We start from the raw sequence: 65000 nt of genomic DNA, 5'->3' as shown, positions 1-65000 counted from the left end.
ACTTTCGACTCTCGCGTGATAAGGTTGTTCACCGTGAAACCACGGCAAATGTGTGTGCCAGCCTGCGTACAAAAAGTGATTTTTGGCAGTCATATTCGGTTTGGGACGTATGAGAAAATAATTTTTAAATGTCAAAATTAAAATGACTGGCCCCACGGAAAACAATGAGGATTGCTTTCCCTTGCCCCGAAATGGAAAAAAAAAACAATCTTATAACCTGATGAGTGTAACGGTGCATTTGTCTTTATTTTGCTTTATTGGTTTGTTACTGTTATTCGCACAGTCAAGGGTTGCTTGGTGTACAGATAGACGCAACTAACGAACAAAGACTCTCCAGAAATCGCCGTTTGTGCCAACATTGGGAGCGGAGCTATCATCACATTCCATTTTTCTGAGGTCGTCAACGTTATGCAGTTGGACCCTAACGTGATACTGTTTTTTTCTCAAGACGGGATACCAGTATAGCCTTTCTTGACCTTCACCATGTCCCCACTTTCCAACCCGGACCTCTCCACTTACTAGTTGACCCCAATCTTTGCAAATGCCAGCTAACTCGGAATTGTCATCACTCCACACTCTCAAAAACGAACCACAGGCGTCCGGTTGCTCATCTGTCTGACCGCTGAAGTACTGGACCACAGCTTCACCTGAGCTGTTGGAAGCTGTGACCACGTGGAATGTGCGTCCCTGTTTCTTGCGGCAGTGGAATCTCAGCTGAGTGAAGTACAAGTGTGTTCTGAGCTCTTTCATGGCACTTTTCTGCAGAACCATATGTGACTTACCTATTCCACGGTATGATGTCTGAACTGACACCTTAGGAGAGGGACTTCCGAACTCAACATTTGACACCAGAAGCCAACCTCCTAAAATAAAACAAACCTAAATGATCTGGTGACATCCATGTAAATAGAATTTTGGACATATTAAATATTAACAGGACCGAGTGGAGTCCAATTGGGTCTGTAATCATACGAGTGATTTATAGAATCGTACGACCGCAAAGCGGGAGTCCAATTTGTTAATCACTCGTATCATTACAGACAGAGTTGGACGACAAGAAGGCCTGTTACCAATTAATCAAAACTATGACAAAAATTGAGAAAGAAACTAGACATCGGTTATACGTTTTCACAAAAACGAAAAACAACAGTTAACCCGGCGAAATGCGAGACAACAGCGCGCACATGACGCGTTCTGTCCACTCACACAGGCATGACGCGTTAACTATCCCTTAACGGTCCTATCACACTGTTCAATTACAAATATGACGTGTACACTGTCCTATTAGTGCTCAAATCGGCCGGCTGATGATAACTAATCAGTTTCAAGAATTCTGCAGTAGTTTTGATTCAAAACATAAGAAGGATATTTGTAGAGAAAGCAAGAATAGCCAAGACCAAATATACTCCTGTTGAAGTCCTCGTGTCTCAAAAAAAAAATTCATTTTCTTACCACCATATGTTGACATGTCACAATAGACCTTCAAAGGGTCTCCACTCTTCTCAGGGTCGATCCAATACTCCCCGTCTCCTTTGGAGTGTCCAGAGCCCAGAATGTCTTTACAGGAGAGGGCCGGATGAGCAGAATCCAAACCTCGTTTACCTTTGGAGTGTCCATAGTCCGGAATTTCTTTACAGGAGGCGGCCGGATGAGCAAAATCCCAACCTCGTTTACCTGCATAGGAAAAAGGAAGAATAATCATTTGAAACGAGGAGAGGATCAAATTAAGAAACAAAACACGCCACAGAGGTCTTATTCCATAAGTAGTTCTTTTCGCGTAATTGTTAGATAGCTCTAGATTTTATAAATCTTTGCAGGATCCATAGCATCTTTCAATTCAAACTAAGAATATGGAAAACCTTCCATTATAAGGAAAAGCAAGAGATTTTTAACTTCATATTCTCTCGGGAAAGATTATACATGGATGTACACGTGACATGAGAGAGCTCTGAAAAGCGCTAATCAAAAGTAAGAAATAGGTCACCATTTTTGACTTGGTCATGGAAAGAGGTGGTGGGAGGGGTGGCAGAGTCTTGGGGGGGGGGGGATATCATTTTTTCCAAGGGAATGGAAAGGGGATCAGTTGTTGCTAACAGAGTTTAAAGGTGGGACTAAAGAAAATTGGCGGCCAATGAGGAAGATCGATAGAATAATTCGTAACGTTATGGAAGGATCAGGAAAACTTTATCGTGTCAACCAAAATACTCCGACCCTTCATACCCTCCCACCTCCTCTAACTTTTCCATAATGTTAAGCACCTTACTCAACAGTACCTCTTCCATAATAAGTAGAACGTGGGTTACACCTCAGGTTTTCCGGACTTGAATTTTTGGTTTGATTACTCAGTTGACATTCCTTCTTTATATCACTAGCATCGGATTTGCTGTTGTAAGATTGGCATTTTTCATCTCGAAGGCAACTCAATCCACAGCTTATTTCGTCAGCATATAATGTCTTGGTGATGTGACCAATTAGCTCAAATCCTTGAAAAACAACACAATTGCGTTTCATGTTCTCATCACTCAGTTTATTTTGGATACTTTCATAATACAGTTTGTGTGTAGTTAATTACCCTGTCTTAAGAGGTCATCTTGACTCTTGATATTGTACAAAGGTGAATATAAAGAAGCCCTGAGAGTTATGAGAGTTGTGCGTATAAAGTTCCTGTTGTTTTTACCCAATTTTGGGGCGATCTTGTATTTTTTTCCAGGGCGAACTGCTGTGACTAACAGAATATAAAAGGGAGAGAATGAAAATTTACTAACAATGAGGAGAATTGTAGGAATGTCACAAAGTCTTATTTGGGGTTGGGGGGGAAGGATCAAAATCTGTGTCATCCGATCCCAGTTTTCGCCCATGGCACTTGAAACACTCACATCCCACCGGAGCAAAATATCACTGTGTTGGGAGGTATAACACATTCACGTGTTACCTTCAATTCGCTCGAAAACCTCGTCCCTGCTCAAGTCAGTGTGCAAAGACGAACTGAAAGCCACAAGAAACAAAGCAACACCACTCAACAGAACGGGACAGAAATGGAAACCAACTAGATGTCCTGTCATCCTGTAATTTGAGAAAGAAAGAAAAACAGATGACAAATGTTTCCCTTCTCCCTTCTTAGATGCAACAAATATTTTTGATTGTGAATTTAGGATTTTGCTAATAACACTTTGTCTGACTCAGCGAAGGAATACGAGCGCTTTTTAAAGTACCAAGTCATATAAAGGAATCTTCCCTGTTAAGGATTAATTCTTGTCCGATGGCTTGCACAAGTTACTCACCCGATAGTAAGTAAATACATCGAGTTTCTCACTCACACTCACCTTCCTTTTCTAACTTTTCCTTGACTTTTCTTCTCACGTTTAAGCGGTAGTAAAGGTCTTTTGTATATATACTTCTCACTCAAACGTATTTATCGAAGCGGCTGAGTATTCAAGATGTATGTTGTTTTCAAAGATAGAGAGCAATCTTCTTCTGAAGCTTAAATTAACCAATTTTCTCCATATTGAATTACTTGGTTACTCCTTGAAACCAGTATATTCTTACCTTCAGTTTCTTTCCACTTCTCTCGTATTTTTGCATTGAAAAACTATTTTATAAACTTTTCATACAATTTTAATGAACCTTGGGTAACAATGAAAATTATAAAAATGAATAGGAACAGCTTGAGAACTCATACATAAATTATGCATTGGTCAGCTTTGCACGAAGTACTGATCACGACTCGACTTTTCTTTCACGTTTATGCGGTAGTAAAGGTCTTTTGTATATATACTTCTCACTCAAACGTATTTATCCAAGTGGTTTAATATTCAAGATTTATGTTCTCATCAAAGTTAGAGAGCAATCTTCTTGAAACCAGTATGTTCTTACCTTCAGTTTCCTTCCACTCCTCTCGTATTTTTGTCTCGAAAAACTGTTTTATCAACTTTTCATACAATTTTAATGAACTTTGAGACAATGATTAAAAGAAATAAATAGAAACAGCTTAAGAACCCACACATAAATTATGCATTAGTCAACTTTGCACGAAGTACTGATCACGGCTTGGGGTTAGCGTTTCTTTACATTTGAGTAAAGCTTGAGGGCATTTAGCTAGAAACAAACCTAGATTACTCGGATTGTTTTTATCATGTCGTTATCAAAGTTGGAAAGCAATCTTCTTCTTAAGTTTAAATTAGCCAATTTTTTCCAAATTGAGTGACTTGGTTCCTCCTTGAAACCAGTATATTCTGACCTTCAGTTTCTTTCCACTCCTCTCGTATTTTTCTATTGAAAAAAACCTTTTATCAGCTTTTCATACTATTTTAATGAAACTTGAGACAATAATTAAAAAAAAAATAAAAAGAAACAGCTTGAGAACCCCTTTCGTAAATCAAGCAATAGTCAGCTTTGAACGAAGTGCTGATCACGATTAACATTTCTGATTAACATTTCTTTACATTCGAGTAAAGCGTGGGGTCGTTTAACATAAATAGAAACAACCTCGATCATTCGGATTGTTCTTTTTTTTGCGGACCTCTTTTCTCTTGCACAAGGATTTCTATGAGTATCAATTAGTCGCATTCGGGATCGATGACCACTTATTCCCACCAAACAAAGCAAAATTCGCCTAATAAAAAAGAGCTACAGGATGTAATTTCAACAGAGAGAGATGAAAAGTGACAGAATTCCCTCTCACCTTCTAACTCGTACATTTATGAGTCACAATTTGTAGATATATCTGCTGTACCATACATGTATTTCTGCGTTCCTATTTTTGACTCGTGCACGTTAAAATTGGCAACGGAAGCCAATATGCTAAGAAACATTTGTTTCTTCCGATGCACTAATTATTAGCTAGCTACCCTACTAATAGTGTTTACTTTCGCTTCCAGACAATTATAATGTAGACGCCTGGCAAAGTTGATAAAGTAAGTGACTGTTTCCTGTGGTGCTAGTTACTTTAATTTTTATTTTTTTAAAGTGTTTCTCCTACATCCCAACTCGAAAATGACTGCAAAAAATAATTTTTATAGGCATGCTGACACACACATTTGCTACGGTTACACGGTGAGAGTCGAAAGTCAAGCGTTTGTTTCCCTGGGGGCTAAGTGAATTTTGTTTATCCTAGAAAGTAAGTGTATTTTGATTCATGACTCGCGACATGTTCAGCCCTCCGATCAAAAGACGTATTTAAGTTGGGCATTGCATCACCTGAGAGTCTAAAGTCAAGTCGTCGTTTCCCCGGGGGCTCAGTGAAGTTTGTTTATTCGAGAAAGTAAGTGTATTTTGATTCACGACTCGCGACATGTTCAGCCCTTCAATCAAAAGACGTATTTAAGTTGGGCATTGCATAAATGTCGCGTTCAGAGCTCTCTACAAGTCAAGAATTATACTATGCTTTTAGCACTCGTAAGCTATTTTCCCTTCAAGTTTCAGTCGACTGAAATCCCAATATTAGCAACGTTATGTGCCCCTTGGAAGAAAACATTTCCGTTGTGGCGGACCGGAGTAAGCTATGTAAGGGATCTTTTCATCTATACGAGGGGGCTCTCCTATCATATCAAAGGTTTCTGTATCAGAAAGTCCACTGAACTCGCACCAGCGAAAATCTCGCTAGGAGGTTGAGACTGGCAATTGCTTGTTTGAAGACCAGTGGTATCTATGTTCTCTCAGTGATGCAACGAGTAGTTGTAAATAGGACCTGAAAAAAATTCAGGCCCTGCGAGCTGCGAGGATCTCCTAATTTCATCTCTCCACCGCAGTACAAATATGTGAAATTTTCATATATCTAAAATCTTCATTCACTTGGATGTTTATTTGTACCCAATTCATTGACCAGCTTCCAGTTGGCTTGTTAGCTCAATTGGTAGAGCGCTGCACCGGTATCGCAGAGGTCATGGGTTCAAATCCCGTACGTACTCGTTTCAGTAGTGTTCTTAGCTGCGAGGATCTCCTAATTTCATCTCTCCACCGCAGTACAAATATGTGAAATTTTCATATATCTAAAATCTTCATTCACTTGGATGTTGTTTTTTTTGTTTTTATGAAAACGTATGTCTAGTTTTATGCAAACTGATGTCTAGTTTCTTTCTCAAATTTTAACACAGTTTTGATTAATTGGTAACAGGACTTCTTGTCGTCCAATTCTGTCTCTAATGATACTCGTGATTAACAAATCGGACCCCCACTTTGGGATCGAACGATTTGGTTAATCACTCGTATGATTTCAGACCGAATTGGACTCCACTCGGTCCTGTTACCATTATTAATATGTCCAAAATTCTATTTACATGGATGTCACCAGGTCATTTAGGTTTGTTTTATTTTAGGAGGTTAGCTCCTGGTGTCAAACGTTCTATTTACATGGATGTCACAAGATCATTTAGGTTTGTTTTATTTTAGGAGGTTGGCTTCTGGTGTCAAATGTTGAGTTCGGAAGTCCCTCTCCTAAGGTGTCAGTTCAGACATCATACCGTGGAATAGGTAAGTCAAACATGGTTTTGCAGAAAAGTGCCATGAAAGAGCTCAGAAGACACTTGTCCTTCACTCAGCTGAGATTCCACTGCCGCAAGAAACAGGGACACACATTCCACGTGGTCACAGCTTTCCACAGCTCAGGTGAAGCTGTAGTCCAGTACTTCAGCGGTCAGACAGATGAGCAACCGGACGCCTGTGTTTCGTTTGTGAGATTGACGTTGGATGACAATTCCAAGTTAGCTAGCATTTGCAAAGATTGGGGACTAGCAAATGGAAAGTACTATGTTGGAAAGTGGGGACATGGTGGAGATCAAAAGAGGTTATACAGCTTCCCTGCCTTCTTACAATTTAAGTATCACCTTAGGGTCTACTTGAACAGCGACAACGACATGGAATGCGATGATGTCGCCTCTCAGAGTATAAACTCAATCGGCGATTTCTGGAGAGTCTTTGTTCGTTAGTTGCATTTAACTCAGAGCTGTCTATACACCAAGCAACCCTTGACTGTGAAAATAACTTCTTCAAACGAATAGACTGAAAACAGAGACGAACACAAGAAATGCACCGTTACCCTCAGCTGTGGATTGTAAAGCCATTTAGGCGCACAAATATCTAATTAGGTCACATGTCTGACGCTCGCTTCTTCCTTGTGGTAGGCTTAGTGCTCCACTGTTTTTATCATGTAGTTTTAGTTTTACATACCCCGGATCCTTAAGGAGTCAATGAGATAAATACGGTTTTCTATGTAGTAGTTTATGTTGCTTTATTTATTTCCAAGAACAATTAAGGTTCGAAGAGTTAGACTTTCCCTTTTGTTTGGTCACGGAATATGTAAATATACTGATATCCGCCTGAATATAAAAAAATATTAGGGCAAGGTGTTTTTTTAAATCTTACAATTTGTTATTTCATCCATTTCAAAGTCAAATCGTTCAAGTTTTTGAGAGCACGAGGAACTTTGTCCGAAGTATAAAGGGGGTAAGTTTTTAGAGAAACAGTGGTGCTGTGTCGGTGGGGGAGTATGACAAAATAATTTGGTTTTATCAACTGAATTGTTAACGTAAGTTGTAAATCAGAAAGACGTTATTAACAGATCAGTACAAGTGAGAATTTGACGATTTAAATGACGGATCAATTTTTCTATCAATCTTATTCCGTAAGGGGATGCATTCAGATTAGTTTTAGAATTCTTTTGTTTCCGAAGGCCTGTAAGGATTAAATCTAAATCTAGAAAAATTATCGAACAATCCTCTCTCGAGAATTAACTCATAGAACAAACATGAGCTCTAGTTACTATTTGTTTTACAGTATTTTGTCATGAACAATCGAGCAAATCTGCTCGCGATCGAGGCATCGGCATTGCGTCACTGAGAGAACATAGATACCACTGGTCTTCAAACAAGCAATGGCCAGTCTCAACCTCCTAGCGAGATTTTCGCTGGTGCGAGTTCAGTGGACTTTCTGATACAGAAACCTTTGTTATGATAGGAGAGCCCCCTCGTATAGAATGACGACTATTTTAGCCTCCTAATTGTAAACATGCATGCGGTATGAAAAGATCCCCTACATAGCCTACTCCGGTCCGCCACAACGGAAATGTTTTCTTCCAAGGGGCACATAACGTTGCTAATATTGGGATTTCAGTCGACTGAAACTTGAAGGGAAAATAGCTTACGAGTGCTAAAAGCATAGTATAATTCTTGACTTGTAGAGAGCTCTGAACGCGACATTTATGCAATGCCCAACTTAAATACGTCTTTTGATTGAAGGGCTGAACATGTCGCGAGTCGTGAATCAAAATACACTTACTTTCTCGAATAAACAAACTTCACTGAGCCCCCGGGGAAACGACGACTTGACTTTAGACTCTCAGGTGATGCAATGCCCAACTTAAATACGTCTTTTGATCGGAGGGCTGAACATGTCGCGAGTCATGAATCAAAATACACTTACTTTCTAGGATAAACAAAATTCACTTAGCCCCCAGGGAAACAAACGCTTGACTTTCGACTCTCACCGTGTAACCGTAGCAAATGTGTGTGTCAGCATGCCTATAAAATTATTTTTTGCAGTCATTTTCGAGTTGGGATGTAGGAGAAACACTTTAAAAAAATAAAAATTAAAGTAACTAGCACCACAGGAAACAGTCACTTACTTTATCAACTTTGCCAGGCGTCTACATTATAATTGTCTGGAAGCGAAAGTAAACACTATTAGTAGGGTAGCTAGCTAATAATTAGTGCATCGGAAGAAACAAATGTTTCTTAGCATATTGGCTTCCGTTGCCAATTTTAACGTGCACGAGTCAAAAATAGGAACGCAGAAATACATGTATGGTACAGCAGATATATCTACAAATTGTGACTCATAAATGTACGAGTTAGAAGGTGAGAGGGAATTCTGTCACTTTTCATCTCTCTCTGTTGAAATTACATCCTGTAGCTCTTTTTTATTAGGCGAATTTTTGCTTTGTTTGGTGGGAATAAGTGGTCATCGATCCCGAATGCGACTAATTGATACTCATAGAAATCCTTGTGCAAGAGAAAAGAGGTCCGCAAAAAAAAGAACAATCCGAATGATCGAGGTTGTTTCTATTTATGTTAAACGACCCCACGCTTTACTCGAATGTAAAGAAATGTTAATCAGAAATGTTAATCGTGATCAGCACTTCGTTCAAAGCTGACTATTGCTTGATTTACGAAAGGGGTTCTCAAGCTGTTTCTTTTTATTTTTTTTTTAATTATTGTCTCAAGTTTCATTAAAATAGTATTAAAAGCTGATAAAAGGTTTTTTTCAATAGAAAAATACGAGAGGAGTGGAAAGAAACTGAAAGTCAGAATATAATGGTTTCAAGGAGGAACCAAGTTATTCAATTTGGAAAAAATTGGCTAATTTAAACTTAAGAAGAAGATTGCTTTCCAACTTTGATAACAACATAATAAAAACAATCCGAGTAATCTAGGTTTGTTTCTAGCTAAATGCCCTCACGCTTTACTCAAATGTAAAGAAACGCTAACCCCAAGCCGTGATCAGTACTTCGTGCAAAGTTGACTGATGCATAATTTATGTGTGGGTTCTTAAGCTGTTTCTATTTATTTCTTTTAATCATTGTCTCAAAGTTCATTAAAATTGTATGAAAAGTTGATAAAAGAGTTTTTCGAGACAAAAATACGAGATAACTTTGATAAGAACATAAATCTTGAATATTAAGCCACTTGGATAAATACGTTTGACTGAGAAGTATATATACAAAAGATCGTGATCAGTACTTCGTGCAAAACTGACCAATGCATAATTTATGTATGGGTTCTCAAGCTGTTCCTATTCATTTTTATAATTTTCATTGTTACCCAAGGTTCATTAAAATTGTATGAAAAGTTTAATAAAGAAAGAAAAGAAAAGAAAAGGAGTAACCAAGTAATTCAATATGGAGAAAATTGGTTAATTTAAACTTCAGAAGAAGATTGCTCTCTAACTTTGACAACAACATACATCTTGAATAGTCAGCCGCTTCGATAAATACGTTTGAGTGAGAAATATATATACAAAAGACCTTTACTACCGCATAATCGTGAGAAGAAAAGTCGAGGAAAAGTAAGAAAAGGAAGGTGAGTGTGAGTGAGAAACTCGATGTATTTACTTACTATCGGGTGAGCAACTTGTGCAAGCCAGCGGACAAGAATTAATCCTTAGCTGGGAAGATTCCTTTATATGACTTGGTACTTTAAAAAGTGTAATTAGCAAAATCCTAAATTCACAATCAAAACTATTTGTTGCATCTAAGAAGGGAGAAGGGAAACATTTGTCATCTGTTTTTCTTTCTTTCTCAAATTACAGGATGAGAGGGCTTCTAGTTGGTTTCCATTTCTGTCCCATTCTGTTGAGTGGTGTTGCTTTGTTTCTTGTGGCTTTCAGTTCGTCTTTGCACACTGACTTGAGCAGAGACGAGGTTTTCGAGCGAATTGAAGGTAACACGTGAATGTGTTATACCTCCCAACACAGTGATATTTTGCTCCGGTGGGATGTGAGTGTTTCAAGTGCCATGGGCGAAAACTGGGATCGGATGACACAGATTTTGATCCTTCCCCCCCACCCCCCAAATAAGACTTTGTGACATTCCTACAATTCCCCTCATTGTTCGTAAATTTTCATTCTTCCCCTTTTATATTCTGTTAGCCACAGCAGTTCGCCCTAGAAAAAAAATATAAGATCGCCCCAAAATTGGGTAAAAACAACAGGAACTTTCTACGCGCAACTCTCATAACTCTCAGGGCTTCTTCATATTCACCTTTGTACGATATCAAGAGTCAAGATAACCTCTTAAGACAGGGTAATTAACTACACACAAACTGTATTATGAAAGTATCCAAAATAAACTGAGTGATGAGAACATGTAACACGATTGCGTTGTTTTTCAAGGATTTGAGCTAATTGATCACATCACCAAGACATTATATGCTGACGAAATAAGCTGTGGATTGAGTTGCCTTCGAGATGAAAAATGCCAATCTTACAACAGCAAATCCGATGCTAGTGATATAAAGAAGGAATGTCAACTGAGTAATCAAACCAAAAATTCAAGTCCGGAAAACCTGAGGTGTAACCCACGTTTTACTTATTATGGAAAAGGTACTGTTGAGTAAGGTGCTTAACATTATGGAAAAGTTAGAGGAGGTGGGAGGGTATGAAGGTTCGGAGTGTTTTGGTTGTCACGATAAAGTTTTCCTGATCCTTCCATAACGTTCCGAATTATTCTATCGATCTTCCTCGTTGGCCGCCAATTTTCTTTAGTCCCACCTTTAAACTCCGTTAGCGACAACTGATCCCCTCTCCATTCCCTTGGAAAAAATGATATCCCCCCCAAGACTCTGCCACCCCTCCCACCACCTCTTTCCATGACCAAGTCAAAAATGGTGACCTATTTCTTACTTTTGATTAGCGCTTTTCAGAGCTCTCTCATGTCACGTGTACATCCATGTATAATCTTTCCCGAGAGAATATGAAGTTAAAAATCTCTTGCTTTTCCTTATAATGAAAGGTTTTCCATATTCTTAGTTTGAATTGAAAGATGCTATGGATCCTGCAAAGATTTATAAAATCTAGAGCTATCTAACAATTACGCGAAAAGAACTACTTATGGAATAGGACCTCTGTGGCGTGTTTTGTTTCTTAATTTGATCCTCTCCTCGTTTCAAATGATTATTCTTCCTTTTTCCTATGCAGATAAACGAGGTTGGGATTTTGCTCATCCGGCCGCCTCCTGTAAAGAAATTCCGGACTCTGGACACTCCAAAGGTAAACGAGGTTTGGATTCTGCTCATCCGGCCCTCTCCTGTAAAGAAATTCTGGGCTCTGGACACTCCAAAGGAGACGGGGAATATTGGATCGACCCTGAGAAGAGTGGAAACCCTTTGAAGGTCTCTTGTGACATGTCAAGATATGGTGGTAAGAAAATGAATTTTTTTTTTGAGACACGAGGACTTCAACAGGAGTATATTTGGTCTTGGCTATTCTTGCTTTCTCTACAAATATCCTTCTTATGTTTTGAATCAAAACTACTGCAGAATTCTTGAAACTGATTGGTTATCATCAGCCGGCCGATTTGAGCACTAATAGGACAGTGTACGCGTCATATTTGTAATTGAACAGTGTAGTAAGACCGTTAAAGGGATAGTTAACACGTCATGCCTGTGTGAGTGGACAGAACGCGTCATGTGCGCGCTGTTGTCTCGCATTCCGCCGAGTTAACTGTTGTTTTTTTGTTTTTATGAAAACGTATAACCGATGTATAGTTTCTTTCTCAATTTTTGTCATAGTTTTGATTAATTGGTAACAGGCCTTCTTGTCGTCCAATTCTGTCTGTAGTGATACGAGTGATTAACAAATCGGACTCCCGCTTTGCGGTCGTACGATTCTGTAAATCACTGGTATGATTACAGACCCAATTGGACTCCACTCGGTCCTGTTACTATTTAATATGTCCAAAATTCTATTTACATGGATGTCACAAGATCATTTAGGTTTGTTTTATTTTAGGAGGTTGGCTTCTGGTGTCAAATGTTGAGTTCGGAAGTCCCTCTCCTAAGGTGTCAGTTGAGACATCATACCGTGGAATAGGTAAGTCACACATGGTTCTGCAGAAGAGTGCCATGAAAGAGCTCAAAAGATACCTGTCCTTCACTCAGCTGAGATTCCACTGCCACAAGAAACAGGGACGCACATTCCACGTGGTCACAGCTTCCAACAGCTCAGGCGAAGCTGTGGTCCGGTACTTCAGCGGTGAGATAGATGAGCAACCGGACGCCTGTGGTTCGTTTATGAGAGTGACGCGGGATGACAATTCCAAGTTAGCTGGCATTTGCAAAGAATGGGGTCGACTAGTAGGTGGAGAGTTCCAGGTTGGAAAGTGGGGACATGGTGAAGGTCAAGAGAGGCTATACTCGTTTCCCGTCTTAAGAAAGTCAAGGTATCACCTTAGGGTCCAACTCCATAATGTTGACCTCAAAAAAATGGAATGTGATGATCGCTCCGGTCACAATAATGGCACAAACGGCGATTTCTGGAGAGTCTTTGTTCGTTAGTTGCGTCTATCTGTACACCAAGCAACCCTTGACTGTGCGGATAACAGTAACAAAAGAATAAAGCAAAATAAAGACAAATGCACCGTTACACTCATCAGGTTATAAGATAGTTTTTGTTTCCATTTCGGGGCAAGGGAAAGCAATCGTCATTGTTTCCCGTGGGGCCAGTCATTTTAATTTTGATATTTGAAAACATTTTCTCATACGTCCCAAATCGAATATGACTGCCAAAAATCACTTTTTGTACGCAAGCTGGCACACACATTTGCCGCAGTTTCACGTTGAACAACCTTATCACGCGAGAGTCGAAAGTTAAAGTTGTTGTCTCCTCGGGGGCTTAGTGAATTTTGTTCACCCTAGAATGTCAGTGTATTTTGATTCACGGCGCGTGACATATTCAACCATCCAATCAAAAAACGTGTTTGAGTCGAGAGGTACATAACGATTAAATTTTCACAACTTCTTCCTTCTAAATAAAAGGTTGAACCAGTGACCACGTCAACCTCAATAGTTGAGGATCGGATCGCTAGTGTCGCGCGTGAATACTAAAAATTCCAGAGGAAGAGGAAAGAACACTTTGCAGTTCGAAAAAGATTCACTTCTGACACAAGAAAATTTCAATTTTCAATTTCAAGCCATTGAGAAAAACCATGCTTAGCACAAGAGGTCGAGGGTAGCTGGGAAATCTCCCGGACAATAAAAAAGTAATCATACAGATTTTGACCTTCAACCCCTCGGGGACTGGGGGAGGGTTTTTTTTTCCACTTTTTAGACATGACACGAGTTTTTATACTGTAACCAATCACAATCGAAGAAGTTTTAATTTTCAATGATTGAGAGGTTTATGTAAAACGCAATAATAACATAACAACCGGGCATTATATATATATATATATATATATATATATATATATATATATTTATTTACTTTTATCGTGTTCAGAGCTTCACACAAGTCAAGAACTATATGACGCTTTTAGCACCCATAAGCTCCTTTTCCTTTGGGTTTTCAGTCGACTCAAATCTCGATGTCAGCAACGTCTCAAATCGCTGAGAAAAATTAACGAACAATCCTCTCTCGAGAATTAACTCATAGAACAAACATGAGTTCTAGTTACTATTGGTTTACAGTATTTTGTTGTGAAAAATCGAGCAAATCTGCTTGCGATCGAGGCATCGGCATTGCATTACTGAGAGAACATAGATACCACTGGTCTTCAAACAAGTAATGGCTACTCTCAACCTGTTAGTGAGATTTTCGCTCGTGTGAGTTCAGTGGACTTTGTGATACAGAAACCTTCGATGTGATAGGAGAACCCCCTCGTATGGAATGACGACTATTTTAGCCTCCTAATTGTAAACATGCACGCGGTATGAAAAGAGCCCCTACATAGCCTACTCCGGTCCGCCACAACGGCAACGTTTACTTCTAAGAGACACATAACGTTGCTAATATTGGGATTTTAGTCGACTGAAACTTGAAGGAAAAGTAGCTTATGGGTGCTAAAAGCATAATATAATTCTTGACTTCTAGAGAGCTCTGAACGTGACTTTTATGCAATTCCCAACTTAAATACGTCTTTTGATTGGAGGGCTGAACATGTCGCGAGTCGTGAATCAAAATACACTTACTTTCTCGGATAAACAAAATTCACTTGGCCCCCGGGGAAACAACGACTTGGCTTTCGACTCTCACGTGATGCAATGCTCAACTTAAATACGTCTTTTGATTGGAGGGCTGAACATGTCGCGAGTCGTGAATCAAAGTACACTTACTTTCTAGGAGAAACAAAATTCACTTGGCCCCCGAGGAAACAACCACTTGACTTTCGACTCTCCCGTGATAAGGTCGTTCACCGTGAAACTGCAGCAAATGTGTGTGCCAGCCTGCCTATAAAAAAATTTTTTTGCAGTCATTTTCGAGTTGGGATGTATGAGAAACACTTTAAAAAATTAAAATTAAAGTGAGGATTGCTTTACCTTGCCCTATCAGGGCAACGAAACTCGCTGTATCCTTTGGAGTCGGTCATTAGTCACTTTTTTTACCAACTTTGCCAGGTGTCTGCATTATAATTGTCTGGAAGTGAAAGTAAACACTATTAGTAGGGTAGCTAGAGGGCAGAGGATGAGAAAATAATTAGTGCATCGGAAGAAACAAATGTTTCTTAGCATATTGGCTTCCGTTGCCAATTTTAACGTGCACGAGTCAAAAACAGGAACACAGAAATACATGTATGGTACAACAGATATATCTACGAATTGTGACTCATAAATGTACGAGTTAGAAGGTGAGAGGGAATTCTGTCACTTTTCATCTCTCTCTGTTGAAATTACATCCTGCAGCTCTTTTTTATTAAGCGAATTTGCTTTGTTTGGTGGGAAAAAGTTGTCATCGATCCCGAATGCGACTAATCGATACTCATAGAAATCCTTGTGCAGGAGAAAAGAGGTCCGCAAAAAAAAGAACAATCCGAATGATCGAGGTTGTTTCTATTAATGTTAAACGACCCCACGCTTTACTCGAATGTAACGAAATGTTAATCAGAAATGTTAGTCGTGATCAGTACTTCGTGCAAAGCTGACTATTGCTTGATTTACGAAAGGGGTTCTCAAGCTGTTTCTTTTTATTTTTTTTTTTAATTATTGTCTCAAGCTTCATTAAAATTGTATGAAACGTTAATAAAAGATTTTTTCAATAGAAAAATACGAGAGGAGTGGAAAGAAACTGAAGGTCAGAATAGACTGGTTTCAAGGCGTAACCAAGTCATTCAATTTGGACAAAATTGGTTAATTTAAACTTCAGAAGAAGATTGCTTTCTAAGTTCGATAACAACATAATAAAAACAGTCCGAGTTAAATGCTCCCACGCTTTATTCAACCCCAAGTCGTGATCAGTACTTCGTGCAAAGTTGACTGATGCATAATTTATGTATGGGTTCTTAAGCTGCTTCTATTTATTTCTTTTAATCATTGTCTCAAGTTTCATTAAAATTGTATGAAAAGTTCATAAGAGAGTTTTTAAGAGGCTGTCTCTCTTATTTCCACCCGGTCAATTTTGCGTCAAAAATAATTTTGCCTGAAACTCTGTTAACAGAAAGACTTTACCTAGGAAAGAACTAAATTAGATTTGGTTTGATTCGAAATAATTTTCTGACTGCATTACGGGCCATAATTATTTCCCAGTCCGTAGGGACCGTCGCAACGTCTCAAAAATTGAAAAATAGGCATATTTTGTAACGTTGTAAAATATTTGATTCGCATAGTTAAGCCACAGAATTTTTATCAGATTGCTTAAAAACCTTTCTAGTTTGCCAAGAAAGTTAGAATTTGCCCTCTCGACATATTTGAAAAGGCGAACTTTAGCATATTCTGACCACTAGAAATCGCCATCGGCCGATGGCCGTAAATAACCTTGATTTAGACGCTAAGTTTTTGGATTTGGGGCCTGGTTGACGATTCTATCCTACACAGCCGTTAAGTTTAGACCTTTATAGGCAAAAATATGCAAAAACCCCAGTACGTTTTCGATTTTTCAAAAGTTATGACCATTTGAATCAGCACATGTACGAGCATTCGCGATTTTTTCGCCTACACCAAAATCGAACCACTGGAGCAGATTTCGTCATAAATACAGCTTACCCGCTTTGCAGCCCGGCTTCATGGCTCACTTCAGAATTTTTCTAATAACCAGATTGGTGAAATCCATGATAACTTTAACAAATAGCTAGGTATTGCCTTCGAAAAGTAGGCGGCATCCATCGTGATTCGTGGTATCAAAACAAATGCCGGAATTGGCCACATTTCGCGGTGAATCACCCATTTAACATCGCTGCAGAGCTGAATTTTTTCCAAAATCAGAATATAAACTCTCCATGTCTGGAAGCTGAGGGAGAAATGAAGGTTTTAGGCTTCTGAAGTGAAGAAATAATCGCTCAAATTTAGATCCAGTTCGATGTTATACTGTTCTCACAAAGGTCCGCACAAAAGAGAAGACTGCTGATAGCATGTGCCGTACGTTGTGCCGTATGGTTTTGTTTTGTATCCCAATGTAATATTTGGGCAGAAAAATTTTGGATGAAAAGAATAAATGCTTTTACCTGGAGTTTGATATCATATAATTAATAAATCAATTTCAAATATCCTGAGCTTGCTTCTCTCGGTTCCGCGTCGATTGTGTCCACAGAACAGCAACCTGTCTATAGCCGGAGAAATCATGGGTTTATGTGAAATAATTTCAGATATTCCTCGCTTCCCAAACTGGTGAACTGGACTTTATGATAACTCCAGCAAATACCTCCAAAATTCAGCGGTCGGCATCTGTCGATACTCTTCTTTGACTCGTTGTTGCGAACTAAACTCGAAAACTAAAGCCATGTTTCGCGCTTAATGTCCCGTTGAAACTTTGGATTGCAGCTGCATTCTCTTCAAGAATCAGTCATAGAACTCCACTTGTAGGTCTATGTGTCGAAGTTTGGCGTTTTGGGATTTAAAGCTGTACGATTGCACTATCGCGCATAACAGAGGTCCGCATTAATCATTGCAGGTGAACCCGCTGACCCTTTATTTTTTTTGGAAGGCCTGCAAGTGTAGTATGGCATGCAAGTGCTTTTTCGAAACCAGAGAGGCTTCAGTCTGTAGCGAGTCCTCAGCGAGGTTGTTAAAGCTTTCATTGGACAGAGGATACGCATTGGCGAAACACCCAGTGAAGGGAACAACAGCTGCAGTAAGAATAGTAGACGAATCAAAGAACACTCTCTGTACAAATAAGATTGAGCATTTTAGTAGCTTCCACAACTTCGAATATGGAGATATCGGTCTGAGAGTTTGGAAATGTTATGGCATCGGTAAAGGGAAGTACATTCCATATGACGTAATTTATATCAAGCACCAAGGTCAAACGTCCCTTCAAACCATAGAATCTCAAGGGTTTTATGATCCTCCTGAAAAGCGTGTGGTCAAGCGTTGTTCAAAGGGCAGCAAGGAAACAGAGAGTACAACGCCATTGTTTGAATGCTCTGTGTTTGGATGTGTTGAAGTGTTCGAAACCTTTTCGCAGCTGGAGCTGCACCTGGACGTTGGAAAGCATACAGTCAGCAGGTTAAAGCCAGTATGATGCAATCAAAAGGGACTGGGCCCTTAAGTTCTCGTCGATAGATACCGCTGGTATCGAGTGTTCGAGTTGTTCGTTAGATTCTAGTACACCACTCACTTCTCCCGTGGATACTTCGCCCCACTCGTCTTTACGAACAGGATGGGCCGTAAGCAAACCAAGGGGCAGCGTTAGATTTTCAGAGAAGGTAAAAGAATACCTAACGGCACGGTTTACGCTTGGAAAAAGAACTGGGCGAAAGGCCGACCCCGCCCAAGTTGCAGTGGACATGCGAAATGCGAAAAATGAATCAAATGCACGTTTGTTCACTAGAGAACAGTGGCTGACAAAGAGCCAAGTTCAGAGCTTTTTCTCCCGGCTAGTAGCAATGCGGCGAAAAGATCAGGGTGTGATCGGGATATCACTGGATGAGGAGGAAGATATCCAAAGCGTCCAGGAAAATTCCGAGAGATAAGATCTGGTAGACAAAGTTAACAAAGAGATCAAAGTCTCACATCCAATCTGCTACGATACGTAAGACCTCTGTGAACGTTACCACAATAACACACTTCAGAAATTCAATGTGGTTTTGTTGAGAGCCATCTATAGTCATTTTGAGATCCCTGTAAAATTGAGAGACATAAAACAGATCCTCATAGACAAACTGTCGGACGTGATTAGTGATTGTCAGTGTGTATCTCAGTAGACTTATGTAAACAATGTCTTATACGGTGGCTGAAAGTGTAGAATATGCTCTACAGATACAAACTACCTTTACTTCCGATATCAAGTTCTGCCGGCGTTGTTATAGTGTAATATATTATAATATCTAGTAGTCAGTGAAATGTTTTGATGAAATCGATTGAAAATTTACCAAAAGCAACACTTATAACATCTGTTCATACGAAGCATGTGTCAAGTTTTTAACACGTTGGTAGCCGATTTCTCCGGCTATTGACAGGTTGCTGTTCTGTGGACACAATCGACGCGGAACCGAGAGAAGTAAGCTCAGGATATTTGAAATTGATTTATTAATTATATGATATCAAACTCCAGGTAAAAGCATTTATTCTTTTCATCCAAAATTTTTCTGCCCAAATATTACATTGGGATACAAAACAAAACCATATGGCACAATGTACGGCACAAGCTATCAGCGGTCTTCTCTTTTGTGCGGACCTTTGTGAGAACAGTATAACATCGAACTGGATCTAAATTTGAGCGATTATTTCTTCACTTCAGAAGCCTAAAACCTTCATTTCTCCCTCAGCTTCCAGACATGGAGAGTTTAAATTCTGATTTTGGAAAAATTCAGCTCTGCAGCGATGTTAAATGGGTGATTCACCGCGAAATGTGGCCAATTCCGGCATTTGTTTTGATACCACGAATCACGATGGATGCCGCCTACTTTTCGAAGGCAATACCTAGCTATTTGTTAAAGTTATCATGGATTTCACCAATCTGGTTATTAGAAAAATTCTGAAGTGAGCCATGAAGCCGGGCTGCAAAGCGGGTAAGCTGTATTTATGACGAAATCTGCTCCAGTGGTTCGATTTTGGTGTAGGCGAAAAAATCGCGAATGCTCGTACATGTGCTGATTCAAATGGTCATAACTTTTGAAAAATCGAAAACGTACTGGGGTTTTTGCATATTTTTGCCTATAAAGGTCTAAACTTAACGGCTGTGTAGGATAGAATCGTCAACCAGGTCCCAAATCCAAAAACTTAGCGTCTAAATCAAGGTTATTTACGGCCATCGGCCGATGGCGATTTCTAGTGGTCAGAATATGCTAAAGTTCGCCTTTTCAAATATGTCGAGAGGGCAAATTCTAACTTTCTTGGCAAACTAGAAAGGTTTTTAAGCAATCTGATAAAAATTCTGTGGCTTAACTATGCGAATCAAATATTTTACAACGTTACAAAATATGCCTATTTTTCAATTTTTGAGACGTTGCGACGGTCCCTACGGACTGGGAAATAATTATGGCCCGTAATGCAGCCAGAAAATTATTTCGAATCAAACCAAATCTAATTTAGTTCTTTCCTAGGTAAAGTCTTTCTGTTAACAGAGTTTCAGCCAAAATTATTTTTGACGCAAAATTGACCGGGTGGAAATAAGAGAGACAGCCTCTTAATACAATAATACGAGAGAAGTGGAAGGAAACTGAAGGCAAGAATATACTGGTTTCAAGAATATTGCTCTCTAACTTTGATAACAACATAAACCTTGAATAGTCAGCCGCTTCCATAAATACGTTTGAGTGAGAAGTATATCTACAAAAGACCTTTACTACCGCATAAACGTGAGAAGAAAAGTAGAGGAAAAGTAAGAAAAGGAAGGTGAACGTGAGTGAGTTTTTACTATCGGGTGAGTAACTGGTGCAAACCAGCGGACAAGAATTAATCCTTAGCAGGGAAGATTCCTTTATATGACTTGGTAGTTTAAAAAGCGCTCGTATTCTCTCGCTGAGTCAGACAAAGTGTAATTAACAAAACCCTAAATTCACGATCAAAACCTGTTTTTCTTTCTTTCTCAAATTACAGGATGAGAGGGCATCTAGTTGGTTTCCATTTCTGTCCCGTTCTGCTGAGTGGTGTTGCTTTGTTTCTTGTGGGTTTTAGTTCGTCTTTGCACACTGACTTGAACAGGGACGAGGTTTTCGAGAGAGTTGAAGGTAACACGTGAATGTGTTATACCTCCTAACACAGTGATATTTTTTTCCAACGGGATGTGAATGTTTCAAGTGCCATGGGCAAAAACTCGGATCGGATGACACAGATTTTGGCTGTGTCACGATAAACTTTACATGATCCCTTCCCCCCACCCCCCAAATAAGGCTCTGTGACATTCTTACAATCCCCCTCATTGGTAGTAAATTTCCATTCTTCCCCCTTTATACCCTGTTGGCCACAGCAGTTCGCCCTAGAAAAAAATAAGAGATCACCCCAAAACTACAACTAAAGGGCACCTAAAAACTATAGGATTGCGACGTAAGACCCCACATAGACTGTTCCATTTCAAGCTTGACTTGTTCATTTCACTTTTGTATTTTGGCGGTTACGGCGTAAACCAACTACTGTAACACTAAACCATTTTGGTTTGTACTAAGCCTTATGTCGTCACGCTAAAGCATTTCACTTTACGGTGAGCAGATTGATGCGATACTAAGCCATTGCGGCCTACTAGTAACCATTTGCCGATAGCTTTAGCCATTTCACACTACTCTCATTTGTGTCAAGTCACTGAACCAAAGTACAGCCAGCTGAACCACTTGTCATTTCGACACTGAGTTGAGTGACTTGTGCAAGTCAGCGGACAAGTTTTAATCCTTAGCAGGGAAGGTTCCTTTATAAGAGCTGCTAGTCTAAAAAGCGCTCGCTTAACAAAACCCTAAATTCACGATCAGAACTACTTGTTGCATCAAAAAAGGGAAAGCGCGACATTTGCCATCTGTTTTTCTTTCTCTCAAATTACAGAATGAGAGGACATCTAGTTGGTTTCCAGTTCTGTTCCGTTCTGTTGAGTAGTGTTGCTTTGTTTCTTGTGGCTTTTAGTTCGTCTTTGCACACTGACTTAAGCAGGGACGAAGTTTTCGAGAGAGTTGAAGGTAACACGTGAATGTGTTATACCTCTGTTATAACACCGTGATATATTTTAAACAACGGGAACTTTCTACGCACAACTCTCATGACTCTTAGTACTTCTTCATATTCACCTTTGTACGATATAGGGGGAGGGAAACGTCAGAGCATTTTGGTTGTCACAATAAATCGAGTCAGTTAATTTTCTTTGGTCCCACCTTTAGACTCTGTCAGCGACGACTGATCCTATCTCCGTTCCCTTTTAAAACCAGGAGACCCCCCCCCCCTTTCCCGCAAGACCCGCTCACCCCTCCCACCCGTCTTTCCAAGCGAAAAATGGTGACCTATTCCTCACTTCTGCTCGGCGCTTCTCAGAGAATGTAAATTTTATGTTCTCTTGCCTTTCCTTATAACTTTTCCATTTTCTTAATTTGAGATTGAAGGATGCTATGGATCCTACAAAGATTTCCAAAATCAAAAGCTATCTAACGATCACGCGAAAGGAACTACTTTTGGAATAAGACCTGTGTGGGGTGTTTTTTTTCTAAGTTTTATCCTCTCCTCGTTCCAAATGATTTTTCTTCCCTCTTCCGATGATGAAATGCCAGTGGTCTCATTTATTGGTGAAATCACCAGCTCAGTGCCCAGATTGTCCAATAATCAAGAGATTTTTTTGTTACTGTCATTGTGTTATTAAGGGTGGCAAACAAAGTTTGTCTTTTTTGTTGTTGCTTAATTGAAGTATGTTGTTCCATACTTTCTTCACAGCTTGGAGGAGGATGTGAGTTATCCATGATGTGTGATATCATTTATGCTGGAATCAAAGCTAAGTTTGGTCAACCAGAGATTTTGCTTGGAACTATTCCAGGCGTGGCACACCTGTAAATCACCCATAGAAACAACTTTATGAGTTTGCACAATAAGAAAATATATTCCACTGACCTTGATTAAACAATTAGAGAGTAGAAATAAGCTACAGGATAGCAGATGAAGAAAATGAAAATTATGTCTTCTCCTTTCCAAGATTTTTCTATACTTCTTAAGAGTATTATTCATTAGCCCCTTACACCCGAACATCAGTCTGCAAGTTCTCCATACGTTTCCTAATGTGCTGACAAGGAGAATTTGTTTAACAATCAAGAGCTTGTTTGATTGATGATCATTTCCTTTATTCTTATTACCTTAATGTGTGATTCAGGGGTGATATTGTAAGGAGAAACTAGATGCTAGTCACTCTTTGGGGTCAGAGTAAAAATTTGCTTTAATTTAAAAAAAAGTGATGTGATTTGGGGAAGTAAAGACTCGTAATCAGGAAAGATCATAGGAGTAAGATGGTTTTTTTATGAAATGGATATTTTTTTTATTCTAGACTCTCTTATATTGCCGCTTTTATGTTCTTTAACCCTTTAACTCCCGTGAGTGACCAAGATAGAATTTCTCTTTACACTATCAATACAAAATTAACCAGATAAGTGGTGAGAATAAAGAAAAATTTCAATTTGGGGATAATTAGTTGATCCAATATTAAATTCTTTAAACTAAAATTATAAGAATTGTATGGTTGACAATAAGTAGAATTACAAATTTGATCTGGGAATTAAAGGGTTAACTGTGTCAAGCTTAAGTTTGTGCTTGAAGCTGCAACTAACTCGAAGACTTCTTTCATTTTTTTAGGTGCCGGTGGTACACAGCGACTTCCAAGAGCTGTTGGGAAGTCTCTGGCTATGGAAATGGTACTAACAGGAGATCCTATTTCAGCAGAGGATGCACAGAAATCAGGTCCATGTTCCTTTCAACTTAGCTCCTATTTTTGACCAGTTGTTCATCATTACCTCTTTACCTTACAAAATCGATCAACATGCAACTTCTCCTTGTAATAAACATACATCATCCAGCAAACGGGTAATGAGAATATTTAAACTTCTCAGTTCAAAGTTGTTATTGATCTAACGTCAAATTCTCGTAACTAATTAAAAAAGGAAATGTGTAGCAGCTAGAGGGGAGAATTTACAATCAGATCTTGGGGGTTAAAGGGCCAAGGAGGGAGGTACTTAGCATCGTAAGTCTTCCCGGTGGCACAAGGAAATTCTCACACAAATTATGGAGAAATGTGTACAGTACTTCCACATCATCAAGGACTGCAACGGAGACACACTGTTTTATGCTTAGTCAGTGCTCTGCTAAACACTTGTATAAACCTGGAAAATTCGAGTCAAGGCGAATATTTTTTCCCTATGTTTGTTAGCATTTCCGCGAACGAACTAAACCGGTCACTTCCGAAGATGTCCGCACACCTCCGAAGACGTTTTTCATAGTTTACGTAAACTTGCATTTCTTCAGTACTCTCCTCTCTTACTAATAGCTCTCGGCAAAAGTTATTCGCGCCAACCTTTCTCTTCGTTTTGATTCAAGTACATTTGCTCTGTATACTTTTTCAAAAAGTCGCAGTTAAGGCCGCGTTGTCAGTTAGGTTTAAGGGTTAATAAAAGTATGAACTTGGGGCATGCACTCCTGTGATAAAACTGCATAAACTTCTGAGAATTATTGGCGTCGGCTTTGTCAGGTGGGACATTGCGCACTCATTCTCGAGATTTTTCTTCACTTAGATCTAAATTCAAATTACAGACTTAAAAATTTTCATTTTTCCTTAAGCCTGGTTAGTAAGTCTTCCCCGCAGAAGAGCTCGTAGATGAAGCTATCAAGACAGCTGTAAAAATATCACGGCAAAAAAGCTAGCGTTCACCGTACGGAAGACTTAGATTGAATTCACGGAAAACGCGGTATTTTTCAAACGTTTACTCATGTTTTGCCGTACGGAAAATGCAACGTTTTCTGTGCGTTTTCGCATCAGTGAATCCCAGTATGCGTTCCATTATATGATAGTTTTCCTTCGCGGTAAATGCAGGTAAACAAATCATTTTACGGCATTAATCGCTCGGTTAAAGCACTGCAAACAGCTTGTTTTCCTTTTATTCATTGGCATTTTCCAAGTGTACAACAATGCATTCACCGGAGTCAGGAACACTGTGAGTCATAAATGTACGAGTTAGAACGTGAGAAGGAATCCTGTCAGTTTCATCACTGAAGAAAACTTTTAACCTTGAAATTTCATCGTGTAGTTCTTTCAGTTTTCACTAAGCGAATTTAGCTTTGTTTGGCGGGGAAAAGTTACTATGTATCCTGAATGCTACTGATTGATACTCAATGATAAAAACTGGGTACAGGAGAAAAGAAATCCGGATAATAAAAACAATCGGAGTAATCTAGGTTTGTTTCTAGTTAAATTCCCTCACGCTTTACTCGAATGTAAAGAAACGCTAACCCCAAGTCGTGATCAGTACTTCGTGCAAAGTTGACTGATGCATAATTGATGTATGGGTTCTTAAGCTGTTTCTATTTATTTATTTTAATCATTGTCTCAAGGTTCATTAAAATTGTATGAAAAGTTGATCTTAGAGTTTTTCAATACAAAAATACGAGAGGAGTGGAAGGAAACTGAAGGTAAGAATATACTGGTTTCAAGAAGATTGCTCTCTAACTTTGATAACAACATAAATCTTGAATAGTCAGCCGCTTCAATAAATACGTTTGAGTGAGAAGTATATATACAAAAGACCTTTACTACCGCATAAACGTGAGAAGAAAAGTCGAGGAAAAGTAAGAAACAGAAGGTAAGTTTGATTGAGAAACTGAATGTATTTACTTACTATCGGGTGAGTAACTTGTGCAAGCCAGCGGGCAAGTTTTCATTCTTCGCAGGGATGATTCCTTTATATGACTTGGTTGTTTAAAAAGCCCTCGCATTCCTTCGCCGACTCAGACAAAGTGTAATAGACAGAACCCTTAACTCATTAAACTATTTGCTGCGTCTAAGAAGCTAAAGGCTGAAGGACGAAATCCGTCATCTGCTTTTCTTTCTTTCTCAAATTACAGGATGAGAGGGCTTCTAGTTGGTTTCCATTACTGTCCCGTTCTGTTGAGTGGTGTTGCTTTGTTTCTTGTGGCTTTCAGTTCGTCTTTGCACACTGACTTGAGCAGGGACGAGGTTTTCGAGCGACTAGAAGGTAACACGTGAATGTTTTATATCTCACATGGTGATTTTCTTTTTGCCGACGGGATGTAAATAATTCAAGTGCCATCGGCGAAAACTCGGATCGGATGACATAGATTTTGGCTGTGTCAAGATAAACTTTACATGATTCCCCCCTCCCCCCCATAAGGCTCTGTAACAATCTTACGATCCTCCTCATTGGCAGTCAATTTTCTATACCTCCCCCCTTATACTGTGTTGGCCACAGTATCCAAAGTAAACTACTTGATGATAAAATGAAACACGACTGTGTTGTTATTTTAGGATTTGAGGTAACTGGTCATATCACCGAGGCATTATGCGCTGACGAAATAAGCTGTGGATTGAGATGCCATCAGGATCAGAAATGAAAATCTTACAACAGCCAATCCGATGCTAATGATACAAAGAAGGAATGTCAACTGAGGAACCAAACCAAAAATCAAGTCCGGAAAACTTGAAGCGTAAACCCACGTTCTACTTATTATGGAAGAGGTACTGTTGAGTAAGGTGCTTAACATTATGGAAAAGTTAGTGGAGGTGGGGGTAGAGGGGGTGGAGTATTTTGGTTGTCACAATAACATTTACTTGATCCCTCCATAACGTTTTGAATTATTATACTAATCTTCCTCACTGGCAGTCAATTTTCTTTACTCCCACCTTTAAACTCTGTTAGCGACAACTGATCTCCTCTCTGTTGCCTTGAAACCATGTGATCCCCCCCCCCCCCTTCGAAGTACCTCCTACCCCCTCTTTCTAAGCGAAGAAATGGTGAACTATTCCTTACTTCTGGTCAGCGCTTTTCAGAACTCTCTCAAGTCACGTGTAGATCCATGTATAACCTTTCCCGAGAGAAAATGAAGATTAAAATATCTTCCTTTTCCTTATAATGATACGTTTTCCATTTTCTTAGTTCGAATTAAAGGATGCTATGAATCCTACAAAGATTTCCAAAATCAGGAGCTATCTAATAATTACGCGAAAGGAACTACTTATGGAATAAGACCTCTGTGGCGTGTTTTGTTTCTTAGTTTGATCCTCTCCTCGTTCCAAATAATTATTCTTCTCTTTTCCGATGCAGATAAACGAGGTTTGGATCCTGCTCATCCGGCCTTCTCCTGTAAGAAAATTCTGGGCTCTGGACACTCCAAAGGAGACGGGGAGTGTTGGATCGACCCTGAGAAGAGTGGAAATCCTTTGAGGGTCTATTGTGACATGTCAAGATAGGGTGGTAAGAAAATGAATTTTTTTTTAAACGAGAACTTTAACCGGAGTGTATTTGACTTGGAGCAGTTATTGGAACGTTCTGGACTGGGCTAATAGTATTATGTTTTTAATCAAAACTATAACAAAGTCACAAACGTGATTGGTTATCATCAGCCAGCCGATTTGAGAACTAATAGAAGAGTGTACGCGTCATACTTGTAATTAGACAGCGTAATAGGACCGTAAAGGGACAGTTAACACGTCATGCCTGCGTGAGTAGGCAGATAGCGTCAAATGTGTGCTGTTGTCTCGCATTTCGCCGAGTTAACTTATGTTTTTTTTGTTTTTATGAAAACGTATGTCTAGTTTTATGAAAACTGATGTCTAGTTTCTTTCTCAAATTTTAACACAGTTTTGATTAATTGGTAACAGGACTTCTTTTCGTCCAATTCTGTCTCTAATGATACTCGTGATTAACAAATCGGACTCCCACTTTGGGATCGTACGATTTTGTTAATCACTCGTATGATTTCAGACCGAATTGGACTCCACTCGGTCCTGTTACCATTATTAATATGTCTAAAATTCTATTTACATGGATGTCACCAGATCATTTAGGTTTGTTTTATTTTAGGAGGTTAGCTCCTGGTGTCAAATGTTGAGTGCGGAAGTCCCTCTCCTAAGGTGTCAGTTGAGACATCATACTGTGGAATAGGTAAGTCACATATGGTTCTGCAGAAAAGTGCCATGAAAGAGCTCAGAAGACACTTGTTTTTCACTCAGCTGAGATTCCACTGCCGTAAGAAACAGGGACGCACATTCCATGTGCTCACAGCTTTCAACAGCTCAGGTGAAGCTGTGGTCCAGTACTTCAGCGGTCGGACAGATGAGCAACCGGACGCCTGTGTTTCGTTTGTGAGATTGACGTTGGATGACAATTCCAAGTTAGCTAGCATTTGCAAAGATTGGGGACAGTACTATGTTGGAAAGTGGGGACATGGTGGAGATCAAAAGAGGTTATACAGCTTCCCTGCCTTCTGACTATTTAATTTTTACCTTAGGGTCTACTTGAATAGCGACAACGACATGGAATGTGATGATGTCGCCTCTCAGAGTGTAAACTCAATCGGTGATTTCTGGAAAGTCTTTGTTCGTTAGTTGCATTTAACTCAGAGCTGTCTGTACACCAAGCAACCCTTGACTGTGAGAATAACTTTAATAACTTTAATAGACTGAAAACAGAGACGAACACAAGAAATGCACCGTTACCCTCAGCTGTGGATTGTAAAGCCGTTTTAGCGCACAAATATCTAATTAGGTCACATGTCTGACGCTCGCTTCTTCCTTGTGGTAGGCTTACCGACAGTGCTCCACTGTTTTTATCATGTAGTTTTAGTTTTACATACCCCGGATCCTAAAGGAGTCAATGAGATAAACACGGTTTTCTATGTAGTAGTTTATGTTGCTTTATGTATTTCCAAGAACAATTAAGGTTCGAAGAGTTAGACTTTCCCTTTTGTTTGGTCACGGAATATGTAAATATACTGATTTCCGCCTGAATATAAATAGATATTAGGGCAAGGTGTTTTTTTAAATCTTACAATTTGTTATTTCATCCACTTCAAAGTCAAATCGTTCAAGTTTTTGAGAGCACGAGGAACTTTGTCTGAAGTATAAAGGGGGTAAGTTTTTAGAGAAACAGTGGTGCTGTGTCGGTGGGGGAGTATGACAAAATAATTTGGTTTTATCAACTTAATTGTTAACGTAAATTGTAAATCAGAAAGACGTTATTTACAGATCAGTACAGGTGAGAATTTTACGATTTAACTGACGGATCAATTTTTCTATCAATCTTATTCCGTAAGGGGATGCATTCAGATTAGTTTTAACATGACCTCTAGTTACTACTTGTTTTACAGTATTTTGTCATGAACAATCGAGCAAATCTGCTCGCGATCGAGGCATCGGCATTGCATCACTGAGAGAACATAGATGCCACTGATCTTCAAACAAGCAATGGCCAGTCCCAACCTCCTAGCGAGATTTTCGCTCGTGTGAGTTCATTGGACTTTCTGCTACAGAAACCTTTGATATGATAGGAGATTGGCTTCCGTTGCCAATTTTAACGTGCACGAGTCAAAAATAGGAACACAGAAATACATGTATGGTACTGCAGATATATCTACAAATTGTGATTCATAAATGTACGAGTTAGAAGGTGAGAGGGAATTCTATCACTTTTCATCTCTCTCTGTTGAAATTACATCCTGTAGCTCTTTTTTATTAGGCGAATTTCGCTTTGTTTGGTGGGAAAAAGTTGTCATCGATCCCGAATGCGACCAATCGATACTCATAGAAATCCTTGTGCAATAGAAAAGAAGTTCGGCAAAAAAAGAATAATCTGAATGAACGAGGTTGTTTCTATTAATGTTAAACGCTCCCACGCTTTAAAGAAATGTTAATCAGAAATGTTAGTCGTGATCAGTACTTCGTTCAAAGCTGACTATTGCTTGATTTACGAAAGGGGTTCTCAAGCTGTTTCTTTTTATTTTTTTTTAATTATTGTCTCAGGTTTCATTAAAATTGTATGAAAAGCTGATAAAAGATTTTTTCAATAGAAAAGTACGAGAGGAGTGGAAAGAAACTGAAGGTCAGAATATACTGGTTTCAAGGAGGAACCAAGTCATTCAATTTGGAAAAAATTGGCTAATTTAAACTTAAGAAGAAGATTGCTTTCCAACTTTGATAACAACATTATACAAACAATCAGAGTAATCTAGGTTTGTTTCTAGCTAAATGCCCTCACGCTTTACTCAAATGTAAAGAAACGCTAACCCAAAGCCGTGATCAGTACTTCGTGCAAAGTTCACTGATGCATAATTTATGTATGGGTTCTTAAGCTGTTTCTATTTATTTCTTTTAATCATTGTCTCAAAGTTCATTAAAATTGTATGAAAAGTTGATAAGAGTTTTTCGAGACAAAAATACGAGAGGAGTGGAAGGAAACTGAAGGTAAGAATATACTGGTTTCAAGAAGATTGCTCTCTAACTTTGATAACAACATTAATCTTGAATATTAAGCCACTTGGATAAATACGTTTGAGTGAGAAGTATATATACAAAATACCTTTACTACCGCATGAACGTGAAAGAAAAGTCGAGTCGTGATCAGTACTTCGTGCAAAACTGACCAATGCATAATCTGTGTATGGGTTCTCAAGCTGTTCCTATTCATTTCTATAATTTTCATTGTTACCCAAGGTTCATTAAAATTGTATGAAAAGTTGATGGAAAAGTTTTTCAATACAAAAATACGAGAGGAGTGGAAAGAAACTGAAGATAAGAATATACTGGTTTCAAGGAGTAACCAAGTCATTTAATTTGGAGAAAATTGGTTAATTTAAACTTCAGAAGAAGATTGCTCTCTAACTTTGACAACAACATAAATCTTGAATAGTCAGCCGCTTGAGTGAGAAGTATATATACAAAAGACCTTTACTACCGCATAAATGTGAGAAGAAAAGTCGAGGAAAAGTAAGAAAAGGAAGGTGAGTGTGAGTGAGAAACTCGATGTATTTACTTACTATCGGGTGAGTAACTTGTGCAAGCCAGCGGAAAAGAATTTATCCTCAGCAGGGAAGATTCCTTTATATGACTTGGTACTTTAAAAAGCGCTCGTATTCCTTCGCTGAGTCAGACAAAGTGTAATTAGCAAAATCCTAAATTCACAATCAAAATTATTTGTTGCACATAAGAAGGGAGAAGGGCATCATTTGTCATCTGTTTTTCTTTCTTTCTCAAATTACAGGATGAGAGGGCTTCTAGTTGGTTTCTATTTCTGTCCCGTTCTGTTGAGTGGTGTTGCTTTGTTTCTTGTGGCTTTCAGTTCGTCTTTGCACACTGACTTGAGCAGGGACGAGGTTTTCGAGCGAATTGAAGGTAACACGTGAATGTTTTATACCTCCCAACACAGTGATATTTTGCTCCGGTGGGATGTGAGTGTTTCAAGTGCCATGGGCGAAAACTGGGATCGGATGACACAGATTTTGAACCCTCCCCCCCCCAAATAAAGTTCTGTGACAGTCTTACAATCCCCATCATTGGTAGTAAATTTCCATTTTTCCCATTTTATACTCTGTTAGCCACAGCAGTTTGCCCTGGAAAAAAAAATATAAGATCGCCCCAAAATTGGGTAAAAACAACAGGAACTTTATACGCACAACTCTCATAACTCTCAGGGCTTCTTCATATTCACCTTTGAACGATATCAAGAATCAAGATGACCTCTTAAGACAGGGTAATTAACTACACACAAACTGTATTATTAAAATATCCAAAATAAACTGGGTGATGAGAACATGAAACACGATTGTGTTGTTTTTCAAGGATTTGAGCTAATTGGTCACATCACCAGGACATTATATGCTGACGAAATAAGCTGTGGATTGAGATGCCTTCGAGATGAAAAATGCCAATCTTACAACAGCAAATCCGATGCTAATGATGCAAGTAAGGAATGTCAACTGAGTAGTCAAACCAGAAAATCAAGTCCGGAAAACCTGAGGCGTAACCCACGTTCTACTTATTATGGAAGAGGTACTGTTGAGTAAGGTGCTTGACATTATGGAAAAGTTACAGGAGGTGGGAGGGGGGGGGGGTATGAAGGGTCGGTGTATTTTGGTTGTTTCAATGAAGTTTTCCTGATCCTTCCATAACGTTCCGAACTATTCTATCAATCTTCCTCATTTGCCGCCAATTTTCTTTAGTCCCACCTTTAAACTCTGTCGGCGACAACTGATCCCCTTTCCATTCCCTTTGAAAAAATTATATCCCCCCAAGACTCTGCCACCCCTCCCACCCCCTCTTTCCATGCCCAAGTCAAAAATGGTGACCTATTTCTTACTTTTGATTGGCGCTTTTCAGAGCTCTCTTATGTCACGTGTACACCCATGTATCATCCTTCCGGAGAGAATATGTAGGTTAAAAATCTCTTTGCTTTTCCTTATAATGACAGGTTTTCCTTTTTTTTAGTTTGAATTGGACGATGCTATGGATCCTACAAAGATTTATAAAATCAAGAGCTATCTAACGATTACGCAAAAGGAACTACTTATGGAATAAGACCTCTGTGGCGTGTTTTGTTCCTTAGTTTGATCCTCTCCTCGTTTTAAATGATTATTCTTCCCTTTTCCTATGCAGGTAGACGGGGTTGGGATTCTGCTCATCCGGCCTTCTCCTGTATAGAAATTCTGGACTCTGGACACTCCAAAGGAGACGGGGAGTATTGGATCGACCCTGAGAAGAATGGAAACCCTTTGAAGGTCTATTGTGACATGTCAAGATATGGTGGTAAGAAAGTGAATTTTTTTTTGAGACACGAGGACTTCAACAGGAGTATATTTGAGTTGGTACAGTTGTTATTGGAAGGTTCTGGTCTTGGCTATTCTTGCTTTCTCTACAAATATCCTTCTTATGTTTTGAATCAAAACTACAGCAAAATTCTCGAAAGTGATTGGTTATCATCAGCCGGCCGATTTGAGCACTAATAGGACAGTGTACGCGTCATGTTTGTAATTGAACAGTGTAATAGGACCGTTAAAGGGATAGTTAACACGTCATGCCTGTGTGAGTGGACAGAAAGCGTCATGTGCGCGCTGTTGTCTCGCATTTCGCCGGGTGAACTGTTGTTTTTCGTTTTTGTAATAACGTATAACCGATGTATAGTTTCTTTCTCAATTTTTGTCATAGTTTTGATTAATTGGTAACACGCCTTCTTTTCGTCCAATTCTGTCTGTAGTGATACGAGTGATTAACAAATCGGACTCCCGCTTTGCGATCGTACGATTCTGTAAATCACTCGTATGATTACAGACCCAACTGGACTCCACTCGGTCCTGTTACTATTTAATATGTCCAAAATTCTAGTTACATGGATGTCACCAGATCATTAAGGTTTGTTTTATTTTAGGAGGTTGGCTCCTGGTGTCAAATGTTGAGTTCGGAAGTCCCTCTCCTAAGGTGTCAGTTGAGGCATCATACCGTGGAATAGGTAAGTCACAGATGATTCTGCAGAAAAGTGCCATGAAAGAGCTCAGAAGACACTTGTCCTTCACTCAGCTGAGATTCCACTGCCGCAAGAAAAAGGGACGCACATTCCACGTGGTCACAGCCTCCAACAGCTCAGGCGAAGCTGTGGTCCGGTACTTCAGCGGTGAGATAGATGAGCAACCGGACGCCTGTGGTTCGTTTGTGAGAGTGACGTGTGATGACAATTCCAAGTTAGCTGGCATATGCAAAGAATGGGGTCGACTGGTAAGTGGAGAGTACCGGGTTGGAAAGTGGGGACATGGTGAAGATCAAAACAGGCTATGCTGGTATCCCGTCTTGAGAAAAAACAAGTATCAACTTAGGGTCCAACTGCATAACGTTGACGACCTCAGATAAATGGAATGTGATGATGACTCCCGTAACACTAACGACACAACCGGAGATTTCTGGAGAGTCTTTGTTCGTTAGTTTCGTCTATATGTTCACCAAGCAACCCTTGACTGTGCAAATAACAGTAACAAACCAATAAAGCAAAATAAAGACAAATGTACCGTTACACTCATCAGGTTATAGGATTGTTTTTGTTTCCATTTCGGGGCAAGGGAAGGCAATCCTCACTGTTTCCCGTGGGGCCATTTATTTTAATTTTTATTTTTGAAAATATTTTCTCATACATCCCAAAGCGAATATGACTGCAAAAATCACTTTTTGTACGTAGCCGGCACACACATTTGCCGCGGTTTCACGGAGAACAACCTTATCGCGCGAGAGATCTCACCCTAGAAAGTTAGTGTATTTTGATTCACGGCGCGTGACATATTCAACCGTCCAATCAAAAGACCTATTTCAGTTGAGAGATACATAACAATTAAATTTTCACAACTTCTTAAATAAAAGGTTTAACTAGTGACCTCGTCAACCTCAACGTTAAGTTGAAGGACTCTAAACATGATTGGCTAGTTGATCGGATCGCGAGCGTCGCACGTGAATACTAAAAATTCCAGAGGAAGAGGAAAGAATACCTTGCAGTTCGAAAAAAACTCACTACTGACACAAGAAAATTTCAACGACCTGTTTGATATGGTGGGAAGCCTTTGAGAAAAACCATGCTTAGCACAAGAGGTCGAAGCTAGCTGGGAAATCTCCCGGACAATAAAAAAGTAATCATACAGATTTTGACCTTCAACCCCTCGGGGATTGGGGGAGGGTTTTTTCCACTTTTTAGACATGACACGAGTTTTTATACTGTAACCAATCACAATCGAAAGAATTTTAATTTTCAACGATTGGGAGGTTTACATCAAACATAATAACCGGGCAATATATATATGTATAACTTTTTTTATCGTGTTCATTGTTCAGAGCTTCACACAAGTCAAGAACTATGCTTTTAGCACCCATAAGCTCCTTTTCCTTCGGGTTTTCAGTCGACTCAAATCTCGATATCAGCAACGTCATGTGCCCCTTGGAAGAAAACGTTGCCGTTGTGGCGGACCAGGGTAGGTTATGTAAGGGCTCTTTTCATACCGCATGCAGTTTACAATTAGGAGACTAAAAATAATCGTCATTCCATACGGAGGAGGTTGTCCTACCATATTGAAGGTCTCCATGTCAGGAAGTCCACTGAACTCATACGAGCAACATTCTCTCTAAGAGGTTGAGACTGGACATTGCATGTTTAAAGACTAGTGGTATCTATGTTCTCTCAGTGATACAATGCTGATGATTCGCGTGCAGATTTGCTCGATTGTTCATGAAAAAATACCGTAAACGAATAATAGCTATGACTCATTTAGCTAATTGTCGAGAGAGGATTGTCCGTTCATTTTTCTTGTTTTTAATTTAATCCTTACCGGCTTTACGCCTAACCATGGGAAGAATTCTCCATTTTACTACCTTAAGATAAAATAAAAATCTGAAATAAAAGGAATGACAAAAATACAGATAAAATGCATCATTTTATGCGACAGCACACTTACAGTCTAGACAGTCAGAACTATTGCTAGGAAACGTGATAAAGTGATTCATTGCTTTAAGACGGCCAAAATACAACTAGAGGGCGCTTAAAAACTTCAAAAAAATTTATAGTTTAAAACTACATGGTTATAAATAGTTTGTAGTGAAAACTGCTGTACTCTTAATAGAGAATTCTTACCATGGTTACGTGTGACCATGGTAAGAATTCTCCATTGTACTCCCACAAGATAAAATAAGAATCTAAAACAAAAGGAATGACAAAAATACAGATAAAATGCATCATTTTGCGCAACAGCACATTTAAAGTCTAGGCAGTCAGAATCATAGGTAGGAAACGTAAGAAAGTGATTCATTGTTTTAAGACGACGAAACTACAACTAAAGGGCGCCTAAAAACTATAAAAACTATAGGATTGTGACGTAAGACCCCACATAGACTGTTCCATTTCAAGCTTGACTCGTTCATTTCACTTTTGTATTTTTGGCGGTTACGGCGTAAACCAACTGCTGTAACACTAAACCAATTTGGTTTGTACTAAACCTTTTGTCGTCACGCTAAACCATTTCACTTTCCGGTGAGTAGATTGATGCGTTACTAAGCCATTGCGGCCTACTATTAACCATTTGCCGATAGCTTTGGCCATTTCACAATACTCTGAACCGTTTTTGTCAAGTCACTGAACCAAATTACAGCTAGCTGAACCGTTTGTCATTTATACACTGAGTTGAGTAACTTTTGCAAGGCAGCAGACAAGTTTTAATCCTTAGAGTGTACAAAGTGTAATTAACTGTAATTAAATTCGCAATCAAAATTATTTGTTGCATCAAAAAAGGGAAAGCGCGAAATTTTGTCATCTGTTTTTCTTTCTTTCTCAAATTACACGATGAGAGGGCTTTTAGTTGGTTTCCAGTTCTGTCCCGTTCTGTTGAGTGGTGTTGCTGTATTTCATAAGGGACTGTAACACTCTTACGATCCCCCTCTTTGGCAGTCAATTTTCTACACTTCCGGTCTCTTTTTATACTCAGTTGGCCTCAACAAATCCTCCTAAGCAAAAACATGGGATTGTTCCAAAATCGGGTAAAAACAACGGAAACTTTCTAGACGCAACTCTCATAACTCTTAGGGCTTCTTCATATTCACCTGTGCACGATATCAAGAATCAAGATAACCTCTTAAGACAGGGTGAACAACTACACACAAACTGTATTATGATAGTATTCAAAGTAAACTGTATAATAATAAAATGAAACACAATTGTGTTGTTTTTCTTGGATTTGAGCTAGTTGGTCGTATCACCAAGACATTATACGCTGACGAAATAAGCTGTGGATCGAGATGTCTTCAAGATAAAAATTGCCAATCTTACAACAGCAAATCCGATGTTAGTGATGCAAAGAAGTTATGTCAGCTGAGTAACCGAACTAAAAAATCAAGTCCCGGAAAACCTGAGGCGTAACCCACGTTCTTATTGTTATGGAAGAAGTACTGTTGAGTAAGGTGCTTAACCTTAGGAACAAGCCATATTTTTACCACCTGGGTAGAAGGGTGGAAGAGGGGGAAGGAAAGGTCACAGGATTTCGGTTCTCACAATTAATCGAGTCAGCCAATTTTCAAATCAATTTTCAATTTAGGTTCCACCTTTAAAGTCTGTCAGCGACGACCGATCTCATCTCCGTTCCCTTTGAAAACCAGGATACCCCCCACCCCCGTAAGACCCTCCTACCCCTCCCACTCCCTTTTCCAAGCGAAGAATGGTGACCTATTCCTTACTTCTCCTAAGTGCTTTTCAGAGAATAAAAAAAGTCTATGATCTCTTGCCTTTCCTTATAACTTTTTACATTTTTTTAATTTGAGATAGAAGGATGCTATGTATCCTACAAATATTTCCAAAATCAAAAGCTATCTAATGATCACGCGAAAGGAACTACCGTAAACGTCCATGTATAAGCCGCACTTTTTTTCACAAAATTGAAGCCAAAAATCAAGGGTGCGGCTTATGCATGGATACATTTGTGTTTGGAGTTCTCAAAAATCTAATAAATATTCGTAAAACTTCTTAAGATGCCAAGAAATAAACATAAAAGAAACTGAGAGCGTGTTGCTGTAGTTCAGTGACTTTTTCATTGAGTGGTGGCTCCCAAAAGAGCCGTTTGTGTCTTCGATTGTTTATCGGCGAATCTTTCTCTCCAAGAGTTCTTTCAAGTGATTAATTTTCGCTTTACTCGAACAACTAAACACCAACATACAAGGAATCTCTCGTTGTTTTCTACTACCTTCATGGCAAATTTGTCGACTGCATTATCAGGCTCCTGTTCTGCATGAAGTTTTTCACCTATTGCGGGTTTCCAAACATCTTTATACACGTGGTATCCCCAAACAGCTGAGTCGACGATGGCCAGGCCCTGGCCCAGACTCCTCCCAACATTTAAAGCTTGGCTACTAAGCACTTATTTGTTCTCTTTTCTGTTTCGCTTTCTTTAGACTTGATAAATGTGAAAGATAGCCACAACTTCTATGTCGGTGTTTCGAAACCTTGATTGTTTGTAGCGATACAATTCTACTGAAACTTCAAACTGTATTGTTTTTATTTTTTTCCAAATTCTGCGCTTCCAAATCGGGGGTGGGGCTTATCTACGGATGCCGCTTATACATGGACGTTTACGGTACTTTTGGAATAAGACCTATGTGGGGTGTTTTGTTTCTAAGTTTGATCTTCTCCTAGTTCCAAATGATTATTCTTCCCTCTTCCGATGTAGATAAACGAGGCTGAGATTCTGCTCATCCGGCCTTCTCCTGTAAGGAAATTTTGCGCTCTGGACACTCCAAAGGAGACGGGGAGTATCGGATCGACCCCGAGAAGAGTGGAAACCTTTGAGGGTCTATTGTGACATGTCAAGATATGGTGGTAAGTAAATAAGTTTTTTTTAGAGACACCAGGACTTTAACCGGAGTATATTTGACTTGGAGCAGTTTCTATTGGAACATTCTGGTCTTGGCTATTCGTGCTTTCTCTACAAAGATCCTTTTTGTGTTTTTTAATCGAAACTGTGACCAAATTCTCGAACGTGATTGGTTATCACCAGCCGGCCGATTTGAGCACAACAAGACAGTATACGCGTCATACTTGTAATTGGACAGTGTAGTAGGACAGTTAAAGGGACAGTTACCACGTCATGCCTTTATGAGGGGACAGAACGTGTCATGTGCGCGCGCTGTTGTCTCGCATTTCGCCGAGTAAACTGTTGTTTTTGGTTCTTCTTAAAACGTATAACCAATGTCTAGTTTCTTTCCCAAATTTTGTCATAGTTTTGATTAATTGGTAACAGGCCTTCTTGTTGTCCTATTCTGTATGAAATCATACTCGTGATTAACAAATCGGACTCCTGCTTTGCGGTCCTACGATTTTGTTAATCACTTGTATGGTTACAGTCCAAATTAGACTCCACTCGGTCCTGTTACCATTATTAATATGTCCAAAATATTATTATGAATATGATGCCAGTAGTCTAAGTTATTGGTGCGAATCACCAGCTCAGTGCCCAGATTGTCCAATAATCAAGAGATTTTCTTGTAGCTGTCCTTGTGTTATTATGGGTGGCAAACAAAGTTTGTCTTTTTCCGTTGTTACTCGATTGAAGTATGTTGTACAATACTTTCTTCACAGCTTGAAGGAGGATGTGAGTTAGCCATCTTGTGTGATATCATTTATGCTGGAAACAAAGCTAAGTTTGGTCAACCAGAGATTTTGCTTGGAACTATTCCAGGTATGGCAGACATAAATTACCCACAGGAACAACTTTATCAGTTTGCACAATAAGAAAATATAATATATACCACTGACCTTGATTAAAATATCAGAGAGCAGAAATAAGCTACAGGATAGCAAATGAAGAAAATGAAAATGATGTCTTCTCCTTTCTAAGATTTTTTTATACTTCTTAAGAGTATTAGTCACTAGCCCCTTACACTCGTACATTGAGGGAAACCACACTTGATGGTTTGCATAGGAGAGCAAGCTTGATTGAATTGGGCAAATTGCTGGCGGCAAGAAAAGTAACTTTTGAACCACTGCAGAGCCACGTCACGGATACCATGGTGCTCCAATTTTGCAAACAAGATGATGATCGAGATTGTCAAATGCTTTGGAAAGATCTAGGAAAACACCCACCGTTGTTTCGTGTTGGTCGATTGCAGAAGCTATTTTATTTACCAAATAAATGAGTGCGTGCGATGTCGAGTGATTTTTCCGAAATCCAAACTGACAGCGGTAAAGTATATCTTGTTTTTCGGCAAATTCTACCAAACGATTGTACATCCTCTGCTTTGAAGATGGGAATAATTTTAGCGATTTTAAGTTTGTCCGGGAAAATGCCTTTTAGCAGAGATAGATGATAATATCTGCCAATGGAGCAGAAATAAGGTGAAATGAATATTTAATGACATGCATTGGGATACTGTCATAGCCAGGAGCCTTCTTTGAAGCGAACATGTCACAAATGCTTTCCATTTCACTTTTTGTGGTGGGCTTTAAGTTTATGGAGGGACGGATATTATCACCAAGATAAGAACGAAAAGAAGGATTCACCTTGGGTATAGATTTAGCTAGGTTGGGACCAATGTTTGTAAAGTATTTACAGAATCTGTCAGCGATCTCCATTGGATCCGTTAATGTTCTGCCTTCAGATTTGAATGATGTGGGAAGAGATTACTTACTTTTACGCTTGTTGATAACTTCATTTAACAATTTCCAAGCTGTTTTGAGGTCATTTCTGGCATTCTAAAATTTGGAGTCGCAGTATTTACGTTTGGCAATGCGAATAAGATGGGTGAGTTTGTTTTTGTAGTCTTTATACTTGGTCTCAGAAGATGTGGAAGATGATGTGACGAACTTTTTGTAGAGTCTGTTCTTCTTGTTAGCGGATTTCAGAAGTCCACGGCTAAGCCATGGAGAAAAGAACTTGTTTACCTGCTTACCTTTGAGAACCTTTAAAGGGAAACAGGTGTTATAGATCTGGAGTACCCTTCAATAAAATCATTATAGGCTTCATTGGAATCTTCCATGTGGCGAAATAAGGACCATTTTGCGTTTGAAAGGTTCTCGCTGAATTTATGCAAATTATCGTCATTGAATGTGCGCATCACAATTCTTCTTTCTGTGCTGCACGTTAGAGTTGCGTCGTCAAAGTATGCAAAAACAGGTAAGTGGTCAGATAAATCACTTAGAATAATGCCGCTAAAAACACTAGGGGAAACGTTGTTGGTGAATATGTTGTCAATTAGCGTCGCAGAGTATGAGGTGAGGCGTGTTGGATTGGAGATGAGAGGAAGAAAGGCGTGTGAAAATAAGCTGTCAATAAATTCCTGCGTTGGAACATGATGATTGTATTGGAGAAGGTCTAGGTTAAAGTCTCCCATCACATAACAGTGTTTATTGCCTTTAGAAATTAGTGAGAGAATATTGTTGAATTTGTCAATAAACATAGCAGCGTTTTGATTTGCTGGTCTGTAGACGCAACCAACAATAAATTTTTTTCCGTGGGGAACAATAATTTCCAAGAAGAGTGACTCAATTACATCTGGATCTGAAAATTTGCATTATTCGAGAAGTTTGTATTCAAGGCCGTTTTGTAAATAAATTCCAACTCCGCCGCCTGTTTTCGATTTACGATGGTTGGAGACAAAGTTATATCCCCTGATATTTACGTGCTCTGCAGTGCAATTAGTTAGCCAAGTTTCTGACACACCAATCACAGAGAACGGCATATTAAGATTTCTTAGCAATAAATTAAGTTGATCGAAATTTCTTATTAAGCTTCGAGTGTTGAATTGTATAATAGAAAAGTTTGGTTTGTCGCCAAAAGAAGTTACTCGATTGTTCAGATCTTCCTCAACCATGTAGCCACTATTGGGCAGGTTAGAAGATGACTAGAAAGTGGATTAAATGATTAAATAATAATGTTTCAAGACGGTCGGCATGGTAACTCAAGGGACCATGAGAAAATTCATAAACTGCTAAATTAAAGGAACTATCATCCAAGTGATTAAAAGGGAGGAAAGACTGAAAGGGTGTGTTGTCAGCAATCATAGAAGAAGCAAATTAAATTACAGACTAAGTTACAAATTCAGAGTACTTAGCTTAAAGGTAAGCTCTCTTGCCGAGCAAACCTTTCAAGTTCGTCAAGGGTTTTGAACTGGATAGGGCGGGAGTCTTCGGTTTGCCGTAGATAGATGGTGAAGTTCTTACACTAACAAAACCTGAAGCCATTACGAGTTTGAAATTTTTTCGTATCCGCCAGGAGTTGTTGAACCTGCGGAGTTAGATGATCAAAAGGCTTCACGTTCTCTAGTGTGCAATCGGCATGTAAACCAATTGAAGAAGCTGTAACCTTGCATGCATCTTTCCGTACGTTCATGGCCTTCTCTTTAGCAATCCTTCTTGTGAACTTGCAAACAACTGGTCTCGGGCTGGAAGTGGCGTTTCTGGTGGGAATACGATGGACAATATCGGTATCTTGAATAGAAATTTCAACTCCTGCAGCTTGAAAGAGGCTAAGACATAGTGTAGTTGTGTCGGAGGCTGACTCACTTGCCTTTATTTCAGGGAGGCCGACGACCTTTACGTTGTATTGATAGCTGTAGCGCTGAATCAACTCTATGGATTTCCCAATCTCTTCCAGTCGTTTAGACAGGACATTCAGACGCGCCCAGAGCTGTTGTAAACTTTTGTCCGCTTCCTGGCGAAGGTCATCGTAAGACTTGCCATAAAATTGGAGGGTGTTCAAAGTCTCGTCCTGTGATATCGCCGGTCGACTCCCATCGCCGCCATTGTTGGAGACATTGGCATCGTTGACGCTAAGTTTGAGGGAATTCTGAAAGTCTTCAAAATTTTTCTTTAGAGCAGTAATTTCTGATTTGAGGCTTTCATTTTCTTTTTTAAGCGAGTTAACATTCGTATCAGGCATAGTTAGGGGAAAAAAAATTGCATTAACGCGGAGCGATCAGATATTCGTCCGCACACCTCACTCGCACAATTAGCATTCTCATTGTAAGGAGAAACTAGATGCTAGTCACTCTTTGGGGTCAAAGAGTTAAAATTTGTTTGAACTTAAAAAAAAAGTGATATGATTTGGGGAAGTAAAGACTTGTAATCAGGAAAGATCATAGGAGTAAGTTGGCTTTCAGTTTTATGACATGGATATTTCTTTATTCTAGACTCTCTTATATTGCTGCTTTTATGTTCTTTAACCCTTTAACTCCCATGAGTGACCAAGACAGAATTTCTCTTTACACTATCAATACAATATTAACCAGATAAGTGGTGAGAATAAAGAAAAATTTCAATTTGGGGATAATTAGTTGATCCAATATTGAATTCTTTAAACTAAAATTATAAGAATTGTATGGTTGACAATAAGTAGAATTACAAATTTGATCTGGGAATTAAAGGGTTAACTGTGTCAAGCTTAAGTTTGTGCTTAAAGCTGCAACTAACTCGAAGATTTCTTTCATTAACTCGTAAATTGCGCGCATGCGCAAGAGCGAGTTGTAGGTACAATGTGGGTAGTAGCACTCGCTCGCTCGCTCGCTCGCTCGATTGGTCGATTCCTGTAAACTTTTTTTCGATTTTAGGCTTTTGAGTGCATTTAATAGTTTTTGGCGAGCAATAAACAAACGAAATGGCGAACTTTGTTGCTCAGAATAGTGGTGGGGTGAAAAGAAGCCAATAATAATTTTAAAAGAGTTTCTTTTTGTCGTTTTAGTTTCAACAAGCGGCGCCAGCGACTGGCAGGCATGCAAGGATTCACACTGAAATAACAGAACAATCTTCGTTTTTCATAAAATTGTAATTTACAATCCTTGAACTTGAAAACAATCCGAAGATTCATTGAAAATATCACTTACTGCGAAGCGCTCGGAGTTAACAGATGTTCAAAAGCTTTTTCTGTTATGGCGTGAGATTGAGGACAAAATCGATCATTACGTTTCGTATCGTGTGTTTTTCCTGTGTGAAGCAACAAAAGATCTAAATCTACCGAGGCGGAGATCCAAAATGACGGTGGCAGCCTTGGCTTAGTTACATCACTCAAAACTCGTTCCCGTTTGTCTCATTTGATAAAGAGGGAATCGTTAATTTTTTCATTAAGACAGTATTGCCTTGATTTTCTAATATTTACAATGATAGACAGTAAATTTCACTTTTCACCCACGTTTACTTCCAACCTTTTCTTTTGAACCGGAAACAAAAATGATATACGTGTAAAACACAATACATCATTCACCCTTGTCAAATGTAATAGCATGATCATTTCAATTGTAATGCTTTCTTATCCCAACGTTACTTTGTTTCTTTGCTACATTAGCGAACACTGAACTACGGCTCGTACTCTAGATATGACAATCAACCTCAAAATTCCCTAAACCAGATAACATTAAACATAATCCAAAAAATCATGTGTCAATTCACGAGTTTGCTCACAGAGCACTTTCATTTTTTTAGGTGCCGGTGGGAAGTCCCTGGCTATGGCAATGATACTAACAGGAGATCCTATTTCATCAGAGGATGCACAGAAATCAGGTTCATGTTCCTTTCAACTAATCTCCTATTTTTGACCAGTTGTTCATCATTACCTCTTTACCTTTCAAAATTGATCAACATGCAACTTCTCTCTGTAATAAATATACATAATCCAGCAAACGGATAATGAGAATATTTAACTTATCAGTTCAAAGTTGTTATTGATCCAACATCAAATTCTCATAACTAATTAAAAAGGAAATGTGTAGCAGCTAGAGGGGAGAATTAACAATCAGATCTTGGGGGTTAAAGGGTCAAGGAGGAAGGTACTTAGCATCGTAAGTCTTCCCGGTGGCACGAGGAAATTCTCACACAAATTATTGAGAAATGCATACAATACTTCTACATCACCAAGGACTGCAACGGAGACACACTGTTTTATGCTAAAAACTTGTGTAAGCCTGCAAAATTTGAATTAAAGGCGTAGATTTTTCCCTTCTGTTTGTTAGCATTTCCGCGAAGGAACCGTTCACTTCCGAAGATGTTTTTAGAGTTTACGTAAACTTGCATGTCTTCAGTACTCCTCTCTTATTAAAAGCTCTCGGAAAAAGTTATTTGCACCAACCTTTCTCTTCGTGTTGATTCGAGTAGATTTGCTCTATATACTTTTTTCAAGAAGTCGTAGTTGAGGCAGCGTTACTTCAAATTGTTCAGCTAGGTTAAAGGACTAAACTGTGAACTTGGGGCATGCCCTCCTGTGATAAACTGGTGCACACTCATTCTTGAGACGTTTCTTTACCCAGATTCAAATTCAAATTACAGAATTAGACAGTTTTCCTATTTTTTATTAGGCCTGGTTAGTGAAGTCTTCCCCGCAGAAGAGCTCGTAAATGAAGCTATCAAGACAGCTGCTAAAATATTATCCTTGTCGAAGACCGCTGCACAGATCGCCAAAGAAGCTGTCAACACAGGTATTGCCTTGGCAGTTGTAACCGTCCCACTGGCTGCTTCTTGCTATGAGTTATACTTCGATTAATCGAAGGATTTTATGTCTACTGCAATCGGCGTTAATCTTGTCCATCGCTAGTAGTTTCTTGTTGGTTTAGTAGTTAATCTCAAAACAATTATCTTTTCTATTTGACTGTTCTATTGCGAGACTATTGTGAGAGTTCCTTAGACCGTTGAATTTCCCAAATGTCTTTTTGTCTAGGCGTCTGAAATCCTTTTTTCCTCTTTTATTTATTAGGCTACGAGATGTCACTGGCAGAAGGACTGCATTTTGAGAAAAGAATGTTTCACTCAACATTTTCAACAGTAAGTTAATATTGATCGGCGTTTACACTTGAAAGAAGACGGCAATTGCAATACAAAGTGGTAAAGCCACTCAACCATTTCCCGAAAACATATCACCTACTCTCTCTGATTTAGAGCAATCTACTGATTTCTTCACGTCTTCTGCGCAACCGAAGTAATTCAATTTAAAACGTGGAAATGTTCCTATGTTCTTACCAAAAGCGCAGCTCCATCTTTCTGCATGTAAACTACACACCACCCACAATTCCTCTATTCCCTCTGACGAAGGGCTAAGGCTAGGAACGTCAGCTTTAGAAACTCTCTATGGCGGCCACTTTGCATTATCAACGCTTTTGATAAAAGTTATCTTTGTGATACCCCACCCGCCGCAGCACCACAGTTTCTCTAGAAACTTACCCCGTCTATTCAATTGTTACCATGGTGATGAATAACAGTATAGTGAACTTGTAAAGACTTGCGATGAAACTTTCCCTAAGGAAAATTTTCTCTTTTTCTTTCATTTCGCAGGACGATCGAAAGGAAGGGATGACAGCTTTTTTTCGTTCGTTCGCTCAGCTGTTGAATGGATACCGTGGGGTATACATTGGGACTGGGGCGAGTATGGATTTAAGTTCTGGTCAGTTCCATGTGTTAATTAAGACTCGAGCCAGGAATACTAAGTGACGCTGTAAATGACGGCTCTTTAGTAAACTTTCTGGAAAATTAATCGGAGGCAAACCAAGTTTTTCGACTTGTTTCCTCACTGTTCACTTTTCTTTCGTTTGGATCAAATTCTTGGAAGAAAAGGATTTATTTGCTGTAAGGCACAAGAACAAGCCAGAAAGGTCAATGTCTGTAGAATTACTTTTTTTTCGTCCACGATTCCCAGCTAGCTTCGACCTTTCGTGCTAGGCATGGTTTTTCTTAATAGTTTTCCGCCGCATCAAATATTGCGTTGAAATTTTTTTGACTTTACGTGAATTTTTTCCGAACAGCAAAGCGTTCTTTTCTTCTTCCACTGGAATGTTTGTATTCACACGCGACGCACGTGATTCGACCAACTAGCCAATCATGTTTAGATCCTTGAACTTGATCTTGAGGTTGACGTGGTCAATTTCCTTAGCACTAGATCAACCTTATATTAAGAAGAAAGCAGTTGTGAAAATTTAATCCTTATGTACCTCCCAACTCAAATAAGTTTTCTGATTTGAGGAGAACATATCGCGAGCCGGGAATCAAAATACACCAACTTTCTAAGTGAACAAAATTCACTTAGCCCTGAGAGAAACAAGAACTTAAACTTTCGACTCTCAAGTGATAAGGTCGTGCACTGTGAAACTGCAGCAAATGTGAGTGCCAGCCTGCGAAAACAAAATAATTTTTTAGTCATTTTCGAGTTGGGAGGTATAACAAAACACTTTTGAAAATTAAAATCAAAGTGACTGGCCCCACGGGAAACAGTGAGAATTGCTTTACCTTGACCCGCAATGAAAACAAAACTCATTGTTTCCTTTGAAATCAGTTAGTCGCTTAATTTATCAACATTGCCAGGTGTCTGTATTAGAATTGTCTGTCAGCGAAAGTAAACACCATTAGTAGGGTAGCTAGAGTGCAAAAGGTGAGGAAATATTTAGAGCATCGAAAAAAATATATATTTCTTGGCATATTGGCTTCGGTTATTAGATTTAACTAACACGGGTGCAAAACAGGAACACATAAAAACATGTATGGTACAACAGATATACCAACACACTGTGAGTCATAAATGTACGAGTTTGAACATGAGAAGGAATTTTGTCAGTTTCATCTCTGAAGAAAACTTTTAACCTTGAAATTACATTCTGTAGCTCTTTTTCATTGGGCCAATTTAGCTTTTCTGGTGGGAAAAAGTTGTTTCTATCCTGAATGCGACTAATTGATACTCATAAAAAACCGGGTACAGAAGAAAAGAAATCCGGCTAACCAAAAAAATCCGAATAATCTAGGTTTGCTTCCATTAAAGTTAAATGCCCCCATGCTTTACTCAAATGTAAAGAAACGCTAACCCCAAGTCGTGATCAGTACTTCGTGCAAAGTTGACTGATGCATAATTTATGTATCGGTTCTCGAGCTGTTTCTATTCATTTCTTTTAATTATTGTCTGAAGCTTCATTAAAATTGTATGAAAAGTTGATCTTAGAGTTTTTCAATACAAAAATACGAGAGGAGTGGAAGGAAACTGAAGGTAAGAATATACTGGTTTCAAGGAGTAACCAAGTCATTCAATTTGGAGAAATTGGTTAATTTAAACTTTAAGACCTTTACTACCGCATAAACGTGAAAAGAAAAGTCGAGGAAAAGTAAGAAAAGGAAGGTGAGTGTGAGTGAGAAACTCGATGTATTTACTTACTATCGGGTGAGTAACTTGTGCAAGCCAGCGGACAAGTTTTAGTCCTTAGCAGGAAAGATAGTTTTATATAACTTGGTAGTTTAAAAAGCCCTCGCATTCTATCGCCAAGTAAGACGGCAAAATTGTAATTAACAAAACCCTAAGGTCACAAAAATATTTCTTGCATCAAAAAGGGAAAAAGGCGACATTTGTCATCTGTTTTTGTTTCTTTCTTAAATTACAGGATGAGAGGGCATCTAGTTGGTTTCCATTTCTGTCGCGTTCTGTTGAGTGGTATTGCTTTGTATCTTGTGGCTTTCAGTTCGTCTGCTAGAACTGACTTGAGCAGGGACGAGGTTTTCGAGAGAACCGAAGGTAACATGTGAATGTTTTATACCTCCCGACATAGAGATTTTTTTCCGACGGGATGTGAATATTTCAAGTGTCATGGGCGAAAAGTCGGATCGGATGACACATTTTGGCTGTGTCATGATAAACTTTACATTCCCTTCCCCCCCGCCCCCAATAAGGCTCTGGAATAATCTTACGATCCTTCTCATTGGCAGACAATTTTCTATACTTCACCTTTTATACTCTGCCAAAACAGATCCCCCCCATTAAAAAAAATGTGAGATTGCCTCAAAATCGGGTAAAAACAGCAGAAACTTTCTACGCTCAACTCTCATAACTCCTAGGGCTACTTCATATTTACCTTTGTGCACTATCAAGAATCAAGATGACCTCTTAAGATAAGGTAAACTACAGCACACAAACTGTATCATGAAAGTATCCAAAGTAAACTGTGTGATGATAAAATAAAACACGATTGTGTTTTTTTCTAGGATTTGAGCTAATTGGTCATATCACCAAGACATTATACACTGACGAAATAAACTGTGGATTGAGATGCCTTCAAGATGAAAACTGCCAATCTTACAACAGCAAATCCGATGCTAATGATGCAAAGAAGGAATGTCAACTGAGTAATCAAACCAAAAAATCAAGTCCAGAAAACTTGAGGCGTAACCCACGTTCTACTTATTATGGAAGAGGTACTGTTGAGTAAGGTGCTTAAAATTATGGAAAAGCTAGTGGAGGTGGGAGGGGGGGGATTAAGGGTCGGAGTATTTTGGTTGTCACAATAAAGTTTTCCTGATCCTTCCATAACGTTCCGAATTATTCTATCGATCAACCTCATTGGCCGCCAATTTTCTTTAGTCCCACCTTTAAACTCTGTTAGCGACGACTGATCCCCCCTCCGTTTCCTTTGAAAACCATGAGATACCCCCTCCCACCCCTCCCACCCCTCCCACCCCCTCTTTCCAAGCGAAAAGTGGTGACCTATTTCTAACTTCTGGTCAGCGTATGTATAACATGGCATGTATAACCTTTCCTGAGAGAATATGAAGTTTAAAATCTCTTGCTTTCCCTTATAATGATAGGTTTTCCATTTTCTTAGTTTGAATTGAAAGATGCTATGGATCCTTCAAAGATTTCCAAAATCATGAGCTATCTAATAATTACGCGAAAGGAATTACTTATGGAATAAGACCTCTGTGGCGTGTTTTGTTTCTTACTTTGATCCTCTCATCGTTCCAAATGATTATTCTTCCCTCTTCCGATGTAGATAAACGAGGCTGGGATTCTGCTCATCCGGCCTTCTCCTGTAAGGAAATTCTGGACTCTGGATACTCCAAAGGAGACGGGGAGTATTGGATCGACCCTGAGAAGAGTGGAAACCCTTTGAAGGTCTATTGTGACATGTCAAGATATGGTGGTAAGAGAATGGATTTTTTTTTGAGACACGAGGACTTCAACCGGAGTATGTTTGACTTGGTGCAGTTGTTATTGGAACGTTGTAGTCTTGGCTATTCGTATTATGTTTTTAATCAAAACAATGGCAAAATTCTCGAACGTGATTTGTTATCACCAGACGGCCAATTTGAGCACTAATAGGAAAGTGTACGTGTCATGCTTGTAATTGGACAATGTAATAGGACAGTTAAGGGGACAGTTAACACGTCATGCCTGGCTGAGTAGACAGATAGCGTCATGTGTGCGCTGTTGTCTCGCATTTCGCCGAGTTAACTGTTGTTTTTTTGTTTTTATGAAAACGTATGTCTAGTTTTATGAAAACTGATGTCTAGTTTCTTTCTCAAATTTTTACACAGTTTTGATTAATTGGTAACAGGACTTCTGGTCGTCCAATTCTGTCTCTAATGATACTCGTGATTAACAATTCGGTCTCCCGCTTTGCGGTCCTACGATTTTGTTAATCACTCGTATGATTTCAGACCGAATTGGACTCCGCTCGGTTCTGTTGCCACTATTAATATGTCCAAAGTTCTATTTACATAGATGTCACCAGATCATTTAGGCTTCTTTTGTTTTAGGAGGTTGGCTTCTGGTGTCAAATGCTGAGTTCGGCAGCCCCTCTTCTAAGGTGTCAGTTGAGACATCATACCGCGGGGTACGTAAGTCACACATGGTTCTGCAGAAAAGTGCCATGAAAGAGCTCAGAAGACACTTGTCCTTCACTCAGCTGAGATTCCACTGCCACAAGAAACAGGGACGCACATTCCACGTGGTCACCACTTCCAACAGCTCAGGTGAAGCTGTGGTCCAGTACTTCAGCGGTCAGACAGATGAGCAACCGGATGCCTGTGGTTCGTTTGTGAGATTGAAGTGGGATGACAATTCCAAGTTAGCTGACATTTGCAAAGATTGGGGACTAGTAAGTGGAGAGTACTTAGTTGGAAAGTGGGGACATGGTGAAGATCAAAACAGGCTATACTGGTATCCCGCATTCAAAGTAAATGCGTATCACCTTAGGGTCCACTTGAATAACGTTGGTGACCTCAACGTAATGCAATGCGATGATGTTGCTTCTCAGACCGTTAACACAATCGGCGATTTCTGGAGAGTATTTGTTCGTTAGTTGCGTTTAACTCAGAGCTGTCTGTACACCAGGCAACCCAGGACTGTGCGAATAACAGTAACATACGAATAAAGCGAAATAAAGAAAATGCACCGTTACCTTCATCAGGTTATAAGAATTGTTTTTGTTTTGTTTTTTGGGGCAAGGGAAAGCAATCCTCACTGTTTCCCGTGGGACCAGTTTGAAAATATTTTCTCATACATCCCAAACTGAATATGACTGCCAAAAATTACTTTTGGTACGTAAGCTGGCACACACATTTGCTGCGGTTTCACGGTGAACGACCTTAGCACGCGAGAGTCGAAAGTTAAAGTTGTTGTTTTTTCGGGGGCTTAGTGAATTTTGTTCACCCTAGAAAGTTAGTGTATTTTGATTCACGGCGCGTGACATATTCAACCATCCAATCAAAAAACCTATTTGAGTTGAGAGGTACATAACGATTAAATTTTCACAACTGCTTCCTTCTAAATAAAGGTTGAACTAGTGACCACGTCAACCTCAGTGTTCAGTTCAAGAATTCTAAACATGATTGGCTAGTTGATCGGATCGCGAGCGTCGCGCGTGAATACTAAAAATTCCAGACGAAAAGAAAAGAACACTTTGCAGTTCGAAAACAATTCACGACTGACTCGAGAAAATTTCAACGACCTGTTTTATATGGTGGGAAGCTATTGAGAAAAACTATGCTTAGCACAAAAAGTCGAGGCTAGCTAGTTGCATGGGAAACCTCCAAGAAAATAAAAAAGTAATCATACAGATTTTGACCTTTCCACTTTTTAGACATGATACGAGTTTTTATACTGTAACCAATCACTATCGATAAAATTTTAATTTTCAATGATTGATAGGTTTATATCAAACACAATAAACGGGCATTATATATGTATATATAAAAAATTTTCTTCCAAGAGGCACATGACGTTGTTGATATCGAGCTTTGAGTCGACTAAAAACCTGAATCCCGGCCCGCGATATGTTCTCCTCAAATCAGAAAACTTATTTGAGTTGGGAGGTACATAAGGATTAAATTTTCACAACTGCTTTCTACTTAATATAAGGTTGATCTAGTGCTAAGGAAATTGACCACGTCAACCTCAAGATCAAGTTGAAGGATCTAAACATGATTAGCTAGTTGGTCGAATCACGTGCGTCGCGCGTGAATACAAACATTCCAGTGGAAGAAGAAAAGAACGCCTTGCTGTTCGGAAAAAATTCACGAAAAGTCAAAAACATTTCAACGCAATATTTGATGTGGCGGAAAACTATTAAGAAAAACCATGCCTAGCACGAAAGGTCGAAGCTAGCTGGGAATCGTGGACGAAAAAAAAGTAATTCTACAGACATTGACCTTTCTGGCTTGTTCTTGTGCCTTACAGCAAATAAATCCTTTTCTTCCAAGATTCTTCCATTTGATTCAAACGAAAGAAAAGTGAACAGTGAGGAAACAAGTCGAAAAACTTGGTTTGCCTCCGATTAATTTTCCAGAAAGTTTACTGAAGAGCCGTCATTTACAGCGTCACTTAGTATTCCTGGCTCGAGTCTTAATTAACACATCGAACTGACTAGAACTTAAATCTATACTCGCCCCAGTCCCAATGTATACCCCACAGTATCCATTCAACAGATGAGCGAACGAACGAAAAATGACTATGATTTTACTTTATTTATTTTAATTTTTTCTATCAATTTCGCTAGTTAAGTTTTTTTTTTGATAAAAATTCATGCGAAGTGTTTTCATTGCCCTTGACACAATTTTACATAAGCTTTCACTATTCTTTCACCTTAACATTCCCACACAACAATCCAAAGTTCTCGCAGACTACAACTTTCCGAAAAAAACAGATACTAATTGTCTGTAAGTTCGGCTTTTCGTTTCCCTAAAAAAGCTGTCATCCCTTCCTTTCGATCGTCCTGCGAAATGAAAGAAAAAGAGAAAATTTTCCTTAGGGAAAGTTTCATCGCAAGTCTTTACAAGTTCACTATACTGTTATTCATCACCATGGTAACAATTGAATAGACGGGGTAAGTTTCTAGAGAAACTGTGGTGCTGCGGCGGGTGGGGTATCACAAAGATAACTTTTATCAAAAGCGTTGATAATGCAAAGTGGCCACCATAGAGAGTTTCTAAAGCTGACGTTCCTAGCCTTAGCCCTTCGTCAGAGCGAATAGAGGAATTGTGGGTGGTGTGTAGTTTACATGCAGAAAGATGGAGCTGCGCTTTTGGTAAGAACATAGGAACATTTTCACGTTTTAAATTGAGTTACTTCGGTTGCGCAGAAGACGTGAAGAAATCAGTAGATTGCTCTAAATCAGAGAGAGTAGGTGATATGTTTTCGGGAAATGGTTGAGTGGCTTTACCACTTTGTATTGCAATTTCCGTCTTCTTTCAAGTGTAAACGCCAATCAATATAAACTTACTGTTGAAAATGTTGAGTGAAACATTCTTTTCTCAAAATGCAGTCCTTCTCGTAGCCTAATAAATAAAAGAGGAAAAAAAGGATTTCAGACGCCTGAACAAAAAGACATTTGGGAAATTCAACGGTCTAAGGAACTCTCACAATAGTCTCGCAATAGAACAGTCAAATAAAAAAGATAATTGTTTTGAGATTAACTACTAAACCAACGAGAAACGACTAGCGATGGACAAGATTAACGCCGATTGCAGTAAACATAAAATCCTTCGATTAATCGAAGTATAACTCATAGCAAGAAACAGCCAATGGGACGGTTACAACTGCCAGGGTAATACCTGTGTTGACAGCTTCTTTGGCGATTTGTGCAGCGATCTTCGACAAGGATGATGTTTTAGAAGCTGTCTTGATAGCTTCATTTACGAGCTCTTCTGCGGGGAAGACTTTACTAACCAGGCCTTATAAAAAATAAGAAAACTGTCTAATTCTGTAATTTGAATTTGAATCTGGGTAAAGAAACATCTCAAGAATGAGTGTGCACCAGTTTTATCACAGGAGGGCATGCCCCAAGTTCACAGTTTAGTCCTTTAACCTAGCAGAACAATTTGAAGTAACGCTGCCTCAACTACGACTTTTTTAAAAAAGGAAAAAGAGCAAATCTACTCGAATCAACACGAAGAGAAAGGTTGGTGCAAATAACTTTTTCCGAGAGCTTTTAATAAGAGAGGAGTACTGAAGACATGCAAGTTTACGTAAACTCTGAAAAACATCTTCGGAAGTGAACGGTTCCTTCGCGGAAATGCTAACAAACAGAAGGGAAAAATCTACGCCTTTAATTCAAATTTTGCAGGCTTACACAAGTTTTTAGCATAAAACAGTGTGTCTCCGTTGCAGTCCTTGATGATGTGGAAGTATTGTATACATTTCTCAATAATTTGTGTGAGAATTTCCTTGTGCCACCGGGAAGACTTACGATGCTAAGTACCTTCCTCCTTGACCCTTTAACCCCCAAGATCTGATTGTTAATTCTCCCCTCTAGCTGCTACACATTTCTTTTTTAATTAGTTATGAGAATTTGATGTTGGATCAATAAAAACTTTGAACCGATAAGTTAAATATTCTCATTATCCGTTTGCTGGATGATGTATATTTATTACAGGGAGAAGTTGCATGTTGATCAATTTTGTAAGGTAAAGAGGTAGTTAAAAGGAACATGGACCTGATTTCTGTGCATCCTCTGCTGAAATAGGATCTCCTGTTAGTATCATTTCCATAGCCAGTGACTTCCTAACAGCTCTTGGAAGTCGCTGTGTACCACCGGCACCTAAAAAAATGAAAGTGCTCTGTGAGCAAACTCGTGAATTTACACATGATTTTTTGGATTATGTTTAATGTTATCTGGTTTAGGGAACTTTGAGGTTGATTGTCATATCTAGAGTACGAGTGGTAGTTCAGTGTTCGCTAATGTAGCAAAGAAACAAAGTAACGTTGGGATAAGAAAGCATTACAATTGAAATGATCATGCTATTACATTTGACAAGGGTGAATGATGTGTTTTAAACGTATATCATTTTTTGTATCCGCCGCTTTCGCCCCCTATCGAATTCGCCCCTTCGAGTTCGCCCCTACCTTATACCGTGTTCGCCCCCACATTTTCATAAATAAAGCTAAACCAGGTACAAGTCTAACAACTTAAGCAATGCTGTCGCGATGAAAGTGTGATTTGCATCTTCTCAAATCTGGTTGCTATGACCGAAAACCCTATGAAGCGTGGAACGCTTTTTATTAAGAAGTCTTACATAATCAAAAGCCTGACCAAATCGTGGTGACGTAAATTCTTCAGTCTTATTTTCATAAATAAAGCTAAACGGGTACAAGTCTAACAACTTAAGCAATGCTGTCGCGATGAAAGCGTGGTTTGCATCTTCTCAGGTCTGGTTGTTACGATAAACACATTTCGTGTTCGTTAGATAAACCGAGGTTGTTTTACATCTTTTCCAGTCTGAATAATAAGTTAAGCAATGTTGTTTTGATTAAGTGTGGTTCTCTTTATCACAACTTCAATGTATACAGTTATTTCTGGTAACCCCAGATCCCACGCAGAGTGTTTGGTTGATTCCGTCAACCCAGTTCCCAAGCAGGTTCCACGCAATTGCCGAAATTCAAAATGGTCGTCGCTGACTTGACATTTGGCACATTCTGCTAGTGCCTTCGTCACAAATCAACTCATCTGGATATCACTCAATCAAAGGGCGAACTCGACTTGATGGGGTCGAACTTGAAAAGTCTGGGGGCGAACACGGCATAAGGTAAGGGCGAGCTCGAAGGGGCGAACTCGATAGGGGCCGAACGCGGTGTATGGCTAACTTACATCCTCCTCCAAGCTGTGAAGAAGTATTCTACAACATACTTCAATTAAGCAACAATAAAAAAGACAAACTTTGTTTGCCACCCTTAATAACACAATGACAGTTACAAGAAAATCTCTTGACTATTGGACAATCTGAGCACTGAGCTGGTGATTTGCACCAGTAACTGAGACCACTGGCATCTCATTCAAAATAATATTTTGGACATATTAATAATGGTAACAGGACCGAGTGGAGTCTAATTTGGACTGTAATCATACGAATAATGAACAAAATCGTACGACCGCAAAGTGGGAGTCCGATTTGTTAATCACTCGTTACCAATTAGTCAAAACTATGACAAAATTTGAGAAAGAAACTAGACATCGGTTATACGTTTTCATAGAAACGAAAAACAACAGTTTACTCAGCGAAATGCGAGACAACAGCGCGCACATGACGCGCTCTGTCCACTCACACAGGCATGACGCGTTAACTGTCCCTTTTAACGGTCCTATTACACTGTTCAATTACAAATATGACGCGTACACTGTCCGGTTAGTGATCAAATCGGCCGGCTGATGATAACCAATCACTTTCGAGAATTCTGCTGTAGTTTTTGATTCAAAACATAATAAGGATCTTGGTAGAGAAAGCAAGAATAGCCAAGACCATAACGTTCCAATAACAACTCTACCAAGTCAGATATACTCCTGTTGAAGTCCTCGTGTCTCAAAAAACCAATTCATTCTCTTACCACCAGATCTTGACATGTCACAATAGACCTTCAAGGGGTTTCCACTCTCTTGATTTTGGAAATTTAAATTTAAAATAAGAAAATCAGATGGAAAACCTATCATTATAAGGAAAAGCAAGAGATTTTTAACTTCATATTCTCTCGGGAAAGATTATACGTGGATGTACACGTGACATGACAGAGCTCTGAAAAGCGCTAATCAGAAGTAAGGAATAGGTCACCATTTTTGACTTGGAAAGAGGGGGTGGGAGTGGTGGCAGGTTCTTGGGAGAGGGGGGATATCATTGTTTTCAAAGGGAATGGAGAGGGGATCAGTCGTCGCTAACAGAGTTTAAAGGTGGGACTAAAGAAAATTGGCGGCCAATGAGGAAGATCGATAGAATAATTCGGGACGTTATGGAAGGATCAGGACAACTTTATTGTGACAACCAAAGTACTCCGACCCTTCATACCTCCGGGGGGGGGTTGAAAATTTCATTTCCCAAGATGTTTGATTATTACAGAGACCCGTTCTTAAGTTGGGCGTTACATAAATGTCGCGTTCAGAGCTCTCTAAAAGTCAAGAATTATATTATGCTTTTAGCACCCATAAGCTACTTTTTCTTCAAGCTTTAGTCGACTGAAATCCCGATATTAGCAACGTTAGGTGCCCCCTGGAAGTAAACGTTGCCGTTGTGGTGGACCGGAGTAGGCTATGTAGGGGCTCTTTTCATACCGCACGTATGTTTACAATTAGGAGGCTAAAATAGTCGCCATTCCAAACGAGGGGGTTCTCCTATCATATCAAAGGTTTCTGTATCAGAAAGTCCACTGAACTCACACGAGCGACAATCTCGCTAGGAGTTTGAGACTGGCCATTGCTTGTTTGAAGACCATTGGCATCTATGTTCTCTCAGTGATGCAATGCCGATGCCTCGATCGCGAGAAGATTTGCTCGTATTTTCATGACAAAATACTGTAAACAAATAGTAACTAGAACTCATGTTTGTTCTATGAGTTAATTCTCGGGAGAGGATTGTTCGTTCACTTTTCTAGATTTATATTTAATCCTTACAGGCCTTCGGAAACGAAAGAATTCTAAAACTGAATGCATTCCCTTACGGAATAAGATTGACAGAAAAATTGATCCGTCAGTTTAATCGACAATGTCGATGTCGATGTTGATCGACATACAATCATCCTAAAAATAATTATGCAATTCACAACCCTCTGACGATTCTGTCACATGCACGCTGATTACGTGATCGACAGACAAGGCGCTTCATTCGACTGAGAATTCAAACAACAGCGTGCGACATTCATCTCCTGATAATAAATGCATACGAGACGTCTTCGCTCTAACAAAGGTCTCACACTCAAAACGTCAGCTTTTAAGCTCTTTGTGGTGGCCAATTTTCGTTAACATTTACGTTGGATAAAACCAAATTATTTTGTCATACTTCCCCACCGACACAGAACCACTGTTTCTCTAAAAACTTACCCCCTTTATACTTCAGACAAAGTTCCTCTTGCTCTCGAAAACTTGAACGATTTGACTTTGAAATAGATGAAATAACAAATTGTCAGATTTAAAAAAACACCTTGCCCTAATAGTTATTTATATTCACACGGAAATCAGTCTATTTACATATTCCGTGACTAAACAAAAGGGAAAGGCTAACTCTTCGAACCTTAATTGTTATTGGGAATAAGTAAGGCAACATAAACTATTACATAGAAAACCGTGTTTATCTCATTGACTCCTTTAGGATGCGGTGCATGTAAAACTATAACTACATGATAAAAACAGTGGAGCACTGTCGGTAAGCCTACCACAAGGAAGAAGCGAGCGTCAGACATGTGACCTAACTAGATGTTTGTCCGGAGGCGGGAAACCGGTATATCCTGCCTTCATCTTCTCCATGTCTCCACTTTCCAACAAAGTACTTTCCACTTACTAGTCGCCAATCTTTGAAAATGCCAGCTAACTTGGAATTGTCATCCTACTTCAATCTCACAAACGACCCACAGGCATCCGATTACTCATCTGTCTGACCGCTAAAGTACTAGACCACAGCTTCACCAGAGCTGTTGGAAGCTGTGACCATGTGGAACGTGCGTCCCTGTTTCTTGTGGCAGTGGAAGTCAGTCTCAGCTGAGTGAAGAACAAGTGTCTTCTGAGTTCGTTCATGGCACGTTTTTGCAGAACCATGTGTGACTTACCTATTCCATAGTATGATATCTCAATTGACACCATAAGAGAGGGGCTTCCGAACTTAACATTTGACACTAGAAGCCAACCTCCTAAAATAAAACGAACTTAAGTAATCTGGTGACACTCATGTAACTAGAAATATTTACATATGAATAATGGTAACCTGACCGAGTGGAGTCCAATTAGGTCTGTACTCATACGAATGATTAGCAAAATCGTATGACCGCGAAGCGGGAGTCCGATTTTTTTAATCACGAGTATGATTACAGATAGAATTGGACGACAAGAAGGACAGTTACCAATTAATCAAAACAATGACAAAATTTGAGAAAAAAAAGAGACTGGTTTTTTTTTAAGCATGGTTTTTCTCAATGGCTTCCCACCATATCAAACAGGTCGTTGAAATTTTCATGTGTCAGTAGTCAATTTTTTTCGAGCTGCAAAGTGTTCTTTCCTCTTCCTCTGGAATTTTTAGTACTCACGCGCGACGCTCGCGATCCGATCACCTAGTCAATCATGTTAAGAGTCCTTCAAATTAACATTGAGGTTGACGTGGTCACTAGTTCAACCTTGTATTTAGAAGGAAGCAGTTGTGAAAATTTAATCGTTATGTACCACTCAACTCAAATACGTTTTTTGATTGGATGGTAAAAATATGTCAGACGCCGTGAATCAAAATACACTAACTTTCTTGGGTGAACAAAATTCATTTAGCCCCCGAGGATACAACAACTTTAACTCTCGACTCTCGCGCGATAAGGTTGTTCACCGTGAGACCGCGGCAAATGTGTGTGCCAGCCTACTTACAAAAAGTAATTTTTTGCAGTCATATTCGGTTTGGGATGTATGAGAAAATATTTTCAAAAATAAAAATTAAAATGACAGGCCCCACGAGAAACAATGACTGAGGATTGCTTTCCCTTGCCCCGAAATGGAAACAAAAACATTCTTATAACCTGATGAGTGTAACGGTGCATTTGTCTTTATTTTGCTTTATTCGTTTGTAACTGTTATTCGCACAGTCAAGGGTTGCTTGGTGTACATATAGACGCAACTAACGAACAAAGACTCTCCAGAAATCGCCGTTTGTGTCAACATTGTGACCGTGGCGATCATCACATTCCATTTTTTGGAGGTCGTCAACGTTATGCAGTTGGACCCTAAGGTGATACTTTAAAAATCTTATGACGGGATACGAGTATAGCCTCTCTTGAACTTCACCATGTCCCCACTTTCCAACCCGGACCTCTCCACTTACTAGTCGACCCCATTCTTTGCAAATGCCAGCTAACTTGGAATTGTCATCCCAAGTCACTCTCACAAACGAACCACAGGCGTCCGGTTGCTCATCTATCTGACCGCTGAAGTACCGGACCACAGCTTCGCCTGAGCTGTTGGAAGCTGTGACCACGTGGAATGTGCGTCCCTGTTTCTTGTGGAATCTCAGCTGAGTGAAGGACAAGTGTTTTCTGAGCTCTTTCATGGCACTTTTCTGCAGAACCATGTGTGACTTACCTATTCCACGGTATGATGTCTCAACTGACACCTTAGGAGAGGGACTTCCGAACTCAACATTTGACACCAGAAGCCAACCTCCTAAAATAAAGCAAACCTAAATGATCTGGTGCCATCCATGTAACTAGAATTTTAGACATATTAAATGGTAACAGGACCGAGCGGAGTCCATTTCGGTCTGTAATCATATTAGACGAGAAGAAGGCCTGTTACCAATTGATGAAAACTTTGACAAAATTTGAGAAAGAAACTGGACATCGGTTATACGTTTTCATAAAAACGAAAAACAACAGTTTACTCGGCGAAATGCGAGACAACAGCGCGCACATGACGCGTTCTGTCCACTCACACAGGCATGACGCGTTAACTGTCCCTTTAACGGTCCTATTACACTGTTCAATTACAAATATGACGCGTACACTGTCCTATTACTGTTCAAATCGGCCGGCTGATGATAACTAAATTCTGCTATAGTTTTGATTAAAAACATAATAGGGATCTTTGTAGAGAAAGCACGAGTAGCCAAGACCAGAACGTTCCAATAACAACTGCTCCAAGTCAAATATACTTTTGTTGAAGTCCTCGTGTCTCAAAAAAATTCATTCTCTTACCACCAGATCTTGACATGTCACAATAGACCTTCAAAGGGTTTCCACTCTTCCCTGGGTCGATCCAATACTCCCCGTCTCCTTTGGAGTGTCCAGAGTCCAGAATTTCTTTACAGGAGAAAGCCGGATGAGCAAAATCCCAACCTCGTTTATCTGCGTAGGAAAAGGGAAGAATAATCATTTGGAGTGAGGAGAAGATCAAACTAAGAAACAAAACACGCCACAGAGGTCTTATTCCATAAGTAGTTCCTTTCGCGTAATTATTAGATAGCTCTTGATTTTGGAAATTTAAATTCAAATTAAGAAAATGGACAACCTATCATTATAAGGAAAAGCAAGAGATTTTTAATTTCATATTCTCAAGGGAAAGGTTATACATGGATGTACACGTGACATTACAGAGCTCTGAAAAGCGCTAACCAGAAGTAAGAAATAGGTCACCAGTTTTGACTTTTAGACCCTTGGTCTAAGGGGGGGATATCATTGTTTTCAAAGGGAATGGAGAGGGGGTCAGTCGTCGCTAACAGAGTTTAAAGGTGGGACTAAAGAAAATTGACGGCCAATGAGGAAGATCGATAGAATAATTCGGAACGTTATAGAAGGATCGGGAAAACTTTATTGTGACAACCAAACTACTCCGACCCTTCATACCCCCCCTCCCACCTCCACTAACTTTTCCATAATGTTAAGCACCTTACTCAACAGTACCTCTTCCATAATAAGTAGAACGTGGGTTACGCCTCAGATTTTCCGGACTTGCTTTTTTGGTTTGATTACTCAGTTGACAGTCCTTCTTTGCATCATTAGAATCGGATTTGCTGTTGTAAGATTGGCATTTTTCATCTTGAAGGCATCTCAATCCACAGCTTATTTCGTCAGCATATAATGTCTTGGTGATGTGACCAATAAGCTCAAATCCTTGAAAAACAACACAATCGTGTTTCATGTTCTCATTACTAAGTTTATTTGGGATACTTTAATAATAAAGTTTGTGTGTAGTTAATTACCCTGTCTTAAGAGGTCATCTTGATTCTTGATATCGTTCAAAGGTGAATATGAAGAAGCCCTGAAAGTTATGAGAGTTGCGCGTAGAAAGTTCCCGTTGTTTTTACTCGATTTTGGGGCGATCTCATATTTTTTTTAGGGCGAACTGCTATGGCAACAGAGTATAAAGGGGGAAGAATGGAAATTTACGACCAATGAGGGGGATTTTTGGAATGTCACAGAGCCTTATTTGGGGGGGGGGGGGGAATAGTAAAGTTTATCGTGACACAGTCAAAATCTGTGTCATCCGATTGCCCATGGCACTTGAAACATTCATATCCCGTCGGAAAAAAAATATCACTGTGTTGGGAGATATAACACATTGATGTGTTACCTTCAATTCGCTCGAAAACCTCGTCCCTGCTCAAGTCAGTGTGCAAAGACGAACTGAAAGCCACAAGAAACAAAGCAACACCACTCAACAGAACGGGACAGAAATGGAAACCAACTAGAAGCCCTCTCATCCTGTAATTTGAGAAAGAAAGAAAAACAGATGACAAATGTTGCCCTTCTCCCTTCTTAGATGCAACAAATAGTTTTGATTGTGAATTTAGGGTTTTGTTAATTACACTTTGTCTGACTCAGCGAAAGAATACGAGCGCTTTTTAAACTACCGAGTAATATAAGGAATCTTCCCTGCTAAGGATTAATTCTTGTCCGCTGACTTGCACAAGTTACTCACCCGATAGTAAGTAAATACATCGAGTTTCTCACTCACACTCACCTTCCATTTCTTACTTTTCCTCGACTTTTCTTCTCACGTTTATGCGGTAGGAAAGGTCTTTTGTATATATACTTCTCACTCAAACGTATTTATCGAAGCGGCTGACTATTCAAGATTTATGTTGTTGTCAAAGTTAGAGATCAATTTTCTTCTGAAGTTTAAATTAACCAATTTTCTCCAAATTGAATGACTTGGTTACTCCTTGAAACCAGTATATTCTTACTTTCAGTTTCTTTCCGCTTCTCTCGTATTTTTGTAATGAAAAAATTTTTTATAAACTTTTCATACAATTTTATTGAACCTTGGGTAACAATGAAAATTATAGAAATGAATAGAAACAGCTTGAGAACTCATACATAAATTATGCATGGGTCAGTTTTGCACGAAGTACTGATCACGACTCGTTTTACCGACTCTTTACATTCGAGTAAAACGTGGGGGCGTTTGACTTTAATAGAGAAAAACCGCGATTATTCGGATTCTTTTTATTATCCGAACTTGTTTTGTCCTGCACCCTTTATGAGTATCAATAAGTCGCATTTGGGATCCATAACAACTTTTTCCCACCAAACAAAGCTAAATCCGCCTAATGGAAAAGAGCTGCAGGGTGTAATTTCAACTTAAAAAGTTTTTTCAGAAATGAAAACTGACAGAATTTCTTCCTAAGTTCTGACTCGTACATTTATGTACATTTAAATAGTCACAATTTGTTGGTATATCTGCCGTACCATTCCGTGCACGTTAAATCTGATAACCGAAACTATTATGATAAGAAACATTTACTTCTTTAGATGCTCTGATTATTCTCTCATATTTTGCACTCTAGCTACCCTGCTAATATTGTTTACTTTCGCTTCCAGACAATTCTAATACAGACATCTGGCAAAGTTGGTAAAAAAAGTGACTAATGACTGACTCCATGGGAAACAATGAATTTTGTTTCCATTGCGGGGCAATCCTCATTGTTTCCCGTGAGGCCAGTCATTTTAATCTTTAAAGTATTTCCTCATAAATACCTCCCAACTCGAATATGACTGCCAAAATTTACTTTTTGTACGCAGGCTGGCACACACATTATCACGTGAGAGTTGAAAGTTCAATTTGTTGTTTTCCCTGGGGGCTTAGTGGTTCTTTACAATCGAGTAAAACGTGGGGGCGTTTGACTTTAATTGAGAAAAACCTCGATTATTCGGATTCTTTTTAATATCCGGACTTCTTTTGTCTTGCACCCTTTATCAGTATCAATTAGTCGCATTTGGGATCCATAACAACTTTTCCCCACCAAACAAAGCTAAATTCGCCTAATGAAAAACAGCAAACAGGATGTAATGGGATGCAACAGAGAGAGATGAAAACTGACAGAATTGCCTCTCAAGTTGTAACTCGTACATTTATGAGTCACAATTTGTAGATATATCTGCCGTACCATACATGTAGTTATGTGTTCCTTTTTCAGACCTGCGCACGGATCCAAAAATCTGATAACCGAAGCCAATATGCTAAGAAATATTTATTTCTTCGATGCTCTAACTATTTTCTCATCTTTTGCACTCTATCTACACTGCTGATAATATTTCCTTTCGCATCCAGAAAATTCTAATACAGACATCTGGCAAAGTTGGTAAAATAAATGACTAATGACTGACTCCAAGGGAAACAATGAGTTTTGCAGGGCAAGAGAAAGCAGTCCTCACTGTTTCCCGTGGAGCCAGTCACTTTAATTTTCATTTTTTTTAGTATTTTCTCATACATCTCAACACAAAAATGACTGCAAAAAATTATTTTTTTGTACGCAGGCTGACGCACACATTTGCTGCGGTTTCACGGTGAACGACCTTATCACGTGAGAGTTGAAAGTCAGGTCGTTGTTTCCCTAGGGGCTAGTGAATTTTGTTTACCCTTAAAAGTTGGTGCATTTTGATTCACGGCTCGTGACGCGTTCAACCCTCCAATCGAAAAAAACGTATTTGAGTCGAGCATTGCATATATATATATATATATATATATATATATATATATATATATATATATAGATATAGATATAGCTCTTTGGCATACAAAGCTTTTGCTTTCATGTCTAAATTGAGCACTCTACTAGGATGAGTCATTGCTGCTAGCATTATGCATGCTCACTAGTTTATCTAGTTTGAGCACTCTGGCATGGCTTAGATGATACCACATGTGTGAGATCTCTTGGGGTGGCTATAAAGCCTTACCTCCATCCTAGCATCAGCACTGCACTGATGAGGCCCAGAAGGCCGAAACAATACTGTCTGCAGTTAGTTATATATATATATATATATATATATACTATTATGATATAATAATAATTAAATAGATAATTATAATAATATTATATATTATTATATTATTATTATGAGCATTATGCATGCTCACTAGTTTATCTAGTTTGAGCACTCTGGCATGGCTTAGATGATACCACATGTGTGAGATCTCTTGGGGTGTCTATAAAGCCTTACCTCCATCCTAGCAGATCCCAGAAGGCCGGAACAGTACTGTCTGCAGTTATATATATATATATATATATATATATATATATATATATATATATATATATATTTATATATATCGCGCTCAAGAGCTTTAGACAAGTCAAGAATTACATTATGCTTTCAGCACCCATAAGCTACTTTTCCTTCACGTTTCAGTTGACTGAAATCCCAATATTAACAACGTTATGTGCTCCTTGGAAGAAAACTTTGCCGTTGTGGCGGACCAGAGTAGGTTATGTAGGGGCTTTTTTTATACCGCATGCTTGTTTACAGTTAGGAGGCTAAAATGACCGTCATTCCATACAGAGGGGGTTCTCCTATCATATCGAAGGTCTCTGTGTCAGAAAGTCAACTGAACTCACACGAGCGACAATCTGGCTAAGAGGTTGAGACTGGCCATTGCTTTTTTAAAGACCATTGGTATCTATGTTCTCTCATTGATGCAATGCCGATGCTTCGCGTGCAGATTTGCTCGATTGTTCATGACAAAATACTGTAAGCAAATACTAATTAGAACTCGTGTTTGTTCTATGAGTTAATTGTCGAGAGAGGATTGTTCATTCCTTTTTCTAGTTTTTAATTTAATCCTTGCATGCCTTCGAAAACGAAAGAGTTCAAAAACCAATCTGAATGCGTCCCCTTACGGAATAATATTAAGAGAAAATTAATCCGTCAGTTGAATCGAGAAATTCTCACCTGCACTCCTGATCTGTAAATAACGTCTTTCCGATTATCGAGATGTAAAACATGGTCTGAGTC

The 65000-nt window shown here is 39.2% G+C and overlaps 1 protein-coding gene and 1 pseudogene across 1 annotated transcript; both read left to right on the top strand.

The window, feature by feature from the left end:
- Positions 1–13043, top strand: part of LOC131798760 (uncharacterized) — a 142059-nt pseudogene extending 129016 nt beyond the window's left edge.
- A 4591-nt stretch (positions 13044–17634) lies between these two features.
- LOC136282959 (enoyl-CoA hydratase, mitochondrial-like) lies at positions 17635–45505 on the top strand. Its single transcript, XM_066171120.1, has 6 exons — positions 17635–17766; positions 22482–22581; positions 23388–23492; positions 44380–44499; positions 44775–44842; positions 45350–45505. The coding sequence occupies exons 1-6, from the start codon at positions 17635–17637 to the stop codon at positions 45503–45505; spliced, it is 681 nt and encodes a 226-aa protein (XP_066027217.1).
- The last annotated feature ends 19495 nt before the right edge of the window (positions 45506–65000 follow it).

This window comes from Pocillopora verrucosa, chromosome 8 (assembly GCF_036669915.1).
Source record: "Pocillopora verrucosa isolate sample1 chromosome 8, ASM3666991v2, whole genome shotgun sequence".
Lineage (NCBI taxonomy): Eukaryota > Metazoa > Cnidaria > Anthozoa > Scleractinia > Pocilloporidae > Pocillopora > Pocillopora verrucosa.
The sequence above is the reverse complement of the archived record's forward strand: the minus strand, read 5'-3'. Positions and strand labels throughout refer to the sequence as shown.

Bases quoted from the DNA above. Each gene is read 5' to 3' on its own strand.
- LOC136282959 (XM_066171120.1), top strand. From the start codon at position 17,635: ATGGCATGCAAGTGCTTTTTCGAAACCAGAGAGGCTTCAGTCTGTAGC. The intron at 44,500-44,774 runs GTATTGCCTTGG...TTTATTTATTAG, and splicing joins CAAAGAAGCTGTCAACACAG to GCTACGAGATGTCACTGGCA. The intron at 44,843-45,349 runs GTAAGTTAATAT...TTCATTTCGCAG, and splicing joins TTCACTCAACATTTTCAACA to GACGATCGAAAGGAAGGGAT.